Here is a 55740-nt window from a genome sequence, read left to right as displayed (position 1 = left end):
AAACCCCTCCCCTGACCAGCCAGGGCTATGCTGGTTGATTTCACCTTGAAGCTCCCTTATCGCAGTCTCCATCTCCTGCTGGCCTTAGCTGGAGCAAAATTGTTTTCTTTGTGGCTGCCCTGAGCAGTGAGGCCAGAGTGGGTGCAGGGATGGGAATGGGCTATGGTGGGTGGAAATTCAAGTCCTGAGATCCAACGGTCTCCTCTGCTTCCTCTCCCTGCACCCAGACCCTATCCCTGCCCCATCCCCACCCCCAGACCCAGGTACAGGCCTGGCCTACCTTGATTTGTTACTCATGCCCACACTCACTTACACTTCTCACCCTGGGCTGAGCTGACCTAGCAGACCCTTGGGATGCTCCCTCCCCCGTGTGAGCACGCTCCTCCAGCCCCATGGGCTGGGACCCACACAAGCACATGCCCACATTCCTTTGGACCCCCATTTTGTACTTGTGCTCCCCTTTGGGCATGCACACACTCCGCCACAAAAACATGTGCCCACTTACTTGTGCATATGCCTAACACAGAGCTCCAGAAGGTCAGAGCCCAGAGAAGCCCAGCAGTCTTCCACTCCCCTAGGCCAGTCCAGACACCTTGTTGTACACATGGGAAAGCAGAGGTCCAGAGGGGTGGAATGGAAGCAGACATCCTGGGTTGGAGGTGGGGTTGCAAAGTCTCAGGGAGGGGTTAGGGGTCCAGTTGGTTTCCCCTAAGCTTTGAAGAAAGGCCTCTCTGTTGGGCCATTCACCTGGGGACATTCTTTCTCCAGGCTTTTTTTCCTGCCCAGAGCAATCAAGATCTCAGTGCTCTGCCCTGGGGTACTCTAGTCCCCCATGTCTCTCAACTCCTGCCCTCCACTCTCTCCTCTCTAACTCAGCTTTCTCTCAGAGCCACCTCCCCATGAGGAAAATAGTCTCAGGCCCCAGCCATGCTCTGGAGTCCCAGCTCCAGGATCCTGCTGTGTGACCTCAGGCAGGTCACCTCACCTCTCTGAACCTCCATTTCCTCAGCAAATAGAGATGATAAAAAATCTGATCTCACAACCTCATGTGATCTTATGAAACTGAAAGACTCACCTGGAAGGGACTTAGTGCAGGCAACAGGGTCCTGTACCAATATAGTAACAGCAGTGATAAAAACAAAGCTGCTGCCCTTCCCTGCTCACCCTCCCTAGCCTCACCCTCAAGGATTTTTTTCTTCTCTATCAAACTCCTTGCAAGAGTTGCCTGCATCCTAGCCACCACTTCCTCTCCATGCACATATACTCCTAAACATGCATGCCCACCCATGGGAGTGTGCCCCTCAAATCCACACCCCCATCTAGTACTCGCACATGCTCACACACACGCACACACAAATGGTAAGCAGAATATAATTCATTTGTAAAGGAGACTCCAGTCGTGCCATCCATCTTAAGCTAAAATTCAATACTTCCCAGCGCGGCCCACCAGGTCTTGATGAATGGAGAGGACAAAAGGCTCCATCCCACGCACCCCATTCTCTGGAACAGATGCCAGCCACCAGGGGCTGGTGGGATGGAGAGGCAGGGCAGCATCCCAGCCATCCAGAGAGGTGGTTCTAACAGTCTAGCAGCCCAGCTGGGGCCAGAGCAGGAACTACTCCAACTTCAGCCTCCCATCTGTGGCCTCCCAGGGGTTCTCTGATTCTGCTTTTTTTTTCTGGACCCTTTGGAGCCAGTGCAGCCTGACCAGAGGGTTGGCTGAGGCCCTCCCAATTACCTGGATGCCAGCTCCCACCTCCATCCCCAGCACCTCTTCCTCCCTCAGCCACCCACTCTGAAACAAAAGTTCCCCTTCCCTGCTTGCATCCACCTCCTTAGAGCCTGTGGCTACTTCCCAAGTACTCCTGACCTTTGCATATACTATTCCCCCACCCCAAATTACCATTCCTTTTCTTCTTAACCTGGAGAAGTTCTCCACATGATTCAAAGCCCGGTTCAAACGCCCTTCCTCCAGGAAGCCAGAGCCCTGACCCTCCTGGGAACAGCTAACACCCAGGCAGTCAGGGTGTCAGAGCCATAAGGCAGGACAGGGTGAGGGAGGGTCCACCATGCAAGTCCCTGCAGGCCAAGGAGGGGGCTCAGATGCAACGCAGACAATGGGGGGCCATGGAAGAGATTAAGGGGCAGCAGCATGGCCAATGTGAGGTGCCTGGGTGTGGCTTTAAAAGGACGATGGCTCAACCTTTCCCCACACTAAGCCTGGGTGAGGAGCCCGGCCTTGGCCTCTGCAGTCAGGGTCCTGCTAGCTATGCGAACATTCCTCCTCCGCTGGGGGAGTTTTATGGCCCGCGGTGCTTCCTCCACAATGGCCTGTGTTGTTTACGAACCCCTCTCCAGCTTGGAAATAGACTGCCTTTTCTGAACGATTTTCTCTTTTCACATTTACTAAACATTGATTTCCCCCCTCCTGCGCCTCTAATAGAGCAGAAACCAATACGTCTTTGTTTGCTTTTCTCGCGCGTTTGGGGCGCGGGAGGCGGCGGCAGGGCCAGGCGGCTGCCCCGCGCATGTGCATCCCTCCAGGTGGCACTGCCCACCGCTGGCGCTCTGGCTGCCCCAGCACTGTTGCGCCCCGCCCGCAGGGAGGGTACCAAGTCTGGGACACTGGGTCGGGGCACACCGCAGGCCAACAGAGCCAACCAGGAGCCTGAGTCTCCGAGGCTGCTGTGAGGACTGGTAGCGGGGGTACCAGGAAGGCAACCGGTTCCGGTCGCCTCCCAACTCTGATGCAGTTCCATCAGCAGTGCCTCACCTCCTCCATATCCTCTTGTGAAGTCCAGGTGCTTCTGGTTGAAGGGCCCATTTGTGTCTGGGGCTACACTCAGTAGTGGCCAAGTGGGGATGGGATGTTCATTCCTTCTTCCCTTCATGCATTCAGTCACCAAAGATATCTGAGCCAGGCCCCGTGCTGGGGGCTTGGCAGGGGAGACAGTGAGCAAGACAGGTGTGGTTCCTTTGTATCCTGGTGCTGCACTGCCCCTCACACCACTGAAGAAGCAAACAGACCAAGGCAGGGAGGAAGGATAACTGGGTGTGAAAAGATCTCATTCACCTGTGACTGCAGCTTGATTCACACATTCCCCAGGGCAGCTGGCCGTGCAAGCCCTCCCCCCATAGTACGGGGGCCCATCTTTCTGCCAGACAGAGCCTCTGATAGACCAGGATTCACAGGTGACCTTGGCAATTTCTTCCTTTTCTGGGCCTCATTGTCTCAATCTGAAACATGGGTCCAGCACCCAGGTGAGCTAAAACTGCTGGTCAAGGCCCGTGCTGCCCATCCCTACCTTCAGGAGCACCCAGGCTCACCAGCACCCAGTGACCCATCCCAAGACAAGCTGCAAAGCCCTAGGTTCAAATTATACTCTGCCCTTATTAGCTGTGAGATCTTGGGTACTTCTCTTCCCTCTCTGGGGCTGTTGATGTTCCCTACGTCATAGGGTTGTTCTGAGCATCAAACGGCTTGAGGAAGCTCAGCTGCTGAAACCCAGTAATGACTCCACTGAGGGAGAGGGTAGAGGGGCTCAGAGAGGGGAAAGTGGGCCTGGGGGAGAGGTCCCAAAGGATGGGGAAAAACAGCCCCTGGCCTCTCTGTCCACTCAGAGTGGACATGTGGTTACATGTCCACCCAGAACTCCTATGAGCTTCACAGCAGCCCTGTGAGGGGCCATTTATAGATGATAAAGGTGGGAGCTCAGAGAAGGGAAGGATCTTGCCAAGTCACACAGCAAGAGAGTGGCAGCCCTAGTACAGGACCCAGTCCTACTAACTGGGTTGGGCGGGTGTGTGTGTGTGTGTGTCTGTAGTCATTGGATGTGTCAAGGGAAAGAGAGGGCACATCCGGCAGGCATACCTGCTGGGAGTAAAGACCTGGAGGCAGGAACATGTGTAACACAAGCTGGGGGAAATGGAGATCAGGCTCAATTTTCAGACTTCCCAGGAACTTGGCTCTTACTTGTTTGTGACCAAGTGAAATGTAGAAGAGGCCTCCACAGAGTTGTGGCTTATGGAGAAGGGAAAACCAGAGGCCTTATGGGCAGACACCAGGGGAAGGAACCAGGCTAGGGCAGATGCAAAGAGAGACTTGGGCAGACGGAGGGGCAAAAAAATCAGACTAGGAGACCCACTGACAGGCTGGCAAGTAGGCAGAGAGATGGGTAGATAGAGGGGATGCACGGATAGATAGGTAGATGATGGCAGATGGATAAACAAATGGACAGACCAATGAACAGTCAGAGAGCACTGAGCAGGATTCAGCAGAGCCAAGAGGAGGAAAGGCATCCCAGGCAGGAGTACCTGTGTGAACAATGGATCAGAGGTGAGGCTGAGAGTGACCTCTGGGCTTTGGGCAGTGGGGGAGGAGGCTGGTGTCCTACTGCGGTAAATCTCAGAGGCCCAGGGCCATGAGGAAAGCAGGGTGGGCTGGCCAGTTGTTGGGAGTTGGGAGAGGAGGTGGTTGCAGCCCTCCCACGACAGGGCAAAGGCAAGTTCTCAGGGGGAACTGGTCATTTATATCCCCCTAGGATCACTGCACTCACAGCCCTGTACACTTGGTGCCCAGTGTATGTCTGGACGATGGACCCAGATCAAAATGCCTTCTCTGCACCAGGCGTCAGGTGTTTGGGTCGGCCTCTGGAGCAAGGCTGTGACCACCTAGGGCCGACTGGGGCAGGTGGTGGGCAAGCTTTGGCCACTCTGAGGAAGCCAACTTCAGCCACAGCACAAGGATAGGGGCCTGGACCAATTAGGAAAGAAAGGGAGGCAGCAATAATTAAAAACTAAAATCCAACAAGACAGCAGTTTAAAAATGGAAGGGGTGAGTAAAAACAATTAGCAGAGATGAGGCAATAGGGCGGGCACGATACAAATGGAGCTGATCACAAAGCACTAATGACATCAGAAACCTAATTTTTACAGTGTCAGGGCTTTGTGATGAAGCACTGGGTCTGCTCCCCTAAACCAGGCCTCCAGCTGTCTGAGGGCCGAGGGACTCCATCTCCCTCCACACAGGTCCCTTTCAGAGAGGCCTGAATGGAGGGGTCAGGAGGCAGAGGGCATGGGCTGGTGGGGAGGCTTGGAAGCAGGGACGCCAAAGGGACAGTGCTGGGAGGCAGAGCTGGGAGGCTGGGAAACCAAGGCATGAGTTCGTGGTGGGGGGCAGCTATTACCCCTTCAGTTTCCCCACCAACCAGGCAGCAGGGGTGAAGTCACAGTCCTCCGCAGCATCCCGTTGCCACAGAGACCAGGCGACCCTCCTGGCAGAGGGAGGCTGAGTCAGTTTGAGTAATGGTGGAGAATGCTGCCACTGATGGGGAAAAATGCATCTTCATAACAGGGTGAACCTTTTGGAAAATGGAATAAGTAAAATAATTGAGAGAAAGAAAATTGAGTTTTTATTGCTTTTTAAGTGTTTAAGTGGAGGTTTCATTTAGGGAAATTATCGTTGCTTTTATTTTTAGCCACCCGGTGGGGTGGGGTGGGGCCTGGGGGAGTTTGATTCAGGGTGGGGCTTGGGCCTCCCCCCACCTCCCCAACAGGAGCCACAGGGGCAGCTGCATCTCACAAAAGAGAGAGGAGGCTAAGGCTGAGGTCTCGGTGGAGGGCCGCCTTGCCTCCTGTGTCTCTTGGGTCCTGCCATCAGGCTGACCACTCGCCTCCTCTTTTGTTGGTCCCCTGACTGTGTTGGAACACCCCCTTCACCTCAACAGCTCTTGCCACACACTCTCAAGTGGGCCTGGTGCCTTCCCCTGAGCTCCCTTGCTCCCCTGACCTTCCGGATGCTCCCCTTGTCATTTCTGACCCCTCCTGAGTGGTCCTGTGTCTCCTGTCCCCAGTCCTGTATGACACCACAGTGGAGGAGGAGAAGGGGGCTCAGTGAACCCTTACTGACTGGCTCATCTGCTCCATGGGAGGTGGGAGTTGAGGAGGGACTCAGACGGTCTGTGGACCTGATGCCCGGAAGGTGCTGGTTGAGCCTCTCCAACACCTCCTGCCAAGCCTGGGTGTCTACAATCTCATCCACGCTTCCTATCCCCATTCTCTCCCCTGTCCCAACTCTGCTGGAACCCTTCTATACCCTGAAATGGCTCAGGTGAAGGCCACTAAAGACCCCACTGAGAAGATCACACAGTGGTTGGGGTGGCCTGCCTCTCCAGACCCCACTGCCCCCTACCCTGTGTCCCATGACTGGTCTGGCTGCTACTTGGGGTTCCACCCTGGGTCTAGTCCTGCACTCCCTTTTCCATCTCTGCGATTGGCCTCCCAAGGCTCCAGTCTTCCGAGGATCTCCCCGATGCCCTCCTGAGCCCCAGATGGAAGTCCCTGCTGGCTGGTCTTCACTCTTCGCTGGCTCCACCATCCTCCTTTGCTCAGTTCAATCCCTGATCCATTCTTTCCACAGACCCTCTCATTTCTCTCCAGAACAGCAGCTTCAGCGTTCCCTGGTCTCCTGCCTCCATGCTTGTTTTCTCCGTCCCAACAGCTTCTTTCAATTTCTCAACAGTGTCAAGCTTTTCTCGACCCCATGGCCTTTGCTCATGCTACTCTCTGCTGAGAAAGTATTTCCCCTTCACCCGACCTGACCAAGTACAGGGGGCACTCTCACCCTTAAGGTCATGAATTAGGAAGCACAAACCATGATTCATGTTACCTCAGTCACAAAACAGAATTTACTGGCACAAGTAACTGAAAAGTCCAGGTCTATGAGCTTCAGGCATGGCTGGATACAGGTGCTCAAACATTATTACCAGAACACAACCTCTCTATCTTGTACTTCCTTGAGTGTAAACTTGATGCCCAGTCAGGCCCTCTCATGTCCTGCCGCCTCAATGTACCTCATGCCCTGCCCCTAGCCCTAGCATCAAATTCACACAACCATCTCAGAAAATCAGTATGGTCCTGGAGATGAAGGAGGCCAATTGGCCAGGCCTGTGCCAAGACAGAGAGATGGGGGAGGGCACTTGCTTATCCCCAATCCATGGAGAGAGGATGAGGGGGTCGGGGTTCCCAGGGACAACTGGGAGTGAGCATGTGAGCAGGCCCGGCCTCTGTTGAACTTAGACAGTGCCTTAACTCCCCTTTCCTTGATTAATTCCTTGAGGAGTGAGCCTCTTCTTGTCTGGCCCCCTCTAGGCTGTGAACCCAGAGGGGGTACCAGGCTGTCTTGCTCACTATGGGATTCTCAGTGCCCATGAGTGAGGGGGAGCCCCTCATATTACAGATGGGGAAACTGAGGCAGGGACTTGGCCAAGATCACACGTCTACGTTCATGCTAAGGTGCCCTATGCTCTGCTCCTCATCTCCATCGCTCCCTCCACCACCCCCTCCTCCCACTGTTCCCACATCTGTCTCCCCCACTTAAAACGTCCCCATTCCTGCCTGTGGCCTCCAGCTCTTCTTATCTGTCTACTCATCTCTCCAAAATTCCTTCCCTGGTGTCCACACTCTGTTCTTCACCTCCTGCAGCCTGACTCCCTCCAAGGCCCTTGTGGCCCCACTGACTCTGACATGCACACAGCAGCCCCTCATCAGCATACAGCTTGTCAGCGACGGCTCTCTACATCACACACCTGCCTCCCCTCCTGCCCCCTGGCCACACTGTCTCAGGCCCTTTAGACATGTCTTCTTCTAGCTGCCCCTGGACCATGGCTGTCCCCACGGCTTTGTCCCTCGCTGCTGGTCTCACACCTCCTCCACCAGGCCATCCCTGCCTGTGGCCTTATTCCCATCCTGGGTCCTGGTGCATATATTGTACTCCTTGGTCCTGACCTCTGCCTCCCGTCACCCCATGGGACAACTCCATGGGCATCCCTTGAATGCCTGGAGCTCAGGGTCTATCCCCAGACGTGCTGCCCCCACCCACATCCAGTTCATCCCTCTTCCTGGCCCTGAAGCCCCTGCAGAGACCAGGTTACAACACGCTGTCCTGGACAATCCAGCCTCCAGATGGACCTTGGCTCCCTATTGTCCTTAGAACCAGCCCAAGCTCCTCAGTGGGGCCCCAGGCCCTCCCACTCCCACCACGCTGACTTCTCCAACACCACCTACATATCCTTACTCTGTCCCCTCATCCTCACAGATAGACAAGGTGCCATCTCTGGAGGGTGTTCTTATCAGCCCTCTGCCCGTGCCCCTGCCATCCCCCATGCCCAAGCGTCTTCCCTCCCTGGCCTTCTCCTATGCCACTCCTGTCCCTGGTTAATCACTCTTATTCTCCAGCCTTAGCTCAGGGGTCACCAACTGCAGGAAACCTTCTGGGCCCCTCCCCCGAGCCAGACTCCTGAGTCTCCTCCACAGCTGTAGGATGCTGATCCGTGTACGCATTGTCTCCTGTAGTACTCTGCCCCCTCAAGGGTAGACAGTGGATGACTTCTCTTGGTATCTGTTTTGCCAAACCCTGAGCCTGATGTGCTTAGCACACATCACTGAATGAATGAATGGATGGATGGATGAATGAATGAATGGATGGATGGATGAATGACTTTCCAGTGATAGGGGCTTTCACACACAAGGCCAGGTCTCCTGTGTGCAAGATGTGGCATGTCAAAAAAAGCCCCTGGGCACCCTTGGCAGAGTCCAGGACCAGCAATGACACTGGAGTAGGATGTGAGGTGTCCTGGAAGCTGGATGCTATGTCTATATCTCGATGGCTGGCCCTGCTCCCCAGGAGAGGACCCCTGGGAAGCTGAGAGGACACAAGTGCGTCCTCCTGTCCACCTTGGCTCTCCTTTCCATCCTTTCCATTCTCTCTGCCACCACCCAGTCCTGGTCTGGGCGCTTTGGTCAGTGACCCGTCGTAGTTCCTTTCCCCTCCCCTTGGCTTCTGCTCTCCTCCCCAGGGTGCATTCCACAGCTGGCTCTGGCAGCCACCCCTCCCTCCCTGCCCTGCCAGCTCCCACACCCTCCCTGCAGCCGCCACAGCCCCCATCTCCCACGGCACTGCCATCCCTCAGCTGGTACAGCTGCTTTCCTCCAAGAAGTTAAGTTGAATTGAGCTTCTGTTTAATGACCTGATGTGTTCATTGCCCACGTGGCACGTTGGCAGAGGTGGCTGTGGTGGTGGGCAGGCAGACACCTGCCTGCCCACCTGGGAGCGCAGCAGTGCAGGTGTGCTTCCCAGAGAGGCCAGGGCAGCAGGAAAGGAGTGCAGGCACCCACCCACCAGCACACACACACACACACACACACACACACACACACACACACACACACCCCTTGCTGAGTCTCCACATGCATAAGCACATGCACGCAGTCATGTCCCCACACCCACACCAGCTTACAGGGCTTCCAGCTGCAGCCAACAGCTGTTATCACCACCACTCCTGGGCCTGGCATTCAAGGCCACCATGATCAAGCCTCAGCAGACCACTCCAGCCACACCTCCTCAAGGTGTCTCTGGATCCAGGGACAGAGGAGGGGAGGCTCTCCATCTCTGTCCGTTAGTCTCTCTGTGTCTGTAGTGGTGTTTGTCACTCTGAGGGAGCCCTCAGGGCAGACGCTGTACAGGCACATTCTCTCTGAGCCTGAGAAGGGGCGCACTGTCCCCCCTCCCCAACCATGTCCTGGGCAGCACCTGGACTTGGACTTGCCCGGAGCTCATCCTCAGCACTGGAGGAGGTAGAACTCAGAGGAATGAGCCCTCACTGAGCAACTACTTTGTACAGCGCTTTCACACCGCTGTTGCCTCTGGTCCTTGTCACAGTCCTACTCCCTGCCCGTACACCTTCCATTCCTCCTCTCACTGACAAGGAATGAGGTCCTCAGGCAGTGCTCTTCCCAAGTCACACCCAGCCTGCCTAATTCTCTCCAGTGTTTCTTGACTGTTTTGCAGGGTCAAGGATAAATCCTGGTTGTATCTCATCTCTGGGCCAGGCAGGAGCTGGGGGTAGGTGGGAGCATGGGCGTCATTGTCCTTTTCGCCCTCTGCTGGCCTGGGTTCATCTTGCCACATTCAGCTGTGATACTCTGGTCCTGCCTCCTATGATCAAAGTCCTGAGGCAACTCCTCAGGTCCTCACATGCCCTGCAGCAGAGGTGTGACTCACGACCCCATTTTACAGATGGGGAAAGTGAGACTTTGAGAGTTTAAGTGACTTGCTTGCGAGGGAGCTCACAGGTAAGAAGGGGCTGAGGCCTGAATTGACCCTGGGTCAGGTCATCAACTGGGCTGGCTGACACCCCACACCTTCGATACAGATGGGAAGACTGCAGCCCTGAGGCCAAGAAAGAAAGATGCATGGTGGCCCTGAGCACTGCAGCTGCGGTACTCAGTGCATGGTGTTCTTTCTGGAACTAGAGGACAAAGCCGAGGATTTCCTGGGGATCGGACTCCAGATTGCAGGGAGCATGTGTCTGCTGCTGGGGTTGGAGTACAGACGCTTCCAGGCGGCAGCTCAGATTAGCATCCGTTTATGTGCTCTTTACTAGGCCCTCCTATCTCCACTGTAAAGCAGCCCCCAGGGGCCTCTCTTTGTAGGGTGTCATTAGCTGTTCCTCCCCTTTGGAGGGAAGTGGCCAAAGGGTTCTTTGTCAAGTGGTCCTTGAAGGTTGACCTTGGATGAGTGAGTACAGAGGCCACTGTCCACAGGCCCCCAACTTCTTTGTTTCCCTAAGAGAGGGCATAGGCAGGGGAGAGGAAGAAGGAGGGAGAGGAAGTGAAGGGGGGGCGATTGGGAGGAGGATAAGGAGGTTGAAGGGGAGGGAGGGGAGGAGAGAGGGAAGGAGGAGGAAGGTGAAGAGAGGAGAGGAAGGGGGAGGGGAGAGGAGGGGAGGGGAGGAGGACATGCCAAGCTGACCCGAAGAGAGGCTGGAGGGAGGGGGAGGCAGGCCGCAGGGGAGTCAGCGATGGCTGCAGTAGACAGATAAGGCTGGGGAGGAAGACGCGCTCCACCGAGGGGAGCACAGGGATTAGGGGCTCCAAGGGCCTGTCCTGGGCCTGTGAGTGGAAATTCAGGAAGAAGGGAAGCTGCCCTAATGAGAAGGGAGGAGAGAGAAGACTGATCCCACTTCAGGGGACCCCTGTGTCCTTTGGGAGCAATGAAAAAGGCCCCACCCCCACTCCACCTCGGCTGGCTGCTCAGTGAACTGTCTAAGGGGGGCCCAGGTCTCTGGCCCAGGCAGGGCAGCACGGAAGATCCCCTGAGCTCAGTGCTCTCCCCCAATCAAAGAAGGCAAGTCATGGCTATGGCCCATCCTCTTCATGCCAACCTGACATGCCCGCACCCTGGCAGGCATGCGTGCCAGCCCATGGCCGCAACAAGGACTGTCTCTGTCCTGGTGGGGTTTGGCTACGCTTCACACGTGTGTCCTATACAGCCGTGTCCTCACACACTCATGGCTATGCAGAACTCTGGGGTTCCTATACTCTTCTTGGTGCCTGTGGCCTCTCACCTGGGGTAGGTGAAGGCACGCCTGTACCAGCCGGGCTGGGCCCAGTGCCAAGTGAGGGAAGAGCCTTACATGGCATGCTGTCATTCTCAGGGCTAGATTCTGAGGACACCCTGTTCTCAGCCCCTGAGGCAGGCCCCTTGTGGAGGGCCCTGGGCTCCCAGACCCCAAGCCAGAGGAGCCCAGGCCTGAGACTCCCTGAGCTCACACTGGTCATGGGGCTGGGCCTGGGAACCAAGTCCCTCCTGGCCAGCGGAACACAGCTCTGTGTGGGTGGGGGTGGGCCTCTGGCCTTGCTTGCTGTGCTGTGCCCAATTCCCAACCCACGTGGGCATGCAGTGGGGCACTCACAGATATCTGGGGTGCATGCATTCTGAGCTGTTAGAAGCTCAGTCTCCCAGCGGCTTGGTGGGAAGGGGTCCCTCTTCTAGGCCCTTATATCATCTTTAATTTCTTTCATCAGTGTCTTATAATTTTCTGCATACAGGTCTTTTGTCTCCTTAGGTAGGTTTATTCTAGGTATTTTATTCTTTTTGTTGCAGTGGTAAATGGGAGTGTTTCCTTAATTTCTCTTTCAGATTTTTCATCATTAGTGTATAGGAATGCCAGAGATTTCTGTGCATTAATTTTGTATCCTGCTACTTTACCAAATTCATTGATTAGCTCTAGTAGTTTTTCTCATAGCATCTTTAGGATTCTCTATGTATAGTATCATGTCATCTGCAAACAGTGACAACTTACTTCTTCTATTCCGATTTGGATTCCTTTTATTTCTTTTTCTTCTCTGATTGCTGTGGCTAAAACTTCCAAAACTATGTTGAATAAGAATGGTGAGAGTGGGCAACCTTGTCTTGTTCCTGATCTTAGAGGAAATGTTTTCAGTTTTTCACCATCGAGGATGATGTTGGCTGTGGGTTTGTCATATATGGCCTTTATTATGTTGAGGTAAGTTCCCTCTATGCCTATTTTCTGCAGGGTTTTTATCATAAATGGGCGTTGAATTTTGTCAAAAGCTTTTTCTGCATCTAGTGAGATGATCATACGGTTTTCCTCCTGCAATTTGTTAATATGATTTATCACATTGATTGATTTGTGTATATTGAAGAGTCCTTGCATTCCTGGGATAAACCCCACTTGATCATGGTGTATGATCCTTTCAGTGTGCTGTTGGATTTTGTTTGCTAGTATTTTGTAGAGGACTTTTGCATCTATGTTCATCAGTGATATTGGTCTAGGCCCTTTTAGAACTGTGAGGGATCTGCCTAAGGTGGCCTTGTCCCTGGGGGAGTCCATCTGCTCAGACCAAGAGTCAGGGAAGGGCTGCTTAGTGTCAGTCCCACGGGATGGAGATAGTACCTGCTGGTGGAGAGCCTGACTGCTGGGAGCAGCTGATGGAGATAAATGGTCCTGTCCTGGGTGGGGTCAGGGCTGGGTAAGGTGGCCTTGGGTCTGATGGAAGACTCAGGGCTGTCCAGGAAGTCGAGGATGCCTCCTGCAGTGGATCTGTCTGGACAGCAGGAACCCAGTTGTCCGCAGCCTTCCAAGGTCACCTTCACCAGGGCTGAGAGTTTGGGAGAGGGGAGGGGCTGGCCACACCCTGTTGCATGTGTGGAAGCTGAGGCTCTGCTGAGCCCTCAACTGCCCAGTGGGCCAAGCCCCATCCTGGGCAGGAAGTGGGTTTTCCTCAGTGTAATTGTCAAGTAGACCAAGACTCTCCTCACAAAGACCTCAGGGTGAGAGGGCTGGCCTGCTAGAGGCTGGTCCCAGGCCTCAATTTTTCTTCATTCATTCATTCATTCCCATGCCTGCCCCTGGTATCCTTTCCGGACTGCTATAAACTCCTTTCCACCCAGGGAGGCCAGGCCCTCCCCTCTGCCCTGACATCTCTTTGCCCATGTCACTCTCCTTCTGCTACATTGGCCTACTGGCTGTTTCTTCAGGAAGACTCTGGACCTTTACTTTTGCTGGTGTCTATTTATTTATTTATTTACTTACTTACCTGGAGTAAGTAAATAATTACTTACTTACCTGGAGTAAGTAAATCTGGAACCCTCCTGCCCCAGGTGTCTGCATGGCCAGCAACTCTTGATGTTGCCAGTGCTTCAGGTGCCCTTTCCTCCTTGATTACCCCTCTGAAGCTGTCCCCTGCCATTGTCTATTTCCATTCAATCCTGGTTTGTTTCCTTCAGAGCCTAAACATACTTTGTTTGCTGGTTCATCCGTTTATCATCTGTCTCTCCGAGGCATTGGGAGCCCAAAGGAGAAGGCACCTCACCAAGCCCTCCCCAGGAGCCAGGTGCCAGCTGCTTTCTTTAGTGCTTTCCATGAGTGCTCAAGTCCCCGGGGCTACTCAGGTCAGTGTAAGGCAGGGCCTCTTCACAGGCCAGTAACAAGACTGTTGCTAGAGCAATGGGCTGCCCATTTCTGAGGGTCCCATTTAAAGGATTAAAACTTTGGATCCAGGTTGTCAGAGGGAAAGCAGGTGGCCAGGACCCCAAGGACACTACACACCCAGAAAGCAGGTTCCCTAAGCCCTGCCTGGGCTAGGCCCTGTGGCTGAAGCCTGGAGAGGATGCACATGAAGATTAGCACCACATCTGGGTACCTCTGCCCCCAACGTGATGGAGGTAAATGAGAGAAGTCTGGAGCTGTAGTGGATGACAAGGAGGCTGGTGTAGCCTGAGTGATGCAGAGTTTGGGGAGGGGGACAAGGCAGTGGGAGACGAGATGCTGGGAGAATCTATAATCCCTCTAGGACACCCACTGCCCTCTGTGGAGAGGAGGGAAGATGTGCTCCACAGGTTGCGGTGGTGTGGGGTGAGGGGGGGATGACTTCAGGGCCCATTTCAACCTCAGCCTACAGAGGGGCAATGTCAGAGCCTTTAATGCCACCCTGGTTCTGAATCCTGGGTGGGGAACCAGCATGGGGCCATGGAACCCCACCCAACAGTCATGACTCCTCTCCCCACCTACTTCACCATCTTCTCTCTCCCTCTACACTCCCAGAGTCCTCAGGCTCCAGGAAGGGTCTTCCTGGTTACTGTCTAGGGCTCAGTGGGCCTGGTGTGGGTGTGGCTGTGGGTGTCTCCAGTAGCCAAGTTCCTGAGTACCACCCCAGTCTCTGTTCTACCCAGTTACTACTCCAACAGCCCCTAGGGGAAGTGCTGGGAAAGGAGTCAGGGCCACAAGCCCCTCATTTTTTTGAGATGGAAGGGGGTCCTGTGGCTTGGAGAGAATGTGGCCCCATCTTTCCTCAGCTCCTTGGAGGTCTGGGGCCGCTGAATAACCTCAGGGTCTCTTGGAAGTGTAAGTCCATAGCTCCGAAGAGAAAGGATGGAGTGGGGCTGAATATGGCTTCCACTGCTGCCACCTGGTGGCTGAAAGAGGCAAAGCATCTGCTCTTCCAATTCCCAGAAGGAGGTGGAGGGGACACTCATCAGGGTTGGGGGCAGAGGAACAGGTAAGACATGCACCCCCCCACCCGTGCCCTGTCTCCCACTAGCATCATGGTCAGGAACCTGGGCCTTCACTTGCTTTGGATCAGAGCCTCCCCAGGTGCTATCTGACATGTGCCCACCAGAATATTCCAGAATGTCTTCAAAGCAGATCTAGCGTCAGAGGTGGCCTGTTTGGCCTCCACTGTATTAAGGGAGGACCCAGGGCCTGAATGGCATCCAGGGCCGTGCCTGATGGGTCTTAGTGGCAAAGAAGAGGGGGAGGAGTGGGAGCTGGGAAGGAAGTAGGGAGCAGGGGCAGCAGGGAGATGGGTGCAGCCCAGCCGAGCCTTGCCTGTCTTGTCCTCGCTTTACTCACAAATGCAGCTGGTTCTCTGTTTGCAGGACCTGAAGTGAGTCCCATGAGGCTCTCCAGCACCCTGAAGTGCCCTACTTGTGTTGTAATAAACCCCCTCCCTGCTCCAGAATGGGGGGTGGGGTGGCTTGTTCAGGATCCACAGGCCTCAGCCAGCTGGTCTCAGCAGAGGGTCCTTGGGAAGGAACAGATTTCCCTTCCTGCTACTCCTCACTTCCCCACCACTCTGACTGCATCAAGGTGATGTCAAGGTCACCAAATCTACTGAAGGAATTATGGTGTGGCAGACAAAGTTAAAACTGGATACCAAAAATGACCTTCTTAGAGTCCAAGGGAAAAAAAATCAAATGCATCCCCTCAAATGGACTTTCTTCTCCCTTTTCTCAACCTCCAGGAGGCACGTCCCACCCTGCCATCCTGTCCTCCTGGTCTCTCTCTCTCTACCTGCCACAGAACATGCCATTTCCCCAGTGGTACATTTCCTAAAATCTCCATGATTCAGTTAAGAATAACCTCCAAGAAAAGATGATGTTGAAATCGCTGGATGATAACCTGGGGGAAAAAAATTAACTTGGCTCCCTACCTTACACCTTAAAACAAATACCAGGCACTTCCCTGGTGGTGCAGTGGATAAGAATCCACCTGCCAATGCAGGGGATACAGGTTTGATCCCTGGTCTGGGAGGATCCCACATGCTGCGGAAGAACTAAGCCCGTGTAGCACAACTACTGAGCGTGTGCTCTAGAGCCTGCGCACCACAACTACTGAGCTTGAGTGCCGCAACTACTGAAGCCCACGCACCTAGAGCCCGTGCTCCACAACTAGAGAAGCCACTGCAATGAGAAGACTGCGCACCGCAAGGAAGAGAAGCCTCCACTCACCACAACTAGAGAAAGCCTACGCGCAACAACAAAGACCCAAAGCAGCCAAAAAAATAAAATTAAAATTAAAAAAACCAAAAAAACAAATACCAATTCCAGTTGGATCAAAGCTAGAGGGACTAAAGAATGAAGAACAAATTCCTAGAAGAAAACAAGGGGATTTTTGTACAGCTTTTATTTGATATGACCTTTTCTAAGTATAACAAAAAAGCAGAAAAGCCACAAGAGAAAAAGTTGGATACATCTGACCACATAAAAACCAAACATTTCCATGTGGGGAAAAGAAAAATCAAAATTTAAAGACAAACAACAAGCTGATGGAAAAAATTACAAATCATATATATATACAAATATATATATGTATGCAGATATATATATGGGCCCCTATAAATCTGGAAGGAAAAGACCAACAATCCCAGTGAAAACTGCATGGACAGAAGAGAGGAACGTCTAGTCACACAAAAGGAAATCCAGAAGACTCACCCACTGAAACCATGCTCAACTTCCTTCCTCTGAGAGAAATGCAAATTAATAGGCACAGCTGTGAAAGGTTGATGCACATTTCTGGTAAGCACAAGGGAAAGCAGAAACTTGTAGTCTGTTGCTTGTTAATTTTGTAACCTCCGTGAAAGCAATTTGGCAATATCTATCAAAATTTAAAATGCACAGATCCTTTGGCCTAGCACTGACCACTTCTAGGAATTTATTCTGCAGATAAACTCACACACATGTGAAATTACACCCCAGGGTGTTCACTGTGTGACGTTTCTAAGAGTAATCGATTGGAAACACCCTACCCTGAGTAGCCTGGCTGAGTAAATACGGAGCACCCTCACCATACATTCTATGCAGGTATTAAGACGATGAGGGCAAGGCAGTGTCACATGCAGTGATATATGAACAAGGTGTATATGTATAGGATGTTAAACTCATGTTTTTTGGTTTTTTTTTTTAAGGCTTGGGATTCTTTTTTTTATTGAAGTATAGTTGATTTACAATATTGTGTTAGTTTCAGGTATACAGCAAAATGATTCAGATATATATATATATATATATGTATTTCAGATTATTTTCCATTGTAGGGTATTACAAGATATTGAATATTGTTCCCTGTGTTATACAGTAAATCCTTGTTGCTTATCTATTTTATGGATGTAACAATGTTTTTTTAAAAGGAAAAGAGTAAGTGTTCTGGAACCCTGCTAGTACCCTCCAGACCTCTCAGCCCCCATTCCCTGCCGCCCCCACCCCCACCCCTCGTCCCACGAAGTTGAGCTGCGTGGGTGGCATTCGCTTGGCTCTGACCTCTTGGTGTTTGGTCTGGACAATGGGAGCCCAGCAGGAAGTTAGCAGGCAGAAGCAGGAGGTCACGTTTATTCCCATGTCCATGTTTATTCCCCTCCCAGTCCATCCTCCTCTTGATTTTTCTGAACAGAGATCTGGTCACATCCCTCCATGTTCAAAACATTCTGTGGCTCACCACTGCCCTCTGGATAGAAGCCAGATTCCCACCACAGACCATGGACCGTGGACCGTGAGGCCCCACCATGGCTTTTGAGGGTCTACTCCTGCCAGCTGTCCATTCTCTATACTTCCAAACCTCTCCCAGGCCCTGGTCTCAGCACAGTTCCCTCTGCCTTCAACACTCCTCCCTGCCCCAGGGGACAGCCTCAAAGGACCTCCTTGTCTTCCCTGGGCTGCTGTGCTCCTGCCCTGAAAGCAGGGAGCACTCTTCCCTGCATCCTACCTGTGCTCCTGGAATGCAGTTTGGCTAAATGGACAGAGGTTCCCCAAGGTTCTTGGCCTCTGAAACTCTTCGGAGTCTGTTCTGCTGCAGGGCCCAACTCTGGTCCTTCCAGATTTGGGGAAGAAGGTGGCCTGCTTGACTCACCTCTGGGAGGCTGGACAAAAAGAGGCCAGAGAGGACCCAGGGGACTGGAGACCAAGGCTCAAGGGAGAGGCCTGGTAGGACAGGCTATTGGTTGGGGCAGGGTAGGAATAGGACTGTGTACAATCAGTAAGAAGCCATGTTTTTAAAAATAACTCTGCTGTCAGCAGTGGTGAAACAATATAATAAATATGAGAAATAAATCTCGTTACCATGTAATGAGCTGCCTTATTAATGTGTTAAACTTGTAAGAAATGCTTAAGTGTATAATTGGCACCTAATGAGGGTGCCAATTAGGAATCATTATACATTTCTTTTAAAAAAATCCTAATTGGCAGGGGGGCATTTCAATCAATGCCACAGAATTAGCTCCGCAGGGACCCCATCCTGGAGGTGCATCTGGAAGCTGTACCTGCAGGGCCACACATTGGTGGCTAGCCCCACTGGAGCCCCCAGCAAGGTCAGGGCCACCTGGGTTCGATGTGCCCCAAACCCACCAGAGACCAGGACTCAGTTTTTCCTGGACCACCAAATCCTGCTACCGATTAAAGCCCATCTGAAATAGTGCCTCGTCAGGAGGTTTCCCTGTTGCTCCAGCAAGATGGGGGGACTTGGTCTGTCTTGAGGCTTCCAGAGGCCAAGGGCTCACTGAGCACAGTGACCATGGCTCTCCTCCAGTGCCTGGCACACAAAACCTCAGCATCCCTCACTCAGCTAAATCTCATCCTGGCCACCTTTACAAGCAGCCCCCATCTGCCTGGCAGGGCCAGGGGGAGGTGGGCAGGCAATGGAACTCAGAGTGGATTCCATCCCTCTTGCCTCCAGGACTCAGCCTCCCTTCCCAGGAAAAGTAAAGCCGAGCAGATCTACATTCCAGGCCAGGCCGGCAGAAGAGAAGTGTCCTGAGCAGCCGGAGCATGATTAATTACCAAATTAATTACCACATTAGTCACTTGGGTAATTGCCAGAGGGCTGGGAGGAGGGCAGGGAAGGGGGTCCACGAGGGGCAAGGCCCAGTCCGGGACAGGGCGGTGGGTAACCCTGGCCCAGGCAGTGGGCAAGAGGGCAGAGACAGAGCACTGGCTGCAGTCTGAGCAGATGGCTTGGGCAGAATGGGAAGCAGTAGGCTGAGAGTCTTGGAAGCCAAACTTGGGGGTTCCAGAGTTCAGGGAAGACTTGCAGGCCTGTGAGTGGAGGATAGAGGGGCCACGGAGGCAGTGGCAGGTGGGGATGGCTGGGAGCTTGGCTGGGGTGGCTGGGAGGTCCAGGAAAAGATGGCCAGGTGGACTGTGTATAAACTTGGAGAGAGGGAGTTAATTGGCCTTGGGGGCTGCAGGCTGGGGGAAAGTGCCAGTTTCTTGCCTGGAAACTAGGAAGGAAGTCGGCATCTCTGAACCCGACAGAGAATGAGATGAGGCAAGGGGCCAGCCCCTCCCCTGCAGCCTGTGGACCCCCAGGCCTCCGGGGCCCTGACCCTGTCTGTGACTCTAGTATTAGGAGTGACTGGGGAAGGGGCCAAGTAGCTTCTGCCACCTGCTTATTTTCAGGAACTATCAGGAAACTGAGGGATCCCGTCCTTCCCAATGGAGAAAAACACAAGGCCACTGAGTGGAGCCAGGTTAGAGGGCTCTCTGGCCCCAGAGCTCAGGCCCTGCCCTATTTTTCTCTCCTGGCCCGGCTGCTTCCACTTACCCCTCCCAGGCCAGATCCCGGAGGCTGGGCTGTGTTTACAGGAGGCCCCAGTTCAGGCCAGGTGTGGAGCAGGAGACTGCCCCTTGACCCTGCACCCACCTGGAAGTGCTTGGTGTCTCTGGGGAACTGCCTTCTTCAGAGAGAAGGAGATGGGGGGACATGAATTGGTGGTTAGTTTCTGAGTTTTACCAAATAAAGTAGAATCTAAGAGGAAAAAACAGTTGCTGGGTAGAGGCAACTTTAGATCTTGGGCTCCTTGGGAGAGTTCAGAGGGCAAGACCAGAGTTTGAGCCAGGAGGTACAACCCGAACCAGGTGGACCTGCAACCCCAGGGCGCTGGAAGGCTGAGTCTATATGTGATTCAGAAGTTCCCACTTCTGTGAAGGCCTGTACCCCTTGGACTACCATTTGGATCTTCAGTGTGTTATTTATTTAACAAATTATTTACTTAGTGTTTCCTATGTGTCAGGCACTGTTCCAGGCCCTCTACAAACATGAACTCTTCTTTTTGTTCAGTTATAATGTGCTTTATTACTTATCACAGATCACGACTTCCTTTGTTAATCATCAAATATGCATTCATGGCATCATTTTCTTCTTTTTTAAATAAATTTATTCATTTATTTATTTATTTTTGGCTGCGTTGGGTCTTCGTTGCTGCACGTGGGCTTTTCTCTAGTTGTGGTGAGTGGGGGCTACTCTTCGTTGTGGGGCGTGGGCTTCTCATTGCAGTGGCTTCTCTTGTTGCGGAGCACAGGCTCTAGGCACCCGGGCTTCAGTAGTTGTGGTTCGCAGGCTTTAGAGAGCAGGCTCAGTAGTGGTGGCGCACGGGCTTAGTTGCTCTGCGGCACGTGGGATCTTCCCGGACCAGGGCTCGAACTCATGTCCCCTGCATTGGCAGATGGATTCTCAACCACTGTGCCACCAGGGGAGCCCCATGGCATCATTTTCAAAGGCTTCTGTCCATTCCCAGCACAAAATATTAATCCACCCTCCATTGCTGCCTTTGGTTTATTTCCAAACAGATCTGTGATGTAAACAACTTCATGCTCTGGATTTTTCGGGGTATGGAATCTCAGCTCACCTGAGGACAAGTGGTCATGCCCTGCTCCCAGGTAGTCCTGTGGGTAAAGTGGGCCCTGAGAGGAGAGGGGGCTAAAGGATCTGAGGACTAAGGGTACCTTTGGGTAGATTTCTAAGGGTGACCTCTAACACAACCCTAAATCCACCATGTGGGGACTTCCTGGTGGTCCAGTGGTTAAGACTCTGCACTCCCAATGCAGGGGGCCTAGGTTTGATCCTTGGTAGGGGAACTAGATCCCACATGCGTGCTGCAACTAAGACCCAGCACAGCCTAAATAAATAAATAATAAATAAATAAATATTTAAAAATAAATAAATAAACCCACTGTGTGATTTCCACCAACCCAGCAGCATCTCCCGTAGGCAACAGCAAGGCCGCACCTATTCCAGGAGGAGCTCAGCCCCTAGGAATCAGGCCCAGGGAACCTGCACTTCTGGAAGTTCTTAACCCAAACCTTCACGCTACTCAGTGGTCTCAGGTGTACTCTGACTGATAGCTCTAGCTCATTGCTACTGGATACGGGTCTGAGAGAGTAACATCTGCACCAACAAAAACTTATTAAAGATGCCATTTCGTGAGCCCCACAGGAGAATCATAACTTAGAGGGGGTCCTGATTCCCCCCAAATTTGTATGCACTTTAAAACTTTGGAAGAAATGTTTGCTGCGTGGTTCCCATGCAGTTTCCCATTAGTATTACATGATGAGTATTTAGCAATAACATCACCTGTGCCCTCCCCACAGAGCCTGTCTATTGAACTGGGTGGGAGTATCCGCGTTGTTTTAACTCCAGGTGATTCTAAGTTTAGGCCCGGTTTAAGCACGAGGACTGCTGGGTAGAGTGGTGAGAGTTGCTGCCTGTCTTTGGTCCTTTTGCCTTTGGGGAGGCATCGGTGTCTGCTCTACATGGGATTGGAAGGGGCAGGGCAGTGTGGCCCAATTACTCTATGCTGTAGCAGAGTTTTTGGACATCTGTGTGAGGGGAGAGCATGTGTAGGCAGGAAAGAAAAAGCTCATAGCTTGTTCTCCATGCAGAAGCTCATTGTTCCTGAATCTCTTTTTCATACAAACATGAACTCTTAATCCTATCAAGTAGGACCTGTTTTACACTTTACAGATGAGGAAACTGAGGCAAGAGGTTCAGGGATTTGCCAGGGGTCACATGGTGGCTGAGCTGGGATTTAGACCAGCTGGTTCCTGCAGCAATGGGCATTCAGGTGAGTCCAGTTGTCCCGGGCGGGTGCTGGGGGGGGGTGTCTCTGGGACACCTGGCACCAGCACCACAGTGGAAGGCAGAGCTGATTTGCCATTAGTTATACCCCTCTTCATAGCTGAAGGAGGGCCTGGGGCCAGTTACACCACCTCTTCTTCAGAGTCAGGCTGCCTGTGGCAGTTTATCATCAGTAATCACTTTGCGGGAGCTGCTTGTTTCCTGCTATCTGCCTTGTTGGAGATGATGTATGCGGATGAGATGGTGCAGCTCCTGCCCTTCCCAGTCATATAGCTTAGCTGCTGAAGGCAGCAAATGCCCCATCTCATGTGTTCGCTCATGGGGATGCAGGAGATAAAAGGAGGAGGACTCTCGGTGACGTACCCAGGAACCCACCTAAAGTCCAGCCCAGAGCAGGACCTGCCATGGGGGAGACAGGGATGAACCAGACCCATTCAGAGTGTGACCTAGGATTCCCACAGAGCTGGGTTCAAATCCTTTGTGACCGAAGACAAGTCACTTAGTCTTGAAACTCAGCTACAGGTGGGATAGCTAATTGATCTCTTAAGAAATCAGTGGCAAGCAGCCTCCATAATGGGGGGAGGGGAGAGACGGTTTTCGTTTTTCTGTGTGATACCCTGGTGGGCACTCATCTGAGATGGGAGCTAGGATTTGAGGTAAAGATGGGATAGGAATTTACAGTAGAGATCCCAGGGCAGGCACATGTGGCAGTAAGAAAGTTCCAGGAGGGAGTGACCTGTGGATACCATGTGCTTGGGCCACGACCATTAAAGGGCATGGCCCCCAGCCTCACCCCTGCCCAACCTCCAGCAGCTGAACCTGTCAGCAGGCCAGCCTGGTCAGGGACAGGAGAAGGTTGGCTTTCTCCCCTGCCTATGGAAGATGCCTGGTGAAGTAGAGGGGGTCCCAGTCCCTGTGCCACCATCAGGGTTTGGCACAGACCTTTCCTGTCTCCAAATGCCCACAAGAGCTGCTCTGCTGAATGGTGAGGCTTTGGGGTTCAGTCTTTATCCCCTGCTGGGAGAAGCTATCTAGATACCAGGACGGGGCCCACAGCTTAGACTTTCCAAAATGGGTGGGGACCATCCATAATAAAAGTTCAAAGAAGTGCACACATTTATTGAAGTCTTTCCATGTGCTTTTTATATATTAACTCATTTAATTCTCATGAGGCAAGAACCACTTACCAACCTTCTGTTCATTGAATAGCCCTGAGCACCTACTAGGTACCAGGCTCCATTCTGGAGGCTCAGGACACAGCCATGAGTAGACATTCTCTGTGACCCAGTCCCAGACTAGACCTGCTCCTGGCAGGGAGGAAGCAAACAGCTTCAGTGCATCAGCCACCCAGACTCCCAGTCTCCTGAAAAAGGGCTCAAGGCCAAGTTTCATCCACAGCACTCCTCAAACTGGCCCCACAAGCCAGGCCTATAATCTGGGCCTGCACTGTCATCTGCTGGTCACATTGGGAAGGGCTCCAAACAGAGTACTCTCGCTTTCCTCCACCAAAGGAAACTGGTCCACTTACCCACTGAGGCTTGGGCAGGGGACAACTTGCGTGTGGGAACAGGCCTCCTGGGTCCCTCTGGAGGAGTGGAGGTGAGTGTGGTCTCTCTGGGGGAGTCATCCAGCAGCACCCTTGGCCTGGTGATCCTCACAGAGCAGTCTGACAGATCCACTCCCCTAACAGCACCGGCGTGAAGAAAGGGGGTATTCAGTAGAGAGGCAGAGAGGGTGTGGCACATAGGGCTGGCCCAGCACAAGGTAGGCGCCCCACGTTTGTGGGGGTCATCTCCATCGCTAGTGTCATGGCTGTGAGGAAGCCCATCGTCCCTTACACCTTGCCCCTGCCCAGCCCGAAACGTCCATTGTGACCTTGTGTCCAAACCCAGCACAGGGCCCGGCACAATGAAAGACTTGCCCTGCCTCTGGTCAGAAGTGATGTTGCATCTCTTGTCACTTCCTAGAGAGGGGTGAGTTGTTGCTGTCATCATCACTGTTCTGGGTCACAACGCTGCGTAGGACTCTTCTAAGGCCAACCCCTTCTGGGTGCACCTCAGCCCCAGAGTCCAGCAGAGGGCCTGGTGTGGAGGAGTTGGGAATGGTTGAAGAGAATGAAAAAGTGGTGAGAGGAGGGGGCAGCTCTTTCTTCAGAGAACATTCTTACCTTCTTTGGGAGTCTTGGGTGTGAGCTCTGGGGTTAACCCAACTGAGGTAAAATCCAGGCCCTGCCACATGCCGTTACCCTACTGCTCTGTGTATCAGTTTCCCCATGTACAATATGAGGGCACGGGCTTCCCTGGTGGCGCAGTGGTTGAGAGTCCGCCTGCCGATCCAGGGGACGCGGGTTTGTGCCCCCTGTCCGGGAAGATCCCGCATGCCACGGAGCAGCTGGGCCCGTGAGCCATGGCCGCTGAGCCTGCGTGTCCGGAGCCTGTGCTCCGCAACGGGAGAGGCCACAGCAGTGAGAGGCCCGCGTACAGCAAAAAAATTAAAAAATTTTAAAAATATGAGGGCACAACTGGTGCCCATACTCTGGGGTTGCTGGGGGATTAAATGGGTTCTGATTTTGCCTGCAAGTGCTGCGGGAGGTTCACACACACACTTCAGGTCTGAGCTGCCCACAGGGATTTACGGCAGGAATCCTGTCCTCCTCCTTCACCTGGGGCTTCAGAGCGTCACCTTATTGACTAGTTATTGAGCCGCTGCTAAGTCCTTTAAGTCTCTCATAATCTGGTGTTCTCAGCCTCCTCTGGGTAAAGAGCATCTGTGCGAGCTCTGCCAGAGAGAGGCCCACACTCCCCTTGCTTGGCCTTCTGGGGCCTCCAGCCTGCTGGCATGGGCGTGAGTGGTGGTGGGACGGAGGTTCAGTGTCTGCCGCCTGGGTCCTGACCAAGAGGGGCCTGAGTAGCAGGGCCAGGACTAGGATGAGGCGAATGAGGCACCCAGGGCACAGATTTGAGGAGACATTCACGTTCAGGTTGGTGCAAGTGTAGTATCAGCGCCTGAGTGGCTCCTGACATTTTGAACCCTGTGCTCCCTTTCACCTCACTCTAGTCCCTGCCCGGCCAGATGAGCCTCCATGTCAGGACCTGCAGTATGAGGGCTGCATTCCATGCCACATGGGGGAAAGGCAGGGGAGGAATCCGAGGATGGGGCCAGAGGTGCACTTGGGACCACCAAACGGGTGACTGGACTGACAGTGGGGGACAGGAAGGCCACCTGCAGTGCCTATAGAAGCCAGCAGGTGGCAGCACGGGAGCACATTGGAGGCTGGAAGGCAGATTGGGGAGCCAAGTGGGCCGTGCCTCCTGGGTGCCCCATCAGGCCCCAGCATCCTCCTGTTTCTAGGCCTTGTCTGACACTCCTTTCTCAAATGGCATAGAGGAAGAGCCAATCCCCTGCCTTTGAGCCTGATGACCCTAGTCTCTGGGTGCTAGAGGTTTTCTTCTGTGAGATGGGTGACAGTATATCCCCAAGAAGGATACTGGGAATAAAGTGAGATTGTGCCGGGATCGGGCCAATCAAAGGTAGCAGTTACTGGGACCAGATTCTGGCCCTTGAGGTGGCCCAAGGCCCTTTCTGGCCATTGTCCAGCTCTGAATACCTGTGAATGGCAGTGGGGAACACTGCCCTGGCCCTCCCTCAGTGAGCCGGTCCACTGTAACTGGCACGTGGCAGAAGCTCAATGAACCACACATTATTATTGTTACTGTTATTATTATTGACACTGTTATTACTGCAGCCCCTTTATCTCTAGCTGCACTCCCAGGAAGTAGACCTGCCTACCCCTCCTAATGCAGGCCTCCAGGCCTCCAGCAGAAGTACAGTAAGGGCTGGGTAGGTGGGAATGGCCAGAGTGAATGTCCCTCCTCTCCTGTTTGACCAGTGGCCAGAGGACAGGAGGCCCATCAACCCCAAGGGCTGGGACATCTACTGTTGTCCCCTCTCTACATTCTCACAGGTCAGATCCCAGAGGTGGCTGGGTAGGAGAAGCTGAGGGGATTGGCTGGGCCTTAGCCTGGATGTCACTGGGAGCACTGGGGAAGCTCAAGCAGGTGGGCACATCCATCCATGTTGCCATCCAGGAAGGTGGGAGCTGGATTAGTGGTGTGAGAGACTGGGAGACTGGGTGCTCCTTGACAGTGATCTGTGGGGCTTTGGCAGCCCCGGGGGGGAGGTGCTGGTACCCAGCGACCATGTATTAGGAGAACAGAGGGGTGCAGACAAGGACATGGCCTCCCATTCCGCACTACATATGTACACCTGGAGGAAATAGGGCTGGGATCCAGGTTGTCACGGAGCCTCAAAGGGAACCTAGTCCTAGCCCTGGCCTTGGAAAGCTGGACTGAATCTATGGCCCTTTCCCCTGAAATACCTAGGCATAGGACGCAGGACATGCCCAGCCTCCTGTCAGGTCAAAGGGAGGTAGGAGCTTGGAGCACCTTGGGCCACGCTTGTAGGTGCAGGCTGTGTTGCTGTCCTCCATATCAAGGCCTGCCTGGGCCACATGAGCTGTGGGCTGTGGGCCCAGGATGTACCAGGTTCAAACCCCAGCCCCAGCTGTACACGGAGCCCTGGGCTACTCTCCCCTGGCTCCTCACTGATGAAACAGGAGTGAGACAGCCCACCTCCCCCAGCCATTGTGGGTACCAGGATCTCTGGCCTTTCAGGAATGTCTTCTGTATGACCACAGATGCCCCTGGCTGCACTTGCTCCCTGTCCTGAGCCCTCAGAGGCCAGGAGGGTGGGGGATGCTCCTGGGGTTCCCTCAGATATTCTCAGCCAAGGCCCCTCACACTGAGGCCTGCTGCAGGGTGCAGCTGGATAGGATAGGGTGGCAGTGTCTGCTCTCAGCCTCTGAACACCCCCAGGCACACTGGATCCTCTTCCTGCCTTCTTTTTCATATGGGTGTAGACTTAGAGTGTGTTTGTGGATACACTTGAAACACACACACACACACACACACTCTCTCTCTCTCTCTCTCTCTCTTTCTCATCCTTTCTTCCTATTTGACATGTGTTTCCTCCCATCTCAAATGGTGATGCAGAGACTGGGTTGGTGCTGGGCCCCCTGTGGGGCTCAGTGATGTTTCTGGAAGGAACCCATTGCAAGGTCAGACTGCTCTACAGGAGTTTCTGTGCTCAACCCCACAGGAACTTTCCTTTACATTCTGAAGGCGTCTCTGGCATCTGCCTGCAGCCAGGCAACAGGATTATTGTATTCACTTTGGCTCAAAGGTGACACTTCACTTGATTAAACAAGATGGCCTCTGAAGGCGGCCCTCCACGTCCACCCTCATACCACCCACTGTAACCGCTGCAGCTTCTGCCCAAAACTCCGGTCGCTACCTGTGAGGAGGGGTTTCATGCATTGATGTGCGTACAGGGCTGGGGGCCAGGGGAGCAGCTCCCAAGGGCCCCCTTGTAACAGTCACCACCAGGAGTAGTAATGGCAGGCAGGCAGCGCCGTCTCACCCTGTCTGCCTGGCTGAGGGCGGCGAGGAGCTTTCTGGTCAGTCCACCAGGCCCATGGTCACATGGAGGACACGTCACCTGGAACATTTTATCCCAATGTTTATTGATCCCACACTCTGTAGAAGACCTGGGAACTTTGGGGGGCATTTGGTAATCCTCCAGGGGTGAGAGAGAGCTAGAAAACAGAAGGTGGGTGGAAGGGAAGAGGGGGTGATGTGAGGGGACAAAGGAGGATGAAGCGGCCCCCGTCACGCAGAGAAAGCTGCCCTGTGTCCATCACCTAGCCAAACCCACCCAACCAGGACAGGGGTCTGGGGCAGGCAGTGGGAGAAAATGGGGACAGGGGTCCTCCTGGAGCCCCCATCCCAGGCTCTGGTCCCTGGGTGCCAACCTTGCTCTCCGGACTCCATTTTTAGGGTCTCCCAGACATTGGGTCCTCTGCAGCTCCCACATTCTGGGGCTGAGGGGCTATCCAACAGGATTGAGGTGCACAGCCCACACATCCCGTCTCCCCTCACCCTCAGAAATCCTCTGTCAGTCTGCTGAGGAAAGGAGACCCCTCTCCAAGACCAGGCTTGTCACTGACAGGTCCGGCTGTTTGACCCCAGTGTGGGAGGCCCATGGGGTGCTTGGGGCCCTCACTCTTACCCAAGGCCCTGTCCTGCAACCCCCAGGTCCAGCCCAGCCCTCCACCATGGGACTGGGGCTCACCCTCTCCTCGTTTCCACTTATGCTAGCCTGAAGACTCAGTTCTTTAGCAGAGGGTCAGGATGTCACTTAAAGTCCTGGTTTATGAGATTTTCAATCCTAAAATTGTGCAGTCCTGGGAAAACTAGGGCATTAGGTCACAACAGTGACCAAACCCTTCTGAACACTGCAGGTGGGTTCCCCACACATAACCCTTGTGGCTTCCCAACACCACCCATCCCCTGCACCCCTGTGCTCTGGGAAAGACCACATTATTTTCTTCTCTTTTGTGTTTCACACCCAGCTCCTATGGGTCCTGAGGCACCGCACCTCCCCCTGGTCCTTGGGGCTCATGCCCCCTCCCTCCTCCTGTCCCATAGGTCCTGTCCACTTGGCCTCTCCAACCAAGGATATGGCAGGCATTGTGACCCCATTCCACAGCTGAGGCACGAGGCCCCAGAGCAGCCTTGAACTCAGGACCAGAGGCAACTCATTGGATAGATCAAGGAAAGCCAGCTGGGCTTCCACCTCATAGCTGATATCCAAGCGGCCATCCCCCCCACAGCCCCTCACTCATCCCACCCCTCCTGGGGTTTCACATCCCCAGTGTCACAGGCTCACACTCTCTTTGTGTAAACGTCTTAATTACATCTTTAATGCTCTCACATGGAGATGTTATGAGTTAAATTACAGTTTCTGTGCATCCTAAATTACCCATAGCCCTCCAGTTGGCTCAAATGCTAACGTATTTATAGCATCTAGAGGAGGAAATAAATCCAGAACCTTCCCCATGAAGTCCTCCTAGGCCCTCACAGCCTGACACCTCGTATTTGCCACCCTCACGTCCCCACCAACCAGCAGAGGACAGTGATGGCGGCGAGGCTGGGCACAGGGGGGTGTGTCTGTGCCTGCTCAGGTGCACATGTGTGCCCAGCGGAGAAGTGCCCAGCTCTTGGGGTCTGGCTTGACCCAGTGCCTTGCCCAGATGCCCCAGCCTGGCAGAATTCCTGCGGGGCATGGGGTGGGTGGACAATGGGTAGGTGGGTTGTGTAATCAAAACCCAGACTAGGTCTCTTAGGTCTGTTTTCCAAGGGGCTATCCCCACCCTGTTTCAGGCATTCAGAACTTCCCCTGCTACCCTGCAGCTGGTGACCACTGCCCTCTGACCAATAGTCTCTCCCCCAACCCCAGGTCCCCGATAAACACCAAGACAGGGAACTGTTCCAGAAGCAGGTTACCTGGCTTTTAGAGCCCCGTGAAGGGATGTGGTGGGCAGTGGACCCTTGCCTTTGCTTCCCTCTCCCTTCAGTCCCTGAATACTGAAGGTGGAGAAGGTGGCCTACTTAATGTTCCTCTACACACCATGGGGTGGGGGGTGGCTTGGAGGGTGGAGCCAATGCAGGGGTCTCCATCCTGCCCCCTGTGCTGGGACAGGCACATGTCTGCAGGTGGGCACCTTCATACGCATGCAGAAGGCCTTCCAGCAGGTCTGGGCACTGCATCCCTCCACACCTGCTCCCCCACCTCCCTTCCCCCTCAGCTCTCCTCCTAGCTTGGGCCCGGCCAATAGCCGACCACCACGGAGGGGTGGCTGGAAGACCTCATGGATCCCTGTAATTTGGACTGACCTTGGGTATGAGCAGCCCTCCTGCTGGCATCCTTGCCCACTGGGCAGTTTCAGCTCTATCCCTGAGCCTCTCCCAGTGTACCACCATACCATGTGTCTGTGACCTGGGTGGCTGCCTCTCCCCACCCCAGAGGAGACTCCAGATTCCAAAGATATGTCTCTCCCTGATGGATGGGAACCCCCCTAATCTCCTTCCCTTCCCCGTCCCATCCCACATCTCCCGTCATTTCCTCCACATTAGAGGAGCAGACCCTGATGTGAGGGGTCTGGGAAGGGCACAAGGAAGCCAGCCAGCATAAGGAAGCCTTATGAGGGATGCTCTGCATTCCAGGGCCCTCAGGTCAGGGGATATCAGTGGCCATATGCCCAACCTGGCCAGGGCCTCTTTTAGAGCCTGGAGGGTCAGCAGCTGGGTCCTCAAAATAGCTGAGGCCTTGGCAGGGCAGGTCCTGAGAGGAGGTCCTAATGATCTCGGAGTTGGCAGCTGAGGGCACTGTGGCAGGTGTTTTCATCAGAGGTCCAGGCCTGTCCCGGGGTCCTCACGCATGGATGGCATTGGCTACATCGGTGAACACCAGCCGGCTGGGCCTCTGCATTGGGCCCTGAGAGGGGAGAGTGGTCTGCAGAGAGACAGTAAGGGGCATCAGGGACCTTGACCAAGGCCATGCACTCTCTGGCCCAGTCCCCTCCACCCTCTGGTGCCCACGTGCGCTTGGCACCAGCTATGTCTTCTGCCTGGAATGCCCTCCCACAAGCTCAGCCAAGAAATACCACCTGGCTCAGATGACTCCTCCCCCCAGCCATCCCCAGCTTGCCCTGCCACCTCAGCCAGTTGCAGCACTTAACCTAGGTCCCAGGGACTGCATTAATTATGCATGTACTGACCTCTCCCAGCAGAGGGTATTCACCTCTGTACCCCCAAGCCCCAAAGCCCGGGCACAAGGGCTGGCACAAGGGAGATGCACAGGAAACAACCGTCAAATACTCAGTAATCCCAAGAGCTGTGCGGACCAAGGTTCTCAGCCCAATTTCCTGAATATCCCAAGGGGGAATGAGTCCTGATCCAGGTGACAAAGAACTGGTAGCAAAACCAGGGGACTCTCAGCCTGGACTCTTCCTGAGCCCAGTCTCTTAATTCTGCTGCTGTGGAGCCAGGTTCCCTAGCAACCTGTACAGTCAAGGCAAGGAGGGATGCAAAGGGGCATCATGGGTCAGGGGGAGACCAGGCCTCTTCATGGTGCTCTGGCCCCTGGGGATTTCAGGGACTGGTGGCAAGTGGCCAGGCAGCCCAGTGACTCTGGCAGGATAACCACACAGGTACCCAGCACTTTGGACATGGGAGGTGAGTCCGGCCAGGGTCTGCACCTGCCTGGGGTCTGCCAGCTACTAGGAACCCACCAATCTACTCAGAGGTGCCACTGCCCCAGAATCTGACGCCAGTCACAACTCACTCAGGACTGGGATCTCAGGAAGCAGAAGAACCCAGGGTCTCAGCCCCCCAACAATCCCTCCCGTGAGTCTTCTGCTTTCCCCCTAGTTTGAGGGGGCATACCTGAGGCAAGAATCAGGATTTTCACTTGCAGATGAGAAAACTGAGGCTCAGAGAGGCCAACGGAGCTTCCAAGGTGACCAGGCTATCAGGACAGAGCCAGGCTGGATCCCAGGGCTGCCCTGGCCTGGCCTTGGGCAGTAAGCCTGTGGGTGGCCGAGGAGCAATTCTACTAGTTTCTAAACAAACCTGACAAAATCCATATACCCGATAGCTGCCACTTGACCACATGGCAGGTGCTAGAAAGCTACATGGGAAAGGAGGGAGGGTGGGGGTGGAAGAGCCACAAACAGGCTGCAGGCTGAATGGAGGAGCCTGGTCAGTGCCCACCTTGGCCAGCATGGCCTGCACAGCGGTGGCGGCCTGCACGGAGGCAGTGTCCCGCCCGTGCTCCAGCAGCTCCCGCTCCAGTTCATCTTGCTCCTCCGTGGGGTCGAAGTTGTACATGGGCATGAGCTGGTGGCGCAGCTTCTCCAGCCTGGGGGGTGGGGGCAGAGACTGCTGCAGGCAGGGCAGGCCCTTCCGCTCCCACCAGCCCTCCAGGTGCTGCTGCCTGCTGACCAGCTGACACCACCATGTTTAGGGTCCTAAAATTTCCCCTGGGATTCAATGAAAGACATTTTTGCACATACAGTACTAGCTCTACCTCTTGGATGGGTGGCCTGGGAGGGATAGTTACCCACTCCTGGGACCAGATGGGGCCATGGGCCACAGAGCTATCATCCATGAGAGCCATGGGGACTGCCTAAGCCAGGGCCTTGTGCGATCCCCAGCCTCCGAGGGGCCGGGGTGGGGAAAGGGGAGTCAGTAGCCATTAGCTCAGGGCAGCAGGGCAAGGGTGGCTCAGCCCTCCCCAGGGGAAAATGGTTACCCCCAACCCCGAGTGGGCAGAAGAGGCCCTGACTCCCTCACTAGGGAGAGGGACCCTCATGGTGGAGGGATTCTCCTTTCCCACCCACGTCCCCTGGAGTCCAGCCCAGCATTGCCCACGGGCTGGAGCCTTGGGTGGCAGATGGGGAGTTACCTCTTCTTCTTCCTGATGTACAAAACCTGCAAGAGAAGGAGCAGCATCAAATGGCCAGGAAAGGAGGCCCTAATTAATCCAGCAGTCCCTTGGGACAGGGGACATGCTGAGGCTGATGAACGGGAGAACTATAGGTCCCCATGTCCTCAGCGACCCCATCCCAGGGACACATACATCCTAAATTTGTGCTTCCATTTGACGTTTATTAGATGCTGACAGTGCCCGAACTCAGAGGTGGGGAGAAGGCCAGCCTGGGAAGACCACACAGGTAAGCCTGGCCTACGGACGCGTGGGCCCAGCCCTGCCAAAACTGACTGTGGCTCCAGCCACTCAGTGCCTGCCTCGGACTCCTCAGGGCTGAAGTGGTGGTGGCTGAGAGCCCTCCTCTCAGCTGTCCCCAGGACCAAATTTTCTCCCCATGTATGGGCAAAAAGAACAGAGGATAGGCAGTGGGCAGACACTGCAGGGCAGTGACTCTAGGCAAGGCTCTGGGCTGGCTTCCTGGGGTTTCCATGGGAGGCTGATGGCCCTCAGGGGCTGAGGAGGAGGGTCTGAGCCCCTGGACATCAGCCTAGACCACACTCCTGAACCCTGATGCTGGAGGAACCTAGGAAGACCCCTGGGTCCTAACCCCCATCATAATGACTTGAAGATAAAGGCCTAGGCATCCTGAGAAAACATCTGAGACCCAAGAGCTCCTGGCTAGAGCAGGAAGTCCTGGTACAAAGCACTCAGGGGAGGGAGGAAGGGGGTGAGACTTGGGGACCTCTGCAGGACCTGGAGCGGGAACTCCAGGGACCTCTGCCACCATCTCGCTCATCCCTCAACTGGTGTTTTTTGACTACCAGGAGCGTGACTTCTTCTGCTTGGGGGAAAGCCATGTCCCTAGAGTCTGTCCCAAACCCCCTGTGGCTCCTATACTCTTTGTGGCCCATTCACAGTTTGAATCTGGTTTGTTTCCAGCCTGACCCAGAGCTCCTCCTGCTGCTCATTCCTGAGGGACCCCAAAGGCGGAAAGAAACTGCAGTGCCCCTTGCTCCCCCATCCCCTCCAGGAGGTCACATGTTGGCATGCCCCTTGCTCTCTTGTGGGTGGGATGCAACAGGAGCTCCAGGTCTCTGGCATAGCCCCTGCCTGCCCTGAAGCAGCAGCTCCAGCCCCAGCACACTGTACTCCCTCGCCCTCTCAGCGCTGCTGCCTGCCCTGTGATACAGAAGGATCTTTAAGAGAGGCTAGAACCAATCTCCACCCCTCGCCCTTGCTGCTCCCTCTGCCCCAACTACTAACACCCTCCCCGCAAATACCTTCCTTTCCAAATCTTCCTTACGTAACTTCACTGTCCAGCTGCAGCCCCACCTCTTCCAGGAAGCCCTCCCCCACTGTTCTTCCTATGTGAGGCACACGGCCTGGCACTGATTTGTTCCTCCTTGCACCCAGCATGGCCTGGCTCAGGGTTGGCATGAGGGGAGAGGAAGTAGTACTTAAGGAACATCTCCAGACCTGACCCCTGCCCAGGAGCTGTTTCCTGCCCTCCACTGCCTTTGCCCCATAACTTCCCTACCTCTCCGTTTTTGGTGATAAGGCCATCCACCGCGGCCCTCCGAATATTCCTCCAGAATGAAGAGTAAGGAAGTCTTCCCAAGTTCCCAGGACAAAATCTTTGGCTAAGAGTGACAAAGGCAGTTTCTAGGCCCTGCTCTGCCCCTGAGGTTAGGGTGTCTCAGCCTGCTTAACCACCACATGGGTGCCAAACACCGGTATTCTGCCTCACCCCTGCCCCAGGAGACTGCTCAGGCCCCGGCCTCACTCTGTGTGTTGCATCCTGGCTCTGCCCGCTGGCCAGCAGTTGTTCCCTGGCAGCAATCCGGAGCCTGTGGGGCCCATATGGTGACCCTGTTTTACCAGCAGCTCCAGCCATGAATGGATCATCCAGCCCTATTTGTCACAGCAACATGCTCCTGAGACTAAGGCCAGCCGTCAGAGCCTGTGAGGGGCAGCAGGCAGAATGCCACCATTGCTGGGCCTGCTGGGGGACCTCAGGTACACCTCTCACCCTTCCAGATCTCAGTCCTCGCAATCTCCAATGGGCCCTCGGTGACATTCTGAGTGTCCATGTATCATCTTAAGAGGAGAGCCCATATCTTTTTTTTTTTTGTCCACGCTGCACAACTTGAGATCCTAGTTCCCTGACCAGGGATTGAACCTGGGGCCACGGCAGTTAAAGCACTGAGTCCTAACCATTGGACTGCCAGGGAATTCCCAGGGGAGAGTCCATCTCTTCAGAGGTAGATACCAGATCTGGAAGCATCATATCCACTCTCAGGGCACACCTGCAGCCCTCACCCCAGCTCACCTCTGCCCTGATGTCTGCCCAACTCTGCCCTTCTCATGACACTGGGGCCAGGCCTCCACTGTGATGTCTTAGCTCTAATGTTGTCTCCTTAGTTGTCCCTGACCACCCAGCCTAGGAAGTCCCCCTAACTCCCACCCAGTTCCCTAATCCAGTCCCTACGGGCTTCCCTTGGCACCCTTGGTTTTACCTATCTCTCACTCCCTGTAAGAACTGCAGGGCAGGACATTTTCTTCCTAGTCCCTGGGGTCCCGAAGAATCGGTCCAGGGCAGGTGCCCAGTAAATAATTGCCAAGTGAATGAATGAATGAATGAATGAACATTGCCAGCAGCCTGCCATGCCCAAAGCATCCCATTTGGACTCTACAGCCCACGATCTATCCCAATTGCCTGCTGGCCTCTACTCCTATTGCATCCCCACACTCACTTGCCTCACTGTCCTGCTTGCTGCTCACAGATACCTCCTGTCTGCCCCCAAACGTTTGCCCATCAGGACCCTCCACCTGCAACACCCTCCTCCCCAACTCCTACGTGGCCTTCATGGCCCAACTCAAAATGCCATGTATTCCTCAGAACCTTTTCTGGTTCTTCCAATTGGAGGCAGCTTCTCTGGTCTCTGGACCCCAATAAACAAATCTCTGGGGAAGGAAGGGATTGTACTATCACTAACAGACAATTGTGTTCCGATTAGATCCTCTAAAATCTAAACAGTGATCGCCCTCTGCCAAGTGAGGGCCATCTGGGCCAGCCCCAGCCTGCCCCAGCTCTCACCATGGCCACAGCCAGGCCAATCACTGTGATGATCCCAAAGGACAGAAGCATTGTGCCCACGCCGGCTGTGCCACCAGCCACGTCAGGGATTCTGGTGTCATTAAAGCTGGTGGCTTCTGGGCTGAGTGTGGTGGTCTCAGAAGCTGGCCCATCTGTGGCAGGCTCCAGGTCAGGTTCAGAGGTGGGTGGGTGGCTGCTGATCCAGCTCCTAGCAGATGGGATCCTGGAGTCCATGCTGATGCTGAGGGACTGCTTGTGGTCAGTCAACCTGCTCATTCACTTCTGACATCAGGGGTGTCCCAGCCTGTGGCCCCCACTACCCATACAGGGGGCCACGTCTTTGGATAAAGAGAGCTCCCTGCCTACCTGGGTGTTGGAAAGGAAAAAATAAAAAACATGAGGCTGAGGATGGGACTCTGTGAGGAGATGAAGTCCCCCTAAGTTCTGAAGGCACAGGGGAAATAAAAGTTTGAGGGCAAGGGCAAGTTCAGGGAACATCAGGACATGTTCTTTATATATCTATGGATCCCATGTGGATTTAGGAACATGAAAATGAAGCCCTGCCCCCTCTTTGTGGGTAAGATGATCATAGTGATCATACTTGGACGATGTGAAAAGTAGTGGGAAGGTTTGAAAGAAAAAGTTCATTCCCCACCCCCAGCCCCTACTCCCCTCACTGCTCACCTTCTTACTTCCTGCCCCCCACATCCCTCACCTCCTGCTTGGAGAAAAAAATACTGCAGCTTTTTCCTTTCCTGGAGGAAAACACTTGCACGAAAGTCAGATAGGCTTGTCTTTGAATCCCGGTTCAGCCACTTAACTGGGTGACCCTAGGCAAGTCACTCCACCTCTCCATGTCTCAGTTTTCCTGAGTCTAAGGTAGGGGTATTAAGAACACCTCCCTCACAGAAAGGGTCATAGGGTCACTGAAATATCAGAATGAACAAGTTCCTAGAAATGACTTAGCTCAGTACAACCCTCATCCACAGCAAGTACCCAATAAATGTTAGATCTTCTCCCTCTGGCCACTCCAGTTGGGAAAGGGGAGCCCCAGAAGCCCCTGGACCCAGCCTGCTGTGTGGTCCAGCTTGTGCTTGGAGTAAGGGCAGGGACATGTGTGGCAAGACCAGAAGACAGGAAGGAGAGAGAGGCCAAAGTCAGGTCCTCTGGTGGGCTTTCTCTGTAGGCTCTTGGGTCATTGAACTCCCTATAGGGGCTGCTAGGGACTAGGAGAAAATCAAGGGGAGCGTATCTTCAGAGGCAGGGATGGAGCTCCCACTCTGAGATGCCTTCTCTTCCCCTTCCCTCCTCCCCTGGGAGCAGAGGGTGGGTGATGTGCCCAGTCTAGGCTGTGACTTTGGCCTTCCCAGGCCAAAAGGCCCTGGGTAAGGCAGGGTGGGAAGGGGTCCTAGCCAAACTGCAGAAGGGAAGGCCGAGGGATAGGAGAGATGCACAGCTCATGGCTGCATACACACCTCTGCGCTAGCTCACGGGTGTATGTGGGATGCCTCCCTGTGCAGGTGTATGGGTGTGTGTGAGGTGTGCACACACCAGTGATGGCCTCTTAGGAAGAAGCAAGGCTGGCACAGAAACATGGGATGGGAGAAGCTCATCGTCCCTCTCTGTCCTCCTCCTCTAGCTAGGCTGGGCACGTCAGGAGTCCCAGGTTCTTTCTTGGCTCTGCCGCTGACCCCAGATGTGACCTTGGGCCAGACCCTTAATACTTGCTCTGGGGCTCTGTTTATTCTTCACTCCAAAGGAGAGAAGGGGCTCTGCTCATCATTGTTCAGGAATGCCTCATGGTCCAAAGAGCAAGAGAAGGAAGCCAGAGAGAAAGGGGTGGGTACCACCACCTCCAAGAACCCGCATACCATTCTCCACCAGGTTCATCAGTCCTCCCTGCCCCAATCCCCAACCCCACCTTCGCGACTCTGTGATTCCTCCATTCTTGCACAGAAGCGGCGACCTCAGCACTTACTTAATCCTCTCAGGGGCGCCGAACTCAGCGGGAGAGGCTAGGGGTGGTGGCGACTGGCAGGAGGCCGGGGCAAGGTGAGGGGGACCCCCAGGCCCCGGGATTGGGGGCGGCGGGTCCGACCCAAGGTCCGCCCTCCCTGGGCGCCCTGGGAGGACCTCCCTGGGCTGGGCCAGCGACGTCACACCGCCCACAGCCGAGAGTGCCTGTTCTGCCAGCCTGGACAGGGACTGGCCGGCCGGGACCCACCTCGGGGGTGGGGCTGAGGCGAGCAGCCTCACGGCTCCGCGACGCTCCAGCTCCTCTCCTCCCTGCCAGCTCCGTGCCCCCGGCCCCGGATTGGCTGTCAGGCCCAGAGCCTGCCCTGCATTGGCCCGCTGGCCTGCCGCTCGGATCTGGCTCTGCCCCCAGCAAGAGGGGGAGCCAGGTCGCAGTTCTTGGGGACCACTCCTCACTGCCCGTGGACTGTGCCAGAGTCGGGAGGGGGACGGTGGGTGGCCAGGCCTTCCTAAGGGCTACAACTCTGGTCTCCGGCTACTCTGGGCTCCATCTCCGCCAGGACAGAGTCGGGCTCCGCAAACGCAGGTGGACACAAATTTGGGGAGATCACTAGACTAGGAGTCCTTGAGTCTGCATTGAACTCCGGTCGACCCTCCACTAGCTTAGTGACCTAGAGCAAGATGCTTCTCTTCCCTGGGTCTCAGCTTCCTGCTCAGATGGGCTCTGGTGTGAGGGCTCTTGTTAAACGATACCCATCCCAGGCTAGAAATGAGACATCTTCAGAGAAGTTGGGGGGCGGGATGGTATTTTTATTACAGGAGTGGTATTATTGGACACCTGGACCCAAGCAAGCCTACATACACCCCTCCAATCCAGAGCTCGATCATCTCTGGAGAGGAGCCTTCTAATCCTCAGGTTTTTAAAGGAGCTTATGGGGATCACCGGAGTAGCTTGTTACAAATACAGATCCCCGGGTCTGGGATGGAGCCTGGGAAACTGCATGCTTCATAGTAGTTTAGTCAACAGTGATCTAGTTAACAATAGATTAGGGGGCGAGGGCGTGGCATTGGCAGGCCATACTTTGCGAAACACTGCCATGAATTTTATTGGAGCGACTGAGGCCCACAGAGGGGCACATGGACAAGGCCTCACGATGAGTCAGGATTCAAACCCTGGTCTACTACTTCCAGTTTCGAGCTCCCTGCTCGAAAATGGGAGCTAGAGGGTCAAGAGCGGCCCTGGGGTCCAGTTGCCACCTGAACCCCAGGTCCTGGACACTGGGTGCCACCCCCCAAATTAGTGCCCGCCCCCAACACTGGGATCCGCCCATGTGCCGCTCTACCAGCACACAGCCTACGTTAGACCAGGCCCCTGGGCATCGCGCCCCAACTCTCGAATTCAGAGCCGGCTGGTGACATACCTCCGTTCGGGCTGGCTACACACCTCGCGGCCGGGTACCCAAACGTCATCTCGGAGCAGTCACCGCAGGCTTATCCCTGCCTCGACCTTCAAGAAGACCGTCCGGTCCAGGCCCCCAGGGAGCAACCCTACTCCCAACCACGCACTTTCCCGCCAGTGGGCCTTTGGACGTAGTGGGCGTGGCGTTCATAGCCCCCACTGGCCGCAGGGGCTTCCGAGGTGGAACACATCGGCTCTAGGAACTCTGGAGCTGGGCGACGGGGTCCGCCCGAGCCCTTCCTCAGTTGCGCCAACCCCGGAAGCAGAGCGTCGGAGGGAGCTTACCGCGGGTCACGCACGTCCGGGAGCCGAGGCTGCGGCAGTTTCTTCAGGCTGGCGGGCGAGTGGGGAAGCTTCTCAGGCAGGTATGCGTAACACCCTCGAGACCTCGAGTTCGTCAGAGCTCTGGCAGAACTTCCTTAAAAAGTCTGTACCCCCGTTGTACAGATGGAGAAACAGGCTTGTGGAGAGGCGACCTCGCGGTGCGAAACTGAGAGGGAAGTTGCGCCTTTGACTTCAGGCCTCGGCTCCTCCCTGGGCGGCGCTCTGGTAGACAGAGCTGCCTCTGGAGTCCAAAGGATTTGTGTCTTGACTGGGACAGTACCTAGCTGGGTGACTTTGGGCAAGTTGCTTCCAGTCTCGGAGTCTCATTTTCCTCTGTTTGTCTCTGAAGAGCGGCACCTAGCAGGTGTTCAGTAAAGGCTAGTTTGAACCCTGGTCTCTGTAAGAGGAAAGGAGACCGCTGGTTTTAAACCTTCAGTTAAATTTGTTTGTGATAACTTGCATATAAAATTAACAGAAATTGTCAATTTTTTACCTGGAAGTTTATGCTGGTGTTTAGGACTATGGGTTAAATTGGGTGGAGGGGTGATTTTCAGCATACAGATCAATGACAGTGCATGCAAAACGTCAAAAGCAAAGCTCCCAAGCAAGGGTAGTCTCCTCCTCCTAGTAATATTAGTCAAGAGCATATAAAATTGAGTTCCTCTGTCTGTTGAGCTGGCTCCCAGGCCCTTGATATTCATTGATCGATGCAGTGCTCACCGTGGAGTTTGTGTTATTTTCCCCATTTTATGGACGAGGAAACTGAAACACAGAAATAATGACTTTCCCAAGGTCACACCCTCTGGGTCAGATAGATCTGTCCAATCCCCAAGCCTGGGCCCTGATCCACACCAGCCCATTTATTAGTAGGGACTGAGCTATGGGTTCAGATCACTTGAGCCAAAAACATGAAGAAAATGTCACTGACCAAGACAAGAAAACTCAGATAGGTGGGTGAGGGTCTAAAATGGAGTCAAAGAGGCGACAGAGCAAGAGCATGTCCTCTCTCGGGCAACAGGTCAGAGAGGAGTGGGTCCCACAAGTCTCAGCTACTCTCCTGGTTCTCCTTCCCTATTCTAGGGCAGCCACATCTGAGGACCAGAGTCATGCTGAGGAGCCAGAGTCTGTGACCTTCTCCATCTCTATCCGGCTGAGGCCAGCCACCATCCTCAGCAGCTGACATCACGAGAAAGATTTGGGGACCTTGGGGAAGTACTCAAGGGATCCTTTCCCTGAGATGTGGGACATCGGGGCAGAATGCTGAGGGCCCTCCTGTCTGGCCTGGGGTGGAGGGGAGGCATTTGGGGCTGCACCTTCAGCTCACAGCAACCCCATCTGCCTCCGGCTCGGATGTTGAGTGCCACAGAACTGGTCAGCCACTGGACAGTAGTCTTTGAGAAAAGGGGCATCCCTGAGGCCCGGGAATCCAGTGAGTACATCGTGGCTCACGTCCTTGGAGCCAAAACAGTTAAGTGCAGTGTTGTCAAGAGGGCAGGAAATGGGGGGAGGGAGGACTCTGGGGAAGAGACATCCAGGCTTTTCCATTCCACTGAGAGTGCTGAGCTGAGAATGATGGGATTTTTCTGGAGGAATGTCTTAGGCAGATACTTATTCATTCATCCAACAAACTATTACAGTGTGTGCCAGGCACTAGGGGTTCAGGGATCACCAAGGTGGCCAGTGTTGGACCCACTGGCATTGTCTACAAAAGAAACCTGGGTCAGGGGAGCCAGCCACTCACATTCTCTGTGGTGCAGTTTCAGAGCCTGAGGCCAGGACTTTGGACCCAGCCCCTGACCCCTTGGCAGTTACAGTATGTCCAGGAGCTGAGTAGCTACCGATTGCAAAGGTGAGCACCATGGGCCAAACCAGAGGGCTCTGTGTGGGGAGCAGGGTCCAGCTTCCTTCAGCTCCACCAAGTTCATGGTCAGGGAGGAGGAAAGTGTCCAAGGACTAGGGAGGTGTTGGGATGAGAGAGTGATGAGAGAGGGGTCATGGTAGTAAATAGGAAGAAGGGAGGGAAGGAAGGTCTTGGCTAGGAGTTCTGGGGCGTAGGAGACATGACCCTACCCGACACTTTTGGCCACAAGTGGTATCCCAACCCAGACATGGTCTTGTTGGTCCAGGTGCCGGCACTGATGATCACCCTGCTGCCCCCTCTGCAGGATGCCTGTGCAGTACATCCTTGGTGAGTGGGACTTTCAGGGCCTCAGTCTGAAGATGGCACCCCCAGTGTTTATCCCTCGGCCAGAAACAGAGGTAGGTGTGCCATCAGGACTGGGCAGGATAGGAATGAAGGGGGCTCAGGCCACCTGTCTTGTCCCAGAGTTCCACCAGGGGGCGCTGGAGCCCCATGACTGCTGTCCTTTAGAGGCAGCGCCCTTCCTGGCTGGCTGAGTAGGTGGGGCCAAGAGGAAAGAGGTCTCCTGCTCACCTCCTTGACTATCCTCACTTCCCAAGCCACTGCCCAAGCCGCTAGGCTGGCAGTGGCTCAAGATGCCCCAACTAGTGCTGCCCACCAAGTACTCGGCCGGTACTCGGCCGGTTCCTGTCATTTCCCTAGGAGCTGTCCCATGGGCCCATAGCCAACCCAACCCATGGGAAACAAGTGCCCTCCTCTTCCTCAGGAGGCATGGGCGAAGTGGAGAGGGCTCCAGCTGGACATCTGGAAGCCTGGTTAAGCTTTGTGACCTTGGGTAGGTCACTGCCCCCTCTGGGCCCAGATGATGAGAGGGTTGGGCCTCCAGACCAGGGAACTGGTTGGGACCTTTTACCTATTACATCCACTATCTAGTCAGGTAATCACCTGTGTTTCTCAAATTACTAGGACTGGGAAGTGTATGGTCCCAGCATGCTGTGTGTAGGTGCGACACCCTAGTCTTGGGAGAAATGCTTTCTATGGCCCTTCTTGGGCTTCCCCATGACCTTGTAGGTGGCAGGGCTGGGAGCCAGAGAGAGCAGAGCAGGTGGAGGGGTATGTGGGTGGGGGCTGGTGGGCAAGCCAGAGCGCACCACGTTCTGAGAAGGGGTGTTTCCAGAAAGGCACACACATTCTTGGGAAATATCAGGCCTCATCCACCTGTCCCAGCCAGGGACCCAGAGCCCCTTCTCACTTTCCCAGCCTCTCTCCCTCAGCCAAGAAGCCCTCTGACCCCACTTGCCCCCTGCATCATGTGGTTGGGAGGCCAGGTCCTTGCCTTAATGCCCAGTGTCAGGGCCGGGACAGTAGGGAGTCTGAGACCTTGCTGAAGTCACAGGGATGTCAAGGCAGGGAGCATGGGGGCAGCACTCAAGACATCCTGTCTCCTGCGTCAGGGCCCCATACCTTACAAGGGGCTGAACCATCTGGGATTGGATGAGCTGGATAGGTGCAGAGACCCAGAGCAGGGTATAGCCTGCTACCTGCAGACTTTTGGGAGGCCAACCTGTGGCCCCTCCAAGCATGCGACCTCTGGCCAGGAGGTCACTCACCATCCCCTGAGGCTGCCAAGGGTCAGGGCATGGGAGGGAAGCTACCGCGATGACCTTTGAGTCCCCTCAGAGCTGACCTGGCACCAACCATGTGTTCCAGGGTTCTGAGTGTTGGGTGTGGACTTCCGGCTCCCATGTGAGGGCCCCCCCTTTCCTGGGTGGGTCTGGGCCAGAAGAGCAGCTCTGCTATAAGGGGTGGGGGAGAGGAGGGAGGCTGCGGTTGGGAGGCCAGGTCCTCGCCTCACTGTACAGACGTTTCTCAGAATTTGCCAGGTTACCCCAATGTGAAGCCGCATTGGGGAGTGCCTTACCAAGAACTTGAGAGGACGTGGCCTGTGGTGGGGAGTGGGGAGAATTAGTGCAAGGGAGGGACCATGGTGCTTGCGTTCTCTCCATCCATTGAAGGGTGGTTTCTGATGATGGGTGCAGAATTCTGAAATGCAAAGTTGTAGGCGGTGTGTGGCCTGACCAGTTGGGTTTTCTCTGGGGATGGGGAGGTGGCTCAGTCCCCGGACTGGCAGTGTGTACAGTGGGAAAACCAAGGCTGGAAGTGTGAGCCATTCTTGCCCAGCTTGGCGAGGTGAGGCTCTGTGAGGTGTGGGAGGCTCAGTGCCTTGTCTGTGATTAGCTTGAGGGAGGCAATGCTGCCTTCTTGGGGCTGCCTCATCAAGAATGTAATCCTAATGAGGGTCCTTATGGCACTCAGGTCCTGCTGAGGCCTTGCGCCAGCCTCTTAAGGGGTGTGGAGTCCTGTTGAGGCAGTGGCTCCAGGCAGAGCCGACAGCTGCCTGCTCTTTGCCTCCTTCCCATGTTCCCCTCTGCTCCGACCCTGCAGTGTTCTTGGATTCTCCCCTTGTTCACCTGGGAAAAGTGCCCTGGGCCTGTAACCAGCTCGATTTTCAGCTTCCCCCAAGGAGCCACCAACTCTAGGCTGAGGAGACTCTTTACTAGGTGAGGAAGAGAGTTTCTGGACTTGCTGGGAGTGGTCTCCATCCCTACCCCGCCCCCGCCAAAACCCGAAGTGGTCCTACAGCCAAGATAATCTTCCCCGGATCTGGAGGGTAAGGGAGAGGCCAAGGGGCACTGGTGGCAGTGGGGGCGCAGTCTCTCATCTTCATGCCCTGACCAGGGTAGCCATTCACACATGTGGTGTGTGTCTCTGATGTCAGGATGTCTCTCTGAGGTGGCTGGCCAGTGTGGTTGACTAAGGGGTCATTCTCCAGCCAGGGTAGGTCTGTCTGTGGTCAGGAAACCAAGAGAAGTTCATGCCCCTGACAAGTTTCAGCTGGCCACTTATTATGTGGACTCGCCACTGTGACCGCAGGCTCCAAGCCACAGCCCTAGACTGCTGGCTCTGTGCTGGTCCCAATGCTGTGGGCGCAGCTTGCTGCCAGCACTCCAGTTCTCCAGTGGTGCCTGGTACAGGGCTGGTGGGAAGGAGTGAGGGGAAGCCCTCTCTGGCTGGAGAGGGTCTGTCTCACTCATAGGCAGTAGCTTGTTTGGTGCAGAAGGGGCTTGGAACTTGGAACTGGCCAAGTTCCACCTGCCTTGGACTTGCTACCCTGGGGACAGGTGAACTTTGCTCCCGGGTTGGGATGAAGGATGAAATACTTTTGGGGACTCAGCACTGAGCAGCTTATGTGGAAAATGAGTCTGAGTGATCTGGAGCCCTCTGCTCTATCGGGGCCTAACTGTTGACACTGGGGCTTGGGGGAAGCTGCGGGTCTGAGGCTCAGGGTAGCTTCCTGTGGCCACTGAGAGCTTGCCCAGCACTTGGGAAGTAGCCAAGAGGCCGCTCTGTGGGCCAAGCCCTGCCCGTGTGGGACATGCCATGACGGGTTAGATTCCTGGTCTTCACATCATGGAGCATTCAGTTTGGTGGGAGAAGCACACCCCATCCTAGACCTTAGGCCCACAGTGAGGAAGGTCATGGTAGAGAGAGCCTGGAGGAAGTAGATCTCTTTCAGATGAAGGAAACACCTACTTCCTGACTCTTCCCCTCGTTCCCTGAGCCAGCCCTGCCTGGAACCCCAGGAATCCTCAGCCTCTAGGGGGGCCTTTCCTACCCTCATCCAAAGGGCGGGTCCCTTTGAGGGACTGCCCTTTCCCTGCTCCATGGCTCCATGCCCTTTCCCTGGTTCCCTGGCTCCATACCTGGCTACTTGGGCCCCCAGTCTACTACTGTTGAGAAACATTTTGGCCAATGCACAGCAGCGGCCCTCCACGCTCACCCTGTATTGGCTTCCATGCACAGTCTTCAGGTGACAGATGGGTGGGTCAGACTTGAAACTGTTGTTTCTAAAGTGACAGTGTCTGAAAGTGTCCCCCTGCCACCAACACAGGTACAGTGCAGTTAGGCACCTCTTCCCATGCCATGCCCACTTACCCCATGCCCTGTGTGTGCCACAGCCCCCTTCAGATACAGGGCTCAGGTAGGGCTGTCATCCCCCTGCCCCTCCATGGAGGGAATTTCCTGTCCCTTTGACCTGGGAGCCTCTCTGGGGGGGCTGTGAGGAAGCTGGGGACACACTGGCCCCTGATTCTTGGCCACCATGAGCTGCAGGCCAGGTTCCCAGTGGGCCCTTGACCCCTGGACCTCACTTTCCTCAGGAGGGTCTAACAGATTAATACAGGGAGACCTCCGGAAGCAGGGCCAGGCACAGAGGGGTTGGCCAGGGACCATTAAGTATGATTCTTAACATTGCTGTAAGCGCAAAACAAGAGGATGTCTGTAAAAGGATTAGCTGAGGCTTACTGAACACTTACCATGTACCAGGCATGAGATCAGTGCTTCATGAATGTGCTTCTGTTAAATCTCCACCTGCCCCCAATGAGGTGGGTTATTCTCAACTGTGCTCAAGTTTATAGATGGGGAAGCGGAGGCATGGAGAGGCAGTGTGACCTGCTCATGGCCGCAGCTGACAACGAAGTTCAGTCTGGCTTTAACCATCCCCATTCTACATTCACACAGGGGCTAACTATGCTTGGCCCTCTGTGCCAAGACCCACAGGAGTCAGGTCAGCACCAACTCTGATCAGGATCTATCTCCCTTGCAGGAGCTGGTTGAATGGGTGCTGGAGGAGGTGACCCAAGGGCCCCGTGTGGTGGGAGCTCAAGGTGGCCCATTCATCCTGGAGGTGGGCTGTGGATCAGGAGCCATTTCCCTCAGCCTGCTGAGCAAGCTTCCCCAGGTGAGCCCCCTATGCATCCCTCCACCCCACCCTGGGTAGACTGTGACTGGCACTTACTGTCCTTCCTGCTGATCCCTCCCCAACCCACTCTGCTAGAATTACTTGAGAGGAAATGACTGAAAATAGGAGGAAGACAGAGCTGCCCCAGCCCACCATGGGCACAGCCTTTAAGTCCCATCCCCTTCCATCTGGCCAGACCCTGACCGCAGAGGAAGAAAAGCTACTGAGTATTTCCCTCCTCTTCTAGCAGAGGGTTGGAAGAGGGCTCTGGTCCCCAGGCCTGGCCTTTCCAAACACCCTGTCTCCCACGTACCTTTTGTTTGTTCTTGGGGCAGAGCCGAGTCATTGCTGTGGACAAGGGAGAAGCCGCCATCTGCCTGGCCCATGAGAATGCTCAGAGGTAGGGGAGCTTGGGTGCAGACGGTCAGGGTAGGGGGAGTCAGACTTTGGGGCCTGCTCTCAACCTCTATCCAGGTATCAAACCCGCCGATGTCCACCCTCAAGAAGGAGGAGGCAGTGGGGGAGGCCTGGCATAGGTCCCACAGGGTTACAAATGGACAATGGACACCAGGTGTCTTGCTGGTCCAAGAAGGGTTTATTCTCCCGTTCTTTGTAGCCAAGGGTAGGAATCTGCACACACACACACACACCCCACACACACACCCCACACACACCCCTTCCCCACCCCCAATCCTTGCTGAGGACAGGCAAGTCCCTGTTGCCTCCTGGGCTGACCTGACCCATGAAGGGACCAGCCACAGGATCTTTCTTACCTTTCGTATCCCCCATAATTAATGAATTTAACTAGGGCTTGTTTGTTGTCAAGAAGTAAGCAGAAGCTCAAGAGATAGCCTTTGGGACCAAAATACTTGAGTGTCTGCCCACCCCCGCCTGGCCCAGGCACAGCATGACTTGGCTGCATCCTTTACAGAGTACCCGCAGAGTTCTGGCTCCAGCTCTGGCTCTATCACATGCCCACAGCATCCTTGAGCTTCATGTGCGCCCTCCATGGAGTGTGATACCTGATGCAGGGTGGGGCCAGTAAACAGAGCCACTAGGAATCAACTGACTGAGGCCAGGCTTGCCCTCCATACACTCAGTCCATGTTGGCTATGAGGCAGAGTGTGGCAAGGCCAGCAGGGTGGCAGAGAACAGAGGCGCTTGCTTTGTCAGGCAATCAGAGATGGCTGCCTGAAAGTGGCACTTGATCTGAGTCTTGCTTATTGAGGAGGTTTTTGATAGGAAGAAGAGAAGGCAAGGACACTCCAGGGAGAGAACTGCCACGTCAGAGCATACACACTCCCAGCCAGGCTGCTGGCTGGGGACACTGGGCACTAATCTAGAAGTTTAGTTTATTGGGTCCAGAGATAGGCCTAAGTTGTGGTTTGGGGAGAGGGATTACCCAAGGGACATAGCAGTGCGTGGAGCTTCCACCCTTTACCTCCCATTCTCTGCTGTGTGTTCCCTTTGACCACAGATGGGAGCTGGGCACATCTTCTACCCTGGGGCCCTGTGGACCTGGTCGTCAGCAACCCTCCCTACGTCTTCCACCGGGACATGGAGAAGCTGGCCCCTGAGATCCTCAGGTGTGGGATAGACCAGGGAGGTCAGGCCTGAGAAGGCCTAATGGGATGGGTCTGCCCTGGAGGACCATACTATCGGGAGGGATGGGAAGGCTGGGGGGCTGAACGGGGCAGTGGTGTTGAAAGAGAGGCTCACTCTGGAACCCACAGACCTACTTTGGTTCAGCATCTGCCTTCCCACTTAAGACCACTGAACCTCTCTGAGCCTCAGTTTCCTGCCTCTGAAAGGGGAGTGGTAGAGCTTTGCCGGGCCATGGGGAGGACCCACTAATGACTAAAATATCAGACTACAGTATACAACACATAGAAGGTGGTCAGATGGGTGCATCATTTTCCAGACGACTGAGGCCCAGAGAGGGAAGGGACCTTGTCCAAGATTGTGTGGGGGCTTAGCAGGAAAGCTGGGACTAAGACTCTACTCCAGGCTTTGCACTGAATCATCCTGTTCTCAAACGGTCTGAGAACCAGGGGTAGCCCAGCAGCCTCTGGATGAGGCAGTGGTAGTGAGTGTCAGGGTGCTGGCTTCCAAATTCCTGGCTCTCAGGAGTGGTCAGGGCCAGCTCTATGCCTCCCCAAGCCAAGAATAGGAATATCCTTGTTGTGGGGAGACCCTCATGCCCTGGGGGTAGTCAGTCAATGGGATTCGCTGAGCATGCCCAGCACTGCCTGGTAGGGGGCTGCCTGTAGGAGGTAGGGGAATCAGAGCTGCCATCATTCGGGGTCCTCAGACTTTCTTCTCAGCCCAGAGTGTAAGTTCCACAGAGCCTTCTTTGTGGAAGTCCTGGTCAGCTTCTCCATACTTTGCAGATACCCCATCCCAGGCCCTTAGCTCTCACTGTTTTCCCCTTCAGCTATGAAGATCCACTAGCCCTGGACGGTGGGGAGGAGGGCATGGACATCATTACCCACATCCTGGCCCTGGCACCTCGGCTCCTGAAGGACTCTGGGTATGGATGGGGTGTTTCCTGAGTCTGACCTCAACAGCCTCCTCCCCTCCCAGTATGTACTGGGCCTGCCCTGGGTGTCATTCTGCCTCCACCCCTCCCAGCTGGGACAGCCCAGAAATGCAGGTCCAGCCCTGCCCAGCTGAGCTGACCCATTTCTCCCCCACCTAGAAGCATCTTCTTGGAAGTGGACCCAAGACACCCAGAGCTCGTCGGCAGCTGGCTTCAGAGCCAGCCTGACCTGTCCCTCAATCTTGTGGCTGTGCGCAGGGACTTCTGTGGGAGGTGAGACTCTACCCTCCCCCCAGTCCCCACAGCCATGCTGGTCCTTCCACTCAGACTATCACAGCTCTGGCTGTGGGGCAAGCATGCGGTTCCCACCCCCTGCTCATTCCCCAGGGCTCAGGCAGTAACTGGCCCCTTGTCCCTGTCTCCTTAGGCCCCGGTTCCTACATATCAGGAGGTGCGGGCCACAGCATGGTTGCCCTGTGGATGCCTGGCCAGGGCCCCAACCTGCCAGAGTGCCTGGCTGACATTTCTACCTGGAATGCTACTTGGAGGGAGGTGGATGGTGCCTTCCAGAACCCCAGGTGTTTGTGGCATTTCCCATGGCTCTGTGATTCTCCATGCTCTACATTTCTAGGAGACTTGGGAGTAGGCATGAGGGTGGGGGTGTCCTTCCTGGGCCAGCAAAGAGCAAGAGCACCCACAATCCAGCTTAGGAGCTCAGCAGACCGGATTCCCAGTCTGGCCCCATCGTGTCAGTGCAGCCAAGGCAGGTTGCTTTGTCTCTGTGGGTGGAATTGCTCTAGGGATGTTGGGAGATACGGCCAATAAAGTGGCGAGAGACCAGCAAGTGGTGACCTAATGTTTTGATATTGTGATTTGTGGGTCCCCTGACCCCTTGCCCTTAGGCAGTGCTGGGGGTAAGAGCTTCCTTCTGCCTTTGCAGGGCTGGCTGGCAGGCCCCAGCTGGTGGTGTGGGGAGCAGGGCTTGTGTTTACTTTTTATTCCCATAGTTTTGAGCTAAAACATTCCTTCTAAGCCTTGGGGTTTCTGAAAACCATCTGTCCCTGGTTGGAGCTGGGGAGAGTGAGAAGCTGAGACAGAGTGGGCACCAGGTTTTGACCTCCACCCTAGCTCTGGTCTGCAGGCTGGTGGCTGCCGGGAGGCCCAAAGGCCCTTCTGTCCACAGCGACAGGAAACCTCCAGGTTGGCAGGTGCTGGTGTTAGCCTGCATCAGGGTGGGTCTCAAGGAACATGGCAGACTAAGCTGACTCATTCTGTTGGTCTCCCCTCCCATCCCCCCAACCCAGCACTTTCAGAGGCCTGACCTGGTGATTCAGTGGCCAGAGGCAGTGTGTCTGGTAGACAGCATCCTCTGATGGAGCCACCATGGTAGACAGACATGGAGCCATGGTAGACAGCCTCTGATGGTTCTAGAGCTGTGTCTTGCAGTGGGACCTTGGGCAGCTCCCTTCCCTGTGAGAAGCTGGCTTTTCTGGCTCCAAGGCCAGTTCAAGATGGCAGTCTCATTTTAATCTCAGTCAGTCAGGTAAAGTATGTAGCTGGTATTCAAGGGCCCACTCCCCAGGCAGGGACTCCACAACAGAAGACATGGCCTGCCTGAGGTCCCATGATGGGAGGAGGCCAAATGGAGATAGGAAGTTAGGTCCCTGCCTTGGGAGAGTCTATTGCTGGAGTCATACCTGGCCTGAGCTACTCCCTCGCTGTGGTTGGGGGTTGTATTTGCCTTAGCAGAGGCCACATTGCAGTTCCCAGGTCTACTGTATCCTGCTCCTTGCCCAGACCCAGCTGCATGGACCTCAAGCTGCCCATGGCTTCCTTTGAGGAGGAGCCAGGGACTCCCAGCCATGGCTGTTCCAAAAGGAACCTGGAAAGGCGGCGTGGGCTTTCAGAGCCCCCGTGTGCTCTCAGATCTTGGCCTGCCTCACCAGTATTGCCCTTCCTCTCCTACCTGTGTCCCTGGGCTCTTGCTCTCTTCGCAGCATCTCAGGGTAGCTGCCTTGACCTAGCAGTCTGTTGCCTCCTTGTCCCACACCTCAACCACTGATGGCTTCCCTGATGGTCTCACCCTCCTGGCTTCAGGCCTTGGCAAGCATGTGGATATGGCTCCCCAAGAGTACATAAATAATAATGGGGAGTGACAGTGTAGGCATAGTTGGGGTCACTGAAGCAGTAGGCACCCTTGGGGACAACTTCCTCCCGTGAGGCCTGACTCCCCTGAGAAAGAAGTGCAGGCCAAGTGGACTGGCAGGGCCGGGCTTCAAGCCTGCAGCCACTGGCTTGACTGGGGCTTGGACGTTAAGCTCCAGTGTTGGAGCTACACCAGCCTGGGTGCAGATCCTGGCATCTGCCCCTCACTAGGGTATGTCCTTGGGTAGATGACTTCAACTCTGTCAGCGTTGGCTTTTAAGTCTGAGAAATGGGACCAAGTGCTTTCTTTATCTTAATATGATGATTTTGAAGAGACCATGGGTTGCACCTTTCATGGGGCACTGTGAACGTTTTCACTGCTTGCCTTGGAGGGCAGACATAAGGAGGATGCTGTACCCTCGTGTGTGTCTTGTGGTTGGCACCAACACGAGTCAGGCAGAGACATGGCAGTCTGGAAAAAAGGGAAGGCAGGGATTTCAGTCTTGGGCTCTTGACTTCTCTCTGCCCTCTGGAGATGGAGCTACCAAGAGGCTGGTAGCCTGGCAGCCAGATCTCCCCTCAGTCCCTCCTTTCCCTCTTCACCAGAGCCTGAGTGCCCCAAGGTCCAGGCCAGAGCAGCCTGTGGCTCCAGCCCAGGGAAAGCCAGTCTCACCTGCCCTGTCTCCTCCCTCCTTACTGGGGCTGGAGCAGAGATGAGCTGCCTCCTTTAGCATGTGTCATGGAGCCCAGGAGACAGAACAGCAGGAGAATGTGGGGCTGATGGTGGAGTCCAGGCTCTACAGGCCCTTGAGGTCTTGAGGGATGTGCCTGATGTCCACCCAGCCTCTGTCAGCTGGAGCCCCAAGCGTGGGCAAAGGGTGTAGGAGTCCCTGATGGATGTACTCTGGAAGAGCAATTACATCTCTTCTGACAGTTGAGGAAACTGACACTTTGCCTCAAGTTGTATGCTTTTCCCAGCTGCCCATGGCTCTTTCCATGGGGCCCATCTAGCTGCTTTATTGACATGTACCCTTTCTGTTCTCCCCTAACCCCACCTGGACCCTGGGCCATTAACTTCTCCCAATCCCTGCTCTAAACCCTTGGCTGGCTCCGCATGACCTGAATGTGGTCTCCGTGTCCTGCAGAGTCCAGATCTGAAGAGGTAGGGGAGGATGACTATGGGAAGGGTCTTGGGGAGCCCTCCCAAAGCCTCATCAGTGCTCTGAGTAAGCTTCCATCAGAACAAAGTATTCCACTGCTGACTGGCTTTGAGAACTGCTTTAACTTATGTAGGCCAGCATGTCCCTCCCTGTCCATCTTTGGATTCTTTCTTCTACTGCCCTATACTCCAGCTTCCCTGCAGAGCTATCCATTCCTCAAACTCCCCTCCTTCTCTTTGACCAGGCTGTGCATTCATCAGAAATGCTCTTGCCCACCACTTCTAGTCCAGATAATCCTCTCCTTCAGGCTCCAACACAAATGCTCTCTCCTCTGGACCACCCATCTGACCTCTGGGTTCTCCCCACCAGACCCTAGCCCACTTCTTCCAGTAGCAATGACATTCTGTCTCATGCATTTGGAGGCCTTCCTGTCTCTGTCTTCTCTCTGGGGTCCCATGTGGGTCTAGCATACACTAAGCTCAGTAAATGTCCACCAGTAAGCCAACAGTGTATGTGTTTTCTAGAATGGAGCTGGAATTTCCCATGTGGCTCACATTGTACCTGACAGCAGCTCTCACATATTCTGGTCAGCAGGGAGAAGAAGCTATGAGGGCTTAGCCTCCCACCCGAGCCAGGCAGCAGTTCAAGTTGAGCCATAGCCGCTTCTTGGGCTACAGTGCACCTGATCTCTGCACAGTGGCCACGCCGAGTACAGGCCGTCCTTTCTGCAGCAGGGGCAGGCGCCAGGTTTCCTGGAGCTCTGGGCCCCGGTCAGCCCCCAGCCAGCCCCCAGCCAGCCCCCAGCCAGCATTGGCCAGAACAGCAGCCTGATCCCCCCCTCATGATCCCCCAGTCCTAGGACAGGCCATCTGGGCAGGGATTGGGACTGGTAAAGCAATCTTCTCCCTCCTGTAGTAGACAGAATAATGGCCCCAAAGATGCCCATGTCCTAATCCCATAAACCTGTGAATTTGTTACCTTACATGGCAAAAGGAACTTTGCAGATTTAAGGATTTTGAGATGGAAAGATTATCCTGGGTTATTCAGGTGGGCTCAATATAATCACAGGGGTCCTTATGAGAGGGAGGCAGGAGTGTCAGAGAAGGGGATGTGATGGTGGAAGCAGAGGTCAAAGCGATGCCATTGCTGGAGGAAGGACCATGAGCCACGGAATACAGATGGCCTCTAGAAGCTGGAAGAGGCAAGGGAATGGATTCTTCCCTAGAGCCTTAAGAAAGAATGCCAGCTTGCCAATATCTTGATTTTAGCCTCTTAAAACTGATTTTGGATTTCTGACTTCCAGAACTGTAAGATGATACATTTGTGTTGTTTAAAAACACTAAATTTGTGGTCATTTTGTTGTAGCAGCAATAGGATACTGTTAACGGATTTTGGTACCCGAAGTGAAGTGCTGCTCTAACAAATACCTAAAAATGGAAGTGGCTTTGGAATTGGAATTTGGAAATAGGCAGAGATTGAAAGATTTTGAGGTGCATGATAGATTGCTTTGAACACTTTTCCTCTGAGCAGTGAGGTGGGTGGGGATGGGGGTGGGAAACCCTTCACAACCTGGAGACCTGAGCTGCCCAGGCTCCCTAGAGCTGACCCTTTCTTGGAGTGAGAGACTAGAAGACTGCCCAGGGTGGGACCCAGAGAAGCTGGCCCAGGCACTGGGAGCTGTGGGGAATGGAACTGGGATTAGGGGGAGAGAGCAAAGCTGGCCTCCATGGTCTATCTCCAGTGGTATGGGGGCCACCCAGCCCCTCAGAGGGGACCTCAGAGACTGGATCCGAGCCTGGTCCTGACTCCCATGGAGTCACGTGGCTGACCCAGCACCCCTGGAGTGTGTGATAATGAACAGGGTGTGAGGGTGAGCAGGTACTGTGCCTGAAATGAGTGCAGCAGCCCCCGACTCCAAGGTGATCCCTCCATGTAAGCCATGGAGGTTTGGCTCCTTCCAGCCCCCAGGCAGTGCCCAGCTCCTGCTACAAGCCTGTGCTGGGCTGTGTGGCTGGGCTAGAAGTGGGTCATTCCTAGGATTCTCAGCTTCATAATCCCCAGAGCTGAAGCGGCTACCTGGAACCTTCAGCCCTATCCCTGATGTCAGCCATATTAGCCCAACTACAGCCTTGGGTGTGTGGACAGATCTGGGTCTCATTTGAAGCCCTGATGGTAGTTGTGAGGAGAGCAGGGGTTCCTCTTTTCATCCCTCCCTGAGAGAACTGGTTATGCACCCTGCCAAGGAACCTTTAGCATCTTTGGCCTCATAACCAGGAATCCGATGTGTAAGAGCTTCAAATTCTGGGACCACTCCCCTTCCAAGACACTCTTGTCAATCATCCTATAGGGAAACAGTGAGGAAAAGCCAATTTTACAGTTCACAGAGTAGGAGAGGCAAGGGAAGCTTATGTCAGCCTCACTGGGAGCCCTGGACTGAGCTGGCTTCCACCTGGCCTTGTCCATGACTGAGCGGAGAGGTGAGGTGGCTCAGAGCAGCTCTGCCCAGCGGAAGGCAGGCCTTGTCTGGTCGCTCCTTCTCAGAGGCTGGGGTCTCTCTCAGAGACTTCGCCTTTCAGAGCGAGGGATGCCACTGTATTGCCCCCTGCTGTGCTGGGTCTATAGCCCTCTCCTGGGGCATGCATCTAGGGGAATGGAGGGGTCAGGTTTCCCAGCCTACTGAGCCCCAGGAGCAGATTATTGGGACTTGAAGCACCCACAAAGATCCTTGTTTGCAAATGAGAACATTAAGGCTCAGCAGGCCAGGGCTGGGGCTCAAACCCAGGTCTCTTCTCTGCCTCCCAGCCTCCAGCCCTTTATCAGCTGCAGACCCCCAACCTGCCTTGCTTTCCAGGTATAGTCTTGTCTGCCATTCCTGGGAGTCAGTGTGAGGCCAAGCTATGTGGGCGAGTAGAGTGAACCCCGAGCTAGAGCTGCTTGGGCCTTGTTTGCCCTCAGACCTTGCAGCTGAGTGAAGTATCTGGGCAGCCCCCTGGGCCTTCCTCCTCCTCCTCCATCTCCTTGCCATCATTTCTTGAGCTCCTGCTGGGCACTAGGCCCCAAGCAGCTGCTTTACATTTATTGGTGTGAATCCTCACACAACCCCACAGACTGGGTTTTTAATCATCTCCATGATGAGGAAACCAAGGTTCAGCAGGGTGCAGTCACGGATCAGGTCTCACCGCTGGATTGGAAGGGAGGGTGAGGCCACCATTGGTGCCCATTTGACTGGTCAGAGACTGAGGTCAGCATAGCTAGGTCCTGGGCTGCCCCCTGCAGAGCTTAGTGCAGCGGTCCACCTGGGCCTGTGGATCCTCAGAGCAGGAACAGGGGTTGCCAGGGTTGTTCCCAGAGGGCTTTCCAGAAGCCCAGTGCCTACCCTGGTGGGCCCTTCTCCTGAGGTGTGTGCAGCATAGGCTCAGGCCTCTGTCTCCCAAGCCCTACTATGTGCCAGGCCCTGGGGAGATGATACCAGTCAGAAGAACTTGTAAAATATGGAGATTGAATGGTGCACCCTGAACCAAGTGCTTCTGGGATTATCTTATTCACTCTCAAGACATCCCATAAGGCAAAGTCAGTGAACCCTCCCATTTTACAGACGAGGAAACTAAAACTGGGAAAGGCTAAGGAATCTGCTTATATGCTGGCTGAACTGGGATTCCAGTGCAAGCCTAATGACCCAGGGCCTGAGGCCTTGGCCATCACACCTGACTTGAAGAGGGTAGGGTGCAGGACAGGGATAGAGCAGGCCCAGAGTGAGGAAGGACAGTCTGGGCAAAAGCCTGGATGCCTGGAGGCACGTGGAGAGGACTATGTTGTGGTGAGGTGGTGGTGGGTGCCTTTGGATGAGCTCTGAATGCATTTCTGGGTACCAGAGCCTAATTTAAGGGTCTCAGGGTGAGTTACAGGGTCAGGTAGGCATTGAGGATATTCTCTAGCTGCCAGGAAGAGGGGACTGGGGCAGGAGGCTGCAACTGGGCCAGGATCTAGAGGCTGCTAGGGGCTATA

General features: G+C 54.7%; 2 protein-coding genes across 5 annotated transcripts; one reads left to right on the top strand and one right to left on the bottom strand.

Moving 5' to 3' along the window:
- Positions 1-28767: 28767 nt before the first annotated feature.
- CUNH3orf18 (chromosome unknown C3orf18 homolog) lies at positions 28768-39249 on the bottom strand. 4 transcript variants are annotated; one of them, XM_024746798.1, is made up of 5 exons: positions 38868-39003; positions 35473-35838; positions 32352-32377; positions 31658-31805; positions 28768-30398 (listed from the first exon to the last, which is right to left on the bottom strand). In XM_024746798.1, the coding sequence occupies exons 2-5, from the start codon at positions 35746-35748 to the stop codon at positions 30318-30320; spliced, it is 531 nt and encodes a 176-aa protein (XP_024602566.1). In that variant the 5' UTR covers positions 35749-35838; positions 38868-39003; the 3' UTR covers positions 28768-30317. The 4 variants fall into 4 exon arrangements, with proteins under 4 accessions (XP_024602566.1, XP_024602558.1, XP_024602540.1 ...); XM_024746790.1 differs by lacking the exon at positions 38868-39003 and adding an exon at positions 39191-39249 and having other exon boundaries at positions 30262-30398; XM_024746772.1 differs by lacking the exon at positions 38868-39003 and adding an exon at positions 37451-37750 and having other exon boundaries at positions 30262-30398.
- HEMK1 (HemK methyltransferase 1, mitochondrial release factors N(5)-glutamine) lies at positions 39145-49286 on the top strand. The gene is made up of 10 exons (XM_024746809.1): positions 39145-39270; positions 40310-40696; positions 40987-41078; positions 41395-41488; positions 45757-45891; positions 46227-46291; positions 47319-47477; positions 48326-48421; positions 48590-48703; positions 48858-49286. Exons 2-10 carry the CDS (start codon positions 40487-40489, stop codon positions 48949-48951), a joined length of 1059 nt encoding a protein of 352 aa, XP_024602577.1. The 5' UTR covers positions 39145-39270; positions 40310-40486; the 3' UTR covers positions 48952-49286.
- The last annotated feature ends 6454 nt before the right edge of the window (positions 49287-55740 follow it).

The sequence above is a fragment of the Neophocaena asiaeorientalis genome, unplaced genomic scaffold, assembly GCF_003031525.2.
Source record: "Neophocaena asiaeorientalis asiaeorientalis breed wild unplaced genomic scaffold, Neophocaena_asiaeorientalis_V1.1 scaffold779, whole genome shotgun sequence".
Classification (NCBI taxonomy): Eukaryota; Metazoa; Chordata; class Mammalia; order Artiodactyla; family Phocoenidae; genus Neophocaena; species Neophocaena asiaeorientalis.
Note: the sequence above shows the minus strand (reverse complement) of the source record. Positions and strands in the feature narration are given on the sequence as shown.

Coding starts and splice junctions, on each gene's coding strand:
- HEMK1 (XM_024746809.1), top strand. CDS start 40,487: ATGCTGAGGGCCCTCCTGTCTGGCCTGGGGTGGAGGGGAGGCATTTGG. Junction 41,489..45,756: donor TCCCTCGGCCAGAAACAGAG/GTAGGTGTGCCA, acceptor TCTCCCTTGCAG/GAGCTGGTTGAATGGGTGCT. Junction 45,892..46,226: donor TGCTGAGCAAGCTTCCCCAG/GTGAGCCCCCTA, acceptor TTCTTGGGGCAG/AGCCGAGTCATTGCTGTGGA.
- CUNH3orf18 (XM_024746790.1), bottom strand. CDS start 35,748: ATGAGCAGGTTGACTGACCACAAGCAGTCCCTCAGCATCAGCATGGAC. Junction 32,378..35,472: donor TTGGCCTGGCTGTGGCCATG/GTGAGAGCTGGG, acceptor CTTCTCTTGCAG/GTTTTGTACATCAGGAAGAA. Junction 30,399..31,657: donor TGCAGGCCATGCTGGCCAAG/GTGGGCACTGAC, acceptor GTCTCTCTGCAG/ACCACTCTCCCCTCTCAGGG.